This window comes from Miscanthus floridulus, chromosome 7 (assembly GCF_019320115.1).
Source record: "Miscanthus floridulus cultivar M001 chromosome 7, ASM1932011v1, whole genome shotgun sequence".
Lineage (NCBI taxonomy): Eukaryota > Viridiplantae > Streptophyta > Magnoliopsida > Poales > Poaceae > Miscanthus > Miscanthus floridulus.
The window spans coordinates 69,660,338-69,732,426 of NC_089586.1; the positions used below are offsets into that span (position 1 = coordinate 69,660,338).

The 72,089-nt window shown below is 46.1% G+C and overlaps 2 protein-coding genes and 1 pseudogene across 2 annotated transcripts; all 3 read left to right on the top strand.

Moving 5' to 3' along the window:
- The first annotated feature begins 27,588 nt into the window (after positions 1-27,588).
- LOC136465637 (DNA repair protein RAD5B-like) lies at positions 27,589-38,261 on the top strand (annotated as a pseudogene).
- An 866-nt stretch (positions 38,262-39,127) lies between these two features.
- Positions 39,128-49,062, top strand: LOC136467067 (RNA pseudouridine synthase 7-like). The gene is made up of 12 exons (XM_066465613.1): positions 39,128-39,332; positions 39,459-39,502; positions 39,956-40,033; positions 40,327-40,427; positions 43,434-43,521; positions 44,216-44,294; positions 44,397-44,479; positions 46,272-46,337; positions 46,892-46,948; positions 47,371-47,493; positions 48,342-48,568; positions 48,721-49,062. Exons 1-12 carry the CDS (start codon positions 39,248-39,250, stop codon positions 48,848-48,850), a joined length of 1,161 nt encoding a protein of 386 aa, XP_066321710.1. The 5' UTR covers positions 39,128-39,247; the 3' UTR covers positions 48,851-49,062.
- A 9,400-nt stretch (positions 49,063-58,462) lies between these two features.
- Positions 58,463-59,463, top strand: LOC136463396 (glutaredoxin-C3-like). Its single transcript, XM_066462396.1, has one exon. The coding sequence runs from the start codon at positions 58,622-58,624 to the stop codon at positions 59,018-59,020; it is 399 nt and encodes a 132-aa protein (XP_066318493.1). The 5' UTR covers positions 58,463-58,621; the 3' UTR covers positions 59,021-59,463.
- Positions 59,464-72,089: the final 12,626 nt, after the last annotated feature.

Below are 72,089 nucleotides of genomic sequence, written 5' to 3' on the forward strand. Positions count from 1 at the left end.
GTTAAGACCATAGAGCTCGAGGTATAGGATAGAAACTCTGATCATGCTGGTGAGCAAAGATGCCATAGCCATCGAGGCGTAGGTCTCTTGCAGTATGACCAACCTTGCTCAATCATTCATTTCTACAGACCTTGCCACTAGGTTTAATGTGAGGAAGAGGTCGGGCGCGGTGACTACTTCAGAAAGGGTGTATTTATACTCTTATCGGCCCCCCAAGTGAGACCCAACCCTTGCTGTTGCTGAGGGTCGGGTGACACTAAAGATCAAGGAGAGGATAGTGAAACTAGTAGGAGAAAGCATCTCTTGTTTTCGTGCATACCCCCTCTCTAGGATCTGAGCCATCGTTCTATGACTGCGCGTTCGGTCTCCTTGCGAGTCCAATCTTTCCTCAAGCCCCCATGTGTAGCAGGGGTCCGATCGAGGGTTGGCTCATCTTTGTGGTCGCCACCCCATCCACGACTTCTACAATCGGAGGGGTTGAGCTAACATCACTTACCTTGATGGCTCTAGTGACGCACTCAGTGAGCTCACTAACAGGCATGTTCAAGTGGAATCCAGGTCTGTCATTTGTGACGGGGTTGGCATAGCCCTAATGTGGCATTCCACTGCTCCTTAACTCACCTCCCAATAGATGCCCGTATTGCCCTAGAGAGCGACTCAAGTGGGCTACTGACCTCTCCTTAATGGAGATTCAGTGAGCTTGGCTCGAGGTTAGGATCGAACGAGAAGGTCGAGATGACCCTGTTCGCCTCTAAGCTGGTTGGGCGAAGGCCACTGGGGCTCATCTGCGTTTTCTCCCCAGGCTCTGTTCGACGTGAGGCGGCCTCGGGCCCTTTGCGGGCCAGCCTTTGAACCCTAGTCTCCTAATTTTAGGTCGGGTGGCTCGAGCCCCCGAGCCCCATGGGGGTCGGTAGGGGTCGGCCAGATTTCATACGTCATCTCGTCCTTAGTTGTCGTAACTAGAGGGGCTGAGCTAACGACACTTGCCTTGATGGCTCGAGTGTCGCGCTCGGTGAGCTCACTAACGGGCATGTATGAGTAGAATCCGGGTCTATCATCCGCTGATGGGGTTGGCATAGCCCTCATGTGGCATTCCACTGCTCCTTAATCCACCTCTTAGTAGATGCTCATGTTGCTTTGAAGTGACTCAAGTGGCCCGCTAGCCTCTCCTCGATGGAGATTCTATAGACTTGGCTCGAGGTTAGGATTGAACGAGAAAGGTCTAGATGTCCCTGTCCACTTCTGAGCGGGGTCAGGCAAGGCCGCTGGGGCTCATCTAAGTTTTTCTCCCCTGGCTCTATTTGACGCGAGGTGGCCTCGAGCCCTTCGTGGGCTGGCCTTCGAACCTCGGTCGGTTGCCGCTCATGTCGAATGAGACAACTACCGCTTTATGACATGATGCAAAGCGTTGTGATGCAGCAATTGCATATGCAATGCTTGGATGTATGGGATGAATGTATGATGAATGTATGATGAATGGATGAATGAATGTATGATGAATGGATGAATGAATGTTCATGCACTGGAAAAGAAAAGTGGGGGTTGGTAACGTTACCTCGACAGCTTGAGTGATGGGTTCGGGCAGCTCTTACAGGATATGTTCATGTGTGATCTAGGTCTGTCGTTCATGATGGAGTTGGTGTAACCTGCAAAAGGTATCCCACTGCCCTTTGCCCATATCTCAGCCATGACTCGAGCCATCTGATCGGCCTTGGGCGACCTGCCGACCTCTCCTCGATGGAGACTCCATAGGTGGGCCTCTCCAAATCCTTTCAGGGAAGGTAGAGGCTAAAGCTTGGGATGTGGGGACAAAAACTATGATCATGCTGGTGAGCAAATAACGTCGTAGCCACTAGGGCATAGGTTTCTTGTGGTCTGACCAGTTTCACTCAGTGTTTGTCTCCGCACACCTTGCCTCTAGTTTTTTAATGTGAGGAGGGGTCGAGCATCGAGGATGTCTACTGAATAGACACTCCTGCCAGCCCCCGAGCGAGACTCGACCTCCACCGTTGCTGGGGTCGAGGGGCTCGATAGTGAAATTAATGTGCGTAAAGTAAAGGTGACCCGTCTCTCGGTAGCAGCCCAAATTGTTCGATTGATTTGGATGGCCCACTGGCCCCTCCTTGATTGAGATTCCACAGGGGGGCCCTTCGAAACCCTTCTTGAGAAGGCGAAGGCTAAAGCTCAGGGTGTAGGGACAAAAACTCTAATCACGCTTGGTGAGCAGAAACGCCATAGCCGCTGGGGTGTAGGTTTCTAGTGGTCCAACCAGTTTTACTTAGAGTTTGTTTCCGCACACCTTGCCTTTAGGTTTTAGCTTGAGAGAGGGGTTAGGCATCCATAATGTCTACTGAATAGACACCCTTGCTAGCCCCCGAGCATGACCCAACCCTTTTGCCATTGCTGGGGCCGTGGGCTCGATAGCGAGATTAATAAGAGAAAACATGCGTAAATTAAGGGCGACCTGCTGGCGTAGGACATACCTTGATGGCACGAGTGATGGGTTTAGAGAGCTCTTTCTAAACATGTTCAAGTGGAGTCTGGGTCTGTCGTTTGTGATGGGGTCAGCATAACCCGCGCGGGGCATCCTACTGCTCCCTACCCATCTCTCGGCAATGGCCAAGCCATCTGATCGACTTATGTTACCTGCTAGGATAGGACTTACCTACAAAGATAGAGGATGAGAACATCCTACGCTAGAATTTAGTTAGGCAGATAAGTTAGGTGATGAACTTGTAATAAATAGACAAGCTCTTAAATCTCGTTATGGCCAAACAACTTTTTAGCCTTTCTCCCCTTTTTGTATAAAAAGGTTAGTGCGTTCTGACCTATTTTGTCATTGAGGCCGTGAAGCTTGGGGTGCAGGTGAACGGACTCTGATCACGCTAGTGAGCAAAGGCATAGTATGCGCTAGGGCGTAGGTTTCTCGTAGTTCGACCAATTATACTCAGAGTCTGTTCCTGCAACCCTAGCTCCTAGGCCTTAACATGAGAGGGGGTTGGACACAGAGAAATGTTTGCTAGGTGGATATACTCTTAGACGCGCATCAACTCTTGCCATGGCTAAGGCCAAAAAGCCTAGGATGCGGAGAAAAATTCTGATCATGCTAGTGAGCAAAGGCACCACAGCCGTCAGGGGCGTTGGTTTCTCATAGTCTGACCAGTTATACTCAGGGTTTGTTTCTGCAAACCTCACTTCTAGGTCTTAATATGATAGAGGGTCGGGCATAGAGAATGTCTACTAGATAGGTACACTCTTATTAGCCCTTGAGTGAGGCCCAACCCTTTGCCATTGCTGGGGTCGGGTGTCACTAAAGATTAGGGAGTTCGATGATGAAACTGATAAGAGAGTGTGTGCGTTTATTAAGGGTAAAAGCGACATAGCTGCTCAATGTTCCAAGCATTGACGAAGACCTCACCATCGATGGTTTTGAGCTTGTAGGTGCCTGGTTGGAGAACCTCCATGACGACGTACGGTCCCTCCCATGGCATAGAGAGCTTGTGGCAATCCTTGGTGCTCTAGACGAGGTAGGGCACTAGGTCACCGACATTGAAGGCCTGACCCTGCACTCGATGGCTATGGTACCGGCGCAACGCTTGCTGGTACTTGGCCGAGCGGAGGAGGGCAACATCACATGCTTCATCCAGATGGTCCATGGCGTCCTCGAGAGATGCCTCAGTCCCCTATTCGTCATATGCCATGACCATTAGCACTCCATAGTCAAGGTTGCTCGGGAGGATGGCCTTAGAACCATAGACCATGAAGAACGACGTGTAGCCAGTGGCCTAGCTGAGGGTCATCCTCAAGCTCTGGAGCACCATGGGAAGCTCAACGACCCATCATCCGCCAAACTTGTTCAACTGGTTGAAGATCCTAGGCGTGAGGCCCTATAGGACCATACTATTTGCGTGCTTGACCTGCCCATTCGTGTGGGGGTGCACCATGGTGGTCCAATCGACGCAAATGTGGTATTCATCGCAGAATCGGAGGAACTTCTTTCTGGTGAACTGCGTGCCGTTGTTCGGGATGATGGAGTTTGGAACCTCAAGGCTTACTTGGACTTGATCACAGAGATCGCCCAAGCCTCTATCCACTTTGTAAACTTGTATATGATGATAAGCAAGTGGGTATAGCCCCTAGGCGCTCTTTTGAGAGGTCCGACCAGATCGAGTCCCCAGACCACGAACAGCCACGTGATGGGGATCGTCTGGAGTGCTTGGGCTAGCAAGTGGGTCTATCGAGCATTGTACTGACACCCTTCACAGGTGCACACAATCTGTTCGTTGTCGGCCATAGCGGTCGGCTAGTAGAAGCCTTATCGGAATGTGTTTCTGATGAGGGTTCTCGGCGTGGCATGGTGACCACAAACCCCATCATGGATGTCACTCAATAGATACTTCCCCCATTTGATAGGGATGTAGTGCTGTAGCATCCTAGTATGGCTTTACTTGTAGAGTTCGCCCTCAATAAGGATGAAGGACTTGGCGCGACATGCGAGCCACCAAGCTTTTGTCTTGTCCTTCGTTAGCGTCTCACAGAGGAGGTAGTCGAGGTAAGGTGTCTTCCAATCGACCAGAGGCTCAGGCTTTGTCGCTGGATCCTCGTTGAGCTCCATGAGTTTGGGGTCAGATGGAGCTAGTGGTTGGTCTGCCCCCGAGCCCAGGGTAGGGGCCCATCACTGGCTTGTTCTGGCTCCTCGTAGCGGACTGAGGGTTCATGCTAATCACTGGCGAAGATGCCTATCGGCACTGGCACTTGGCCGAATGCTGCTTTTGCCAGCATGTCAACCGCCTCATTGAGATACCTTGGGATGTGGTTGAGCTCAAGGCCATCGAACTTATCCTCTAGTTAGTGGATTTCTTGGCAGTATGGATCCATCTTGGCATTGTGGTAGCTCGACTCCTTCATGACTTGGTCGATGACCAGCTAGGAGTCACCCCAAACATCGAGGCATCAAATACCGAGCTCAATGGTGATGCGCAGGCCATTGACGAGCGCCTCATATTTAGCAACATTATTGGAGGAGGGGAAATGGATGCGAACCATGTACCTTATGTGTACCCCAAGGGGTGAAATGAAGACTAGCCCTATGCCGGTGCCTTTCTTTATCAGCGATCCGTCGAAGTACATCATCCAGTACTCTTGGTCGATGATTGTTGGTGGTATTTGGACCTTGGTCCACTCTACAATGAAATCAGCCAGCACATGGGACATGATGGCCATCCAAGAGGCATATGCAATGCCTTGACCCATCAGCTCGAGCGCCCACTTCGTGATCCTTCCCGTGGCATCCTAGTTTTGGACGACCTCACCAAGGGGGAAGGACATCATGACCATCACTGGATGTGACTCAAAGTAGTGGCACAACTTCCTCTTGGCGATGAGGATGACATACAAGAGCTTCTGGATTTGGGGGTAGTGGGTCTTGGAATCAGACAGGACCTCGCTAATGAAGTACATGGGGTGCTGTACTTTGAGGCGTGTCCCTCTTCTTCTTGCTCCACCACTAAAGTAGCGCTGACCACCTGTGTGGTGGCCGCAATGTAGAGCGGAAGCGGTTCTCCATTGGTCGAAGGAACCTAGATCGGGGCCTTTGTCAGAAGCTACTTGACCGTGTCAAGTGCCTCTTGGGCCTTGGGCATCCATTCAAAGCGGTCAGCCTTCTTTAGAATCCAATATAGGGGGAGACCTCATTCACTAAGGCATGAGATGAAGTGGCTGAGTGCGGCGAGGCACCCTGTAACTCGTTGTACCTCCTTTATGTTCTGAATTGGGCCCATCCTTGTGATGGCTGAGGTCTTCTCTGAGTTTGCTTCGATGCCACGCTCAGAGACGATGAATCCCAACAGCATACCCCTTGGGACCCTGAAAACACACTTCTTGGGGTTGAGCTTAATGCCGTTTGCTTGGAGTTTTTAAAGGTCTGTTCAAGGTCAGCTATGACCTAGTCAACCCATTTGGACTTGACCATGATGTCATCAACGTAGGCCTCAATGGTTCGCTCGATGAGGTCTCTGAAACACTTGAGCATACAATGCTAGTATGTAGCCCCAGTGTTCTTCAGACTGAACGACATCGTGACATAGCAGAACGATCCAAAGGGGGTGATGAAAGATGTCACAAGCTGGTCGGACTCTTTTATCGTGATTTGATGGTACCTAGAGTATGCATCAAGGAAGCAAAGGGTTTCACACCCTGAGGTAGAGTCGACTACTTGGTCTATGCGTGACAAAGGAAATTGATCCTTCTGACATGCTTTGTTGAGACCTATCTAATCAACACACATTCTCCATTTCCTGCCCTTCTTTTATACAAGAACGGGATTGGCTAACCACTCGGGGTGATACACTTCCTTGATGAACCTGGTCGCCAAAAGTTTTGTGATCTCCTCATCGATGGCTCTATGTTTCCCCTTGTCAAAGCGACATAGGCGCTTCTTCACCAGCTTAGAGCCTGGCTTGATCTTCAAGGTATGCTCAGTGACTTCTCTTAGAATGCCCGGCATGTTCGAGGGTTTCCATGCAAAGATGTCTTTGTTGGCACGAAGGAAGTCAATGAGCGCACTTTCCTATTCGAAGAAAAGCACGGTGCCAATGCACACCACTTTGCTTTTGGAGCCGCTGGGGTCTATGAGGACCTCCTTAGCACCCTCCACTGGCTCAAAAGACCTGGCTGACCTCTGGTGGTTGGGTGTCTCTTCGGTGACCTCCTTCCTGATGGCTACAAGATCCTTGGAGGCGATGATTGCCATGGCATGATCGCAGCATTTGACCTCATACTCATAGGCGCGCTAAAATGAGGTGCCGACGGTGTACCTAGACTCGGCATCTTTAGCTTCAGGTAGGTGTAGTTGGGGACAGCCATGAACTTCATGTAGCATGGACATCCTAGGATGGTGTGGTAGGTTTTATGGAACCCCACCACCTCGAAAGTGAGGGTCTCTATCCTATAGTTGGATGGATCCCCAAAGGTGACAGGAAGATCGATCTACCTAAGTGGCATGGCTTGCTTTCCTAGCATGATGCCATAGAAAGGCACTCCGATCGGTCGAATACGGGATCGGCTGATGTGCATGGCATCGAGCGTCTCGGCATACATGATCTTGAGGTCGCTGCCTCCATCCATCAGCACCTTCATGCCGATGATCAGGTCAACCACAAGTAGATATCTCCCTAACTACATGACGCTCTCTGGGTGGTTGGTCCAATCAAAGGTTATGACGAACTCCAACCACCGAAGGAAAGTAGGCGTGGCTCGCTCGGCCGTATAGACCTCACGGCGCATGAGCCTCTGATGGCGTTTGGAGTCATAGGCTATTGACCCTCTGAAGATCATGAGGCAGCCATCCAGCATCAGAAAACCGCTGTCTTTCCCCTTGGTGTCATCCACGGTCGGGTCAAGATCCTTTCCATGCTCCCCCCTATTGGAGGCTTTGGTCAAGAACCGCTTCATGAGACCGTAGTCTTTGTACAAATGCTTAATAGGAAGGCATGGTTTGGGCATGGCCCCTCGAGTAGCTTCTCAAAGTGGTTCGGGGTGCCCTCTGTGGGCTTCCGACCCCCTAGATCAACGATGGCCATGAGTGAACCCTCATGCCGCTGCTTGTTCTTCTTCTTGCTAGGATGGTTGGAGGTGCCCTCACCAATGTCCTCATCTCGCTTCACCTTGCCTTTGAGGTGGTCAAAGATTGCTCTGACTGCCTCCTCATTCGAGGCATGGCTGGTGGCGATGTTGAGGAGCTCCTTGGTGGTTCGCAGGCTCTTACATCCTAGCTTATGAACCAGGGACTCGTAGGTGGTCCTAGATAAGAAAGCTCCTATAACATTGGCATCGGTGATGTTAGGCAGCTCCTTGCACTATCGGGAGAAGCACCAGATGGACCCACAGAGGGTTTGTCTAGCCTTCTATCAGTAGTTTTTGAGATCCTAGGGGTTCCTAGGATGCTTGTATGTGCCCTAGAAGTTCCCCACAAAGATCTCTTTTAGGTCCGCCCAACTTTGGATTCTATTGGACAGAAGGTGTTCCAACCACGTTCGTGCCGAATCAGCCAGGAACAATGGAAGCTTGCAGATAATGAAATCATCATTATCCGCCCCATCGGCTTGGCAGGCAACTCAAAAATCCTTGAGCCATCATCTAGGGTTCGTTTCCCTAGAGTATTTTGGGATGTTGGTTGGTGGTTGGTACCTTGGCGGGAAGGCGGCGTTGAGGATGTGTCGTCCAAAGGCCTGAGGCCCTGGTAGGCCAGGGCTCAGGCTTCAATCCTCGTTGCTGTCATAGCATCTGCCATGACAAGGGTGATAGCCATGGCTAGCTCCCTCTCTTAGATCATTGTGGGTACATCTGCAAGCGTTGAGGTTGTCGCGTCATCGTGGTTGTGGTCGAGACGCTCATGCACCAAGACCGCGGTGCGATGCCTATTGCCTTATGGCAATTGGTGGACTGATGTGTCCTTGTTGGGTCACCCATAGGGCGTGCACTGGCTGGTGTTGAGCTCACATCGCCGAGATAGCGAGCTCTCAGCCTGCTATGGCGCTGAAAGGATCAAGATGCCCAAGAGGGGGGTGAATTGGGCTAATTCTAAATTTTCTTGCAATAATTAAATCCTACGGTTATCCCAATTAACCCTTTGTGCCTAGAAAAGTGTTTCTATTAATCTAACGCACAATGGACTTGCAACCTATGTTCCAAACTTACTCTAGCATGGCAATTCTTTGAATGTAAAGACAAGTATTGAATTGCTCAAAGTAAATGCTCAAAGTAAATAGAGAGAGAGAGGAACACGATGATATTTTGCCGAGGTATCGGAGAGTCGCCACTCCCCACTAGTCCTCGTTGGAGCACCCATGCAAGGGTGTATCTCCCCCTTGATCCGTGCAAGGATCAAGTGCTCTCAACGGGTTGATTCTTCGACACTCCGTCGCGGCGAATCACCCAAAACCGCTCACAACTTGAGTTGGGTCACCCATAAGCTCCGCCGGGTGATCACCAAGCTCTCAATCACCACCAAGCCATCTAGGTGATGGTGATCACTAAGAGTAACAAGCACGAACTCTCACTTGACCACGCAAAGCCTAATGAGAACGGTGGATGCACACTTTGCTACTCTTGATTCACTAATGAAGCTACTCTCTTGGATTCACGAATCTCAATCACCTCACTAGGACCTTGCTCTTCTTGGCACTCACAAACATGTTTCTCAGCTGTTGGAATGAGCAAAAGTGACTCCACACACGAGTGGAGCTTCTATTTATAAGGCAGCCTGAAAAATGAACCGTTATGAGCTTCTGCGGGTTGACCAGACGCTCCGGTCAGTTCAACCCGCACACCAGTGTTTAAGTGTTGACTAGACGCTGGAAGGGTCCGATCACCACTGACCGGACGCGTTCGGTCGCATTAAACCCTCACTAGATGCTTACTGTACTCGATCGGACGCTGGATCCTCAGGGTCCGGTCAGTATTGACCGGACGCGTCCGGTCGTAGATTTCCTTCTCTAGAACCTTACTAGAGTCGACCAGACGCTGCCTCTCAGCGTCCGATCACTTGACCACTCTAGCGTTCAGTCGCACCAAACGCAATCTCTTGATCAAATGAACTGATCGGACCCTACGGCCAGCGTCCGGTCACACTGGAGCTAGCGTCCGGTCAGCATTTGACCCTCCATTCACTTCCAACTCTTGAACATATGTGAATGAAGTTTGCTCCATAGGATCATAGGGCTGTTGTGGAGCTACCTAGTGCTAGTTTTAACAAGCATGCACCACACCTAACTCACTAGACTCACCTAGGTCAAGCTACCTGTCCATACCCCCCTTAATAGTACGGCCAAAGGAAAAACAAAGTCCTAAACTACTCTAAGTGTCACTCCAACTCCAATCGACACTTAGAACTAGTCATCCTTAACCTTGTCGTCCATCCTTTGAAAACCAAAATGATTTCCATCGTAGGGGCTTGACCACCTTGATTGCCCAATCGATCTCCCTTACCATGACCTAACTTAATTGACTCTGCAAAACACACGTTAGTCATAGTAATCTTGTATTGTCATTAATCACCAAAACCCAACAAGGGGCCTAGATGCTTTTAGGCGCTGCACGCTCGAGCAGCGTGTGAATCTCATGGTGCGCCCGATGATCCTCGGGCATCATGGGCCCCGGAAGCCCACGGAGCAAGGCCACCATAGGAGTGATGTTCTGGCTTGCCCGAGCGAAGTGTGGGAGAACCTCATTGTCCACGATGATCAAATCAAGGCCAAAATTGTGTATTGTTGTGTTAGAAGATCATGGAAACAACATAATTCAAGTAGAAGACAACAATGCAAATGGAATTATTGAAATGGCTCCTATATTATGGATATCATAGTATCATAAGAAAGCAAGCATATTTGGCAAATGGTAAATGGGACATGAGTTGATGATTTTGGATTGGTCTCAATAATGACTTACTTTGCATGAACAAGAATAGTTTGATAGTGGATTAGTTTTGATCAAGAATTGAAGAATGAGTCAAGAATGCATAAGTGAAGAAATACCAAGCAAAGGTTAAATGATAAAGGACACAACTCATACTAGATATAAGTCGGTCTCTATGTTGGTTTGCTTGTATGGATAAAGATTTGGAAAATCACTTTGCATTGATTTGATCAAGCTAGAAGGATGAAGATAGATATTGAAGTGAGTGTTAGGAGTGTCAAGCCAAGATGAAGAGGACATGAGGAATCATGAATTGGCTTGACCATATTGATGTTGAATCATATATCTCAATCTATGTGAATCCAACTGAAGCTTGATTGATCTCAATATTCATATCTAGAAGATATTCAAGCAAGGATCATAATATTAAAGAAATGGTTTTTCAATGGATGTTTAATAGGATGTGACTTGAGTATGGCTTGATAAGGTTGAAAGGTCCTAATGGCTAAGGGGGGGGTGAATAGCCTATTAAAAAAATTTCTACAATAACACTTAGCAAATATGTTAGACAATTAAACGATGAAGTGAGTGTTGCGTTAGCCTAATAAAAGTAAGCCCCTACCACAATTCTAGTGCCTATGATCTCTAAGCACACAATGACTATGTCACTACACTAAGTTAGTGTGCTCTTAAAGACTAACTAAAGAGCCACACTAACCACTAGACCCGACACAAGCTTGCTCTCAAAACTAATTACACTAAAGAGTGAAGAAACACTAGAAATGTAAATGAAAGATAGGGGATGTGATGAAGCAACCATGTAGAGGAATTGAGCCAATCACAATGATGAAGCCAATCAATCACAATGAATACCAAAAAATTCTTGAACAAGATGACATAAGATTTTTTACCAAGGTTCACTTGCTTGCCGACAAGCCAGTCCTCGTTGTGGTGATACACTCACTTGGAGGTTCACACGCTAATTGGCATCACACGTCAAACCCTCTATAGTGTGCTGCACAACCAACACAAGATGAGGATCACACAAGCCACGAGCAATCCACTAAAGTACCTTTTGCCTCTCTGTCGGGGAAAGGTTAAGAACCCCACACAATCACCACGATTGGAGTTAGAGACAACCACCTTCCTCTGCTCGACAATCCTTGCTGCACCAAGCTATCTACGTGGTGGCAACCACCAAGAGTAATAAGCAAAACCCGCAGCGAAACACGAACACCAAGTGCCTCTAGATGCAATCACTCAAGCAATGCACTTGGATTCATTCCCAATCTCACAAAGATGATGAATCAATGATAGAGATGAGTGAGAGGGCTTTGGCTAAGCTCACAAGATTGATATATCAATGCAAATGGTCAAGAGAGTGAGCTTGAGCCGGCCATGGGGCTTAAATAGAGGCCCACTCGAAATAGAGACGTTGGGCTCTCATTGCAGCCCAACTTGGGGTGATAGAATGTGCCGGTCAGATCGACCAGACGCACCAGCCCTTGTGCCTAGTCACCGATCGCCGTCCATGTGTCCCCTATGTTCAACCTCACACATATGATTTTAATGGTAAACTCACTTCCTCATGCATGTTAAAGAATGACCGGACGTGCCACAGTCCAAGACCAAACATGCCGGTGCTCACTTCAGCCCACGTGCATGCCCAAGCCCTCACCTTGAGACCGAACGTGCAGCTTACCACCACTGTGCATCGTCAGGTCAACTCTAGAGAGGTTCTAGAGAGGCAAAACCATGACTTGACGCGTCTGGTCCAATGTGACCTAACGCGCCTAGCGTCCGGTCCTCTCTGGTCAGCTCCTCTGCGTTGCGTCAGCAGGGATCAGACTCACCTGCCTGAGCGTCCGGTCACTTCATGACCTACGTCCGGTCTCTATTTCATAGTGACAATCACATCCTTTACTTCACCAAGTTCTCCACCCTTGCTCAAATGTGCCAACCACCAAGTGTATCACTTTGTGCACGCGTGTTAGCATATTTTCATAAACATTTTCAATGGTGTTAGCACTCACTAGAATCTAATTGCATATGCAATAATTTAGAGCATCTAGTGGCACTTTTATAACCACATTTCGATATAAGTTTCACCCCTCTTAATAGTTCGCTATCGATCCTAAATGTGATCACACTAGCTAAGTGTCTCGATCACCAAACCAAAAAGCTCCTATAAAGTTTCACCTTTGCCTTGAGCTTTTTGTTTTTCTCTTTCTTCTTTTCCAAGTCCAAGCACTTGATCATCACCATGGTCACACCATCATCATGATCTTTACCATTTGCTCCACACTTGGAATAGTGCTACCTATCTCATGATCACTTTGACAAACTAGGTTAGTATTTAGGGTTTCATCAATTCACCAAAACTAAACTAGGGCTTTCAAAGGTGAAGATAGCAAGGAAAGGGCTTTGAGGGACTAAGCGGAGGTGAAGGGCAAGCGATGGCAAGAGGACCGAGGTACCATGGCTAAGGTAAAAAATAGAGTACTTGCATTGAGTCGAGGAACTAATCAAACTATGAGAAGTCATATTGTGTTGAGGATCAAATCATTAGTAGAAGTGACTTGAAGCCATGAGGTGAACTCATATATATGGAAATGGTTCAAGTCACATGCTCAAGGTATGTTTGCTCAAAGAGATGAGACAAAGATGATTGCAACCCCATATGAAGTGATTTTGAGAAGAAATGGCATATGAAGACATTGAAGACTCAAGTGGATGAAATGGTTATATTCTCTTGATCTTGAGTATAGGTATGCCATACTATCAAGGGGGATGCAATACGAATCATAGACAAGTCTCAAGTGCTCAAACTAATCGAATCCAAGTGCTAACATGAAAGAAACACATTAGCACAACACCTGCACTTGTTGATCTTGGGGCTTGTTCTTGGCTGGGATGGATAGCCCTCGAAACAAACTTTTCAAAAAGTCTAAGATCACTGAAAACGGAGTTTGGAGTAAAAAATGTAGTGTTTTCTGTAAGGTGACATGTGCTGTTTTTCAAAGCTGCGACAGTGCCACGAATTTTCGCAGCAGCGTTGCACTGTGGTAGTGCCGCACCTGTACATGTCATAACGGCTAGTTTTTGAACTATAATGGCTAGTTTGTTTGGGGTGGGTATAAATACCCATCCCACGGCTTCTAGTGAGGCTACTGACCTTCAAATCACTCCCAACTCATTCCAAGCCATTTGTGAGCTCTCTCTAACCCCTCCCTTTGTGAGAGTGAGTGATTAGTGTTTGATTAAGTGTTAGAGAGCTGATTAGAGCAAGCAAAACCTTGAGCACTTGTCGGGCTTCATCAATCTTTGTTGCATATTTGTTACTCTTGGAGGCGAAGCCTCCTAGATGGCTAGGCGTCGCCTGACAAGCTCCCATGCTTGTGGTGAGCCACGGGAAGTTTGTATTACCCTAGATCTAGTGGAAACCTCTCATCTCAAGAGTTCACTCTCTTGACTTGAGAACGAGGATAAGGGTTGCAAATCCCAAGCCTTAGTGGCTGCCTCAACAATGTGGACATTGGCAAGCCTTGGTGGTGAGCTATACCATAGGATAAATCACGTGTCCTCTCTTATGTTTTGAGTTCCATTATTTGTGTTCCACTTGATCTACTTGGTTGTGCGTGTTTGTGAGTGCAAGAACTTGGTGGACTTGCCACTGGACATCTCCATGCACATCTCCAAGTTTGAGTTCTAGACACAGCTTGTGTTGAGCTGTCTCTAAGGGCGCGGCAGTGCTGTATTTTGAGTGCAGTTGTGCTGTAGCATTAGAGCAGCAGTGCTGCATACTCTACTAATCCACTGCAAGTTTTATTTGTTGTTAATTTTTAGAAGTGTCTATTCACCCTCCTATAGACAACATCAAGGTCCTTTCAAATGCTCCAAAGAAGTGATTGTGAGGGGGATTGTGCTCACCCCGCGGGAGTCCTAAAGAGCAACTCTAGTAGAGTGAGACACAAAGGGCGACAAGTGGTCCGGCGGGTTAAGTGCTAGAGCTTGTGGCAAGCACTCCATGTGGGAGAGTGTGACTTGCGGGTCACCACTAGCAAGAGGACTGGCAGCAACCTTGGAGCTTGTCTCAACGGGAACTAGCATGTTGGTAGGCACGTGAACCTCAGGATAAAAACCACCGTGTCATCCTTGTCTTCCTATTGGTTTGTATCCCCTTTACACAAGCTTGTATTTACTTTCATATACATTGTGCTTGTGTAGTCGCTCTTGTAATTAGTTAGCTTGTGTAGCTTACTAGTTACCTTCTTGCTTGTGTAGCATAGAAGTAGCTCCCTTGCGTGACTAATTTAGTTTGAGTGACCTTGTTAGTCACATTGCTTAGTTTGTGTAGCTAAATATTTTGAGCTCTCTAATTTGGCTTGTGTAGCCTTGTTATTGAGCATTGCTAGTGAGCGTAGGTGGCTTTGTGCTTTTGCGTACTAGATTGTGTAGGAGCTCCCCGGTTGCCAAAGTACTAGTGCATAGTTTTGTGTGACCTTGCTCTAGAATTGATTAGGTGAGCTCTTGCTAGCTCGACACCTTTGTTGCCTAATTAGGATCTTAATAAGGTGTTTGAGAACTTAGATAGAGTGGTGTAGTTTTGGCTAGACCGATAGTTTTAATTCTGCATTTGTTTTGGTTAGCTAGAGCGTTTAATTTTAGAAAGGACTATTCACCCCCTCTAGTCTACCATCTTGACCCTACACCCTTTCTCCCCATCCACAAGGTTGTCTGATGTCGGATCTAGTGAGTAGCACCATACCTATCTCCATCGAGGCTACAGATGGCCGGATTTGTTGGGGGCAGCAAGTGCCATCGATGCACATGGAAGGGGAGGGTGAAGTCCTCGATAGCCCTAAAGTCCCCCCAAAGCTCCTCCAACTTCCCCTCGGCAGTGGGAGCAACAAGAAGAAGAAGAGAAGAGACGGTGAGAGAGCATATTTTTTATTGGATCCTGGTTCGATAGATGAGAGTAGCTCCTTTTATGAAGTCGACTGCACACTGTGAAGGAGCAAGTCCTATCCTCACATTGAATGTATGGGAGCGGCATACACACACCCACTATAGACGCTTTTATAATTTGTGATGAAGGGAATGCCTACTTTAATATATTACACTTCGCCTATACTCCTTTCGTTCATGAAAGAATACAATTATGGGAACCATGCTGGTCAAACTAGTTTAAGTTTGACCAAATTTATAGTAAATAATATTATTATTTATGTCTCTAAATAAATTTATTATAAATATATATTCTATAATTAATGTAATGGTACTTATTTTTGTCTCATGAATGTTAGCACTTTTCTCGTATAATTTTAGTCAAAGTTTAAACTGTTTGACTCCTCGAAACATGAGAAATGTATTCTTTAATGGATGGAGGTAGTATTCCAGGTGCCTGAATTTTTAGATGATTTTAGACAACCTTTTGTACCACAACTAATATAAGTAAATTGTTACTTTTATGATTTGTTATTTGTCTTTGTATCATAACATATCAAATGTGTGACTATAGAAACAACTGTAAATTGTTAATTGTCTTTATATCAACACAAATCAAATTTCATCGGGTTTATAGTTTTATCTTACTATCTAACAGTTTTTTATTCACAGAACTGGAAATTCTAAATTGTGCTTATATAAACTGCAACAAAGTAAAACTACAATTGTAATATAAAATGTATGCAATAACCATCGTTTGTGAATGAAAGGAAACTAAAATGGCACACAAATTTTAGCAAAAAATCACATTTCACCACCCTTCACCGCCTCCACATTTCCCTTTCCCTCCGCTTCGTCCTGCCAAAATCAAGAATATTTGGGGTTCCCTCATCTTCATTCATCATTCCCCGCCAAAAAGAAACCCTGCAATATAAACCCTCCCTCTAAATCCCCAATCCCCTATTCGGTCGTCCCCTTATTGCCCTCCAATCCTCCATCGCCTGACTTCTCATCTGCCAGCCATGCTTCAATCCTCTTCACCATCGCATCTCGTCCTTCACCTCACCGTTGATTGGACGATATGTCGTGTGCTGTTGGCGACCCCTGTGACCCTCTAAAGCTCTGAACCAGTCCGTCCTCTTGGGGGACGACCTGGCCACCTTCCACGCCATCCTTGGGGCAGACCTCCTGGTGGCTGCCTGAAAGGTCCTAATGGCTAGAGGGGGGTGAATAGCCTATTAAAAAATTCTACAACAATACTTAATAGACCGGTTAGACAATTATGAGGCGAAGCAAGTGTTGCGCTAGCCTACTAAAATAGTAAGACACCTACCACAATTCTAGTTTATATAGTTTCTATCCACATAATAGCTATGACACTACACTAAGTTAGTGTGCTCTCAAAAGCTAACTAAAGAGCCACACTAACCAAACTAACAAGCTCTTACAACTAGCTACACTAAAGAGCTTGACAACAAGTTTGCGGTAATGTAATGAGAGTGAGCAAGAAGGTTATACCACCGTGTCGAGGAAGGAGCCAATTAATCACAAGAATTAATAACAATGAAGACCAATCACCTCAGAATCAAATGAACACACAATGATTTTTTACCGAGGTTCACTTGCTTGCCAGCAAGCTAGTCCTCGTTGTGGCGATTCTCTCACTTGGAGGTTCACGTGCTAATTGGCATCACATGCCAAACCCTCAATAGGGTGCCACACAACCAACACAAGATGAGAATCACACAAGTCACGAGCAATTCACTAGAGTACCTTTTGGCTCTCCACCGGGGAAAGGTCAAGAACCCCTCACAATCGCCACGATCGGAGCCAAAGATAATCACCAACCTCTGCTCGATGATCCTCACTGCTCCAAGTCGTCTAGGTGGCAGCAACCACCAAGAGTAACAAGCGAATCCCATAGCAAAACACGAACACCAAGTGCCTCTAGATGCAAACAGTCAAGCAATGCACTTGGATTCTCTCCCAATCTTACAAAGATGATGAATCAATGATGGAGATGAGTGGGAGGGCTTAGGCTAAGCTCACAAGGTTGTTATGTCAATGCAAATGGCCAAGAGAGTGAGCTTGAGCCGGCCATAGGGCTTAAATAGAAGCCCCCATAAAATAGAGCTGTTGTACCCCTTTACTGGGCACAACACGGGGTGACCAGACGCTCTGGTTATATCGACTGGACACAGGACCCTAGCGTCCGATCGTGCGATGCATGCCATGTCTCCCATCTCTTGAAATACTGAGTGCCTAATTCCAATGGTCAAGTGATGACCGGATGTGCTGCTGCGAAGTGACTAGACGCTGGACCTCAGCGTCCGGTCATTTAAAGTAAGCATCCAGAAATGATTTTTCATGACGCTCGACCGGACTCACCCAACGTCTGGTCACATGGTGACTCTTCTGTGCGTTGCCACATCAGCAGGAACAAATGCACCCTGTTAGCATCCGATCGAAGACCGACGCCAGCGTCTTTGTTGTATCATTGACCGGATGCACCGGTCCCACTGAGACCACCATCCGGTCACTTCGTGACCAACGTGACTAACTCCTTTCCAACTCTATCTTCTTCACCCTTGCTCAAATGTGCCAACCACAAAGTGTATCACCTTGTGCACATGTGTTAGCATATTTTCACAAAAATTTTCAAGGGAGTTAGCACTCCACTAGATCCTAAATGCATATGCAATGAGTTAGAGCATCTAGTGGCACTTTGACAACCGCATTTCGATACGAGTTTCACCCCTCTTAATAGTATGACTATCGATCCTAAATGTGATCACACTCACTAAGTGTCTCGATCACCAAAACAAAATGGCTCCTACCATTTATACCTTTGCCTTGAGCCTTTTGTTTTTCTCTTTCTTCTTTTCAAGTCCAAGCACTTGATCATCACCATGGCATCACCATCATCATGTCATGGTCTTCATTTGCTTCATCACTTGGTGTGGGGGGTACAACCCCAAATACCCACAGTAGACCACATTAGCTACGCCCCCAGGGGTGGCCTAGCCCACAAGATGAAGCCTTGCAGGGCATGACTCTGCTCGGCGCCACCCGCAAGATACCAGGAAGATATCCTGAAGATACTTCAAGATCTGTTAGGATATGTATGACCCCAATATTCCTGTAATTAGTTATTACTTTCTGGTTATCTCTCAGATCTAATTGACTTGTAACCCTGCTCCCTGAACTATATAAGGCGGGCAGGGACCCCCTCCAAACTCACGGTATATCATATGATAGCTAATACAAACCAACAGACCATAGGAGTAGGGTATTACGTCATACTGACGGCCTGAACCTATTTAACTCGTGTGTCTCTGTTGCCTTCTTGTTCTTGATCTCACGCTCCTCTGCTGATCAATCTAACTTCGTGGGATACCCCTCGGAGGACTGCCGATGATATTCTATCGACAGTTGGCGCGCCAGGTAGGGGTGTGAGTGCTGTTTCCTTATCAAACAAGATGGCTTTTTCTACAAGCTCTTCGACCCTTTCGCAGCCTAGCCAGATCTTCATAGTCGGATCCATCTCATGGGTCATCAATGTTGATGGAGTTAGAGAGCTCCTCGAGCCAGGGCAGATCAATTCTACGCCGACCACCCCCGCACCTGCAACTACAGATCTGATCTCAGAGCCGATTCTAAGGTCTCCTTCAGCAATGACTCGTCATTTGCTTCCTCGCTACTAGAGAAGGCAGATCAACAACAATGATCTGATTGAATCCATCGATCGGGTCAGATTGAAGCTCGCCGATTGTCTCTCCATCGCCAAATCGGCTCTAGACACTCTAGTTCAGCACCGACCACCCTCCGATCTAGATCTATCAGAGGCTACTTGGGAAACTATAGGGGTTATGGCCCTACCCTTCGGGTTCACCAATGCTGCCGCCACTTACCAACATGCCCTGAGGGGCAAACTCGCTGACCAGGAGGACTGTGCCCATCTACTCACTGACCAGGTCACCATCCCGCTTCCGCCAGCTGTCAACATGCTACACTTAGGCTGGAGCCCCGGGGTGCCCCTCTAGACCATCCTAGAATAAACTTCGGCCTTCGAGTCTCAGGGCTCTATGGAGACCCTCACCGAAACCTTCTCTGAGCAACTCCTCCTTCCACCCTTCTGAGGTGGTGTGATCTTCAATGTCAGCATCGATAGCCCTCCGTGGAATGGCAAAACTAAGGAGGAGCATGTTGCTCAGGAGAACTAGAACGTCAACCGCACATAGCGCTGATAAAACGAGGCAGCCATTGCGAGGGCTGAGGCTGCTCGGGATAATCAGCTCGATTCATAAGGAAGACCGCTCCCACTTCACCGCGACCTTGACAAAGAATTTCTCTACGTTGATGGCCATGACATCTTCAAGACTCCAAGTGCCAATCTAGCAGTAGCCGCTAATGAGCTTGCTCGTTCCCCTCAAACGCCTGAGCTCGCCAAGATCGCCACCATGCTTAAAGCAACTCACTGTCAGGTTAATGAGATTCGTGAGGATCAGAGACCTTCGTGCTCTACGAGCATGATTAACCGATCAGCTATGCCAAGATCCAATCGCTGCCCCAGTCAAAGCCATTTCGCCGACCAGTCGCTACCTCTCTAGGGGTTAGCCAAGGGCCATCGCGCTGAATACCATCGCCAACATGACCAGGAGGTCAAACAAGAAGCTCGAGTGCACCTCAGCAACCTCCGGGATGCGTGACGACATATCGAGCAACATTGCTTCGGTCGCCATGAAGACGAAGTGCATTGCCGCCAGGAGTACGAGAAGGAGTACGACAACCCAGACTCAGCCCTTGAGCCTATCCCTGACCATAATGCCGTAGACGACTGTGTCGACAACCCTAAGGGGCCTCCAGCTTTCACAAGGGCACTCCAAACACTTTGGTGGCCCCATGGTTTTAAGATCACTAGGGTCAGGCCCTACGAAGGAAGAATGAACCCGACATAGTGGCTACAGGCTTACGCCACTATTGTCCGTGCCACCAAAGGAGACACTAGCGTCATGGCAAATTATCTCCCCATCATGCTCACGCCACCTGCCATAAGCTGGTTTACCAGCTGCGCCGAACTCCATTGGATCATGGGAAGAGCTAAAGAAAGTCTTCATCGACAACTATATGGCCACGTGTACTCGACCCGTCACCAAGCATGATCTCAGCCGCATCAACCAAAAGCCATTCGAGCTCCTCCATAGCTACATCTGATGTTTCTTCGAGATGAGGAACTCTATTCCCAACATCATGGAAGCTGAGGTCATCACCGCCTTTATCCGAGGACTCCACCATCGTGAGCTTTGCTCCAAATTCAACCGCCAAATTCAACCACAAGCCACCCATCGGCATCGACGAGATGATCACTATGGCCAACCAGTACGCTGATGCCAAGGAAGCCAAGGTGCACTTCAATGAGGATGTAGGCACTCATCACCTGTCTCACCGCTATGACGACCACCACGATGATCGGTGCCATAGCGACTGCTGCCCCGACGACCACAGCTACCATCGTGACAGCGGTCGTGATCGCACGGGAGGACACAGGTCTAGCCAAAATTGCCACCGCTGGCCAGAACACATCGTCACCGCCGTCAGTCAACCTCACGCCAAGCGCAACTATGATGAACAGTACCAAAAGATCATCGATAGACCATGCCCTCTTCATAAGAACGCCAAACACAAGATGAAGGACTGTATTGGTTTAGCTAAGGAGTTCTAGGACAGGAGGCTCGACGACGACGCCAACGATGGAGCTAGAGGTCACCGACCACCTGGGGGCAACAATAATGCCTTTTAGGACCATGATAAGGTGGTCACCACCATCTTCGGGGGCCTCACCTCCACTAAGAGTAGAAGAGAGCAGAAGCTCACCGCATGGCGAGTGCTCTCCATTACTATGGAAGACGCCACCGCTAACCCCAGCTATCGCCCATGGTCCGAGGTCCCCATCACCTTCAGCAGGGCTGACTAGTGGGTGGATATTCCCTACATGGGGCATTTTCCCCTTGTCCTTGATGCAACCGTACAGAAGGTGCTCTTTAGAAAAGTGCTCGTTGACGGTGGGAGCGCTCTGAATCTCCTCTTTATCGGAGCCCTAAAAGAGCTAGGCCTCGGTTTGTCCGATCTCACACCTTCTGAATCCACCTTTTGGGGTGTGGTGCCAGGCAGGGCCTCCAAACCACTTGGAGAGATTACCCTACAAGTTCAGTTCAACACGGCAAGCAACTACCGTGTCGAACATATTCACTTCTATGTCGTCAACTTCGACACCGCCTACCACACCATACTTGGTCGGCCAGCTCTGGCCAGGTTCATGGCCATGCCACACTACGCTTATCTGGTGTTGAAGATGCCTTCGCTTGCTAGAGTCTTGGCAATGCGGGCCAACCTCACCATCACCTATGCTTGTGAGACGGAGAGTCTTGCCCTCGCCGAAGCTACCGACCTCTCCATCTAGATGGCTAGCATGGTCACTGAAGCCAAGACAGTGCCTACCAAAGACTTGGAGATCCTAGAGCTGGAACCTCTTCGTGCCTCTACCAAGTCAAAGGAAGTCAAGGAGGTCGGCCTCGGCCTCGACGATCCCTCCAAGACCATGAAAATTGGGGCTCACCTTGACCCCAAATAGGAAAGCACGCTCATCTTCTTCCTACATGCCAACGCCAACGTGTTTGCTTGGAAACCTGCAGACATGTTGGGGGTACCACGGGAGAAGATCAAGCACTCCTTGAATGTCTCGCTGACCGCCAAACCGATCAAGCAGAAACTCCATCGATTCACGCCAGACAAGAAGGAGGCAATTAGGGTAGAAATAAAATGGCTCTTAGTTGTCGGATTCATAAAAGAAATGTATCATCCAGATTGGTTAGCAAACCTTGTTCTTGTTCGAAAAAAGAATAAAGAATGGAGAATGTGTGTTGATTATACTGATCTTAACAAACATTGCCCTAAAGACCCCTTCGGCCTGCCTCAGATAGACGAGGTTGTAAACTCCACCGCTGGCTACGAACTACTCTCCTCCCTTGATTATTACTCCGGCTATCACCAGATTTCCCTAAAGGAAGAAGATCAAATCAAGATATCGTTCATCATGCCCTTTGATGCTTACTGCTACAAAACTATGTCCTTCAGACTCAAGAACGCCGAAGCAACTTATCAAAGGGCCATCCAGATGTGCCTCGACCAACCGATCGGCCGCAACGTTGAAGCCTACATCGATGATGTGGTCATCAAAACCAAGGCCGCCGATAATCTTATCATCGACCTTGAGGAAACCTACGCCAACTTGAACAAATACCGATGGAAGTTGAACCCTTCAAAGTGCATCTTTGGAGTTCCATCCGGTATACTACTGGGCTACATTGTCAGTGCTCGAGGCATCGAACCTAACCCTGACAAGGTCTCTGCCATCACCAACATGAAACGGCCAACATGCATCAAGGATATATAGAAGCTTACAGGCTGCATGGCTGCCTCAAGCCGCTTCATATCATGCCTTGACGAAAAAGGGTTATCTTTCTTTAAGCTCCTCAAGGCCTCCAAGCGCTTCTCCTGGTTGGAGGAAGCAGACATAGCTTTCGAGCAACTCAAGTTGTTCTTAACAAAGCCTCCGATTATGACAGCGCCACGACTAGAGGAAACTCTATTGATCTACATCGCCACCACTTCCCACATTGTCAGCATAGCTATTGTCATCGAACACGAGGAAGCCAGGCATGCCTACAAGGTGCAATGTCTAGTGTACTTCATAAGCGAGGTACTTAATGAGCCCAAAACTTGTTATCCTTAGGTACATAAGCTGTTATATGCAATCCTGATTACGTCGCGCAAGCTACGACACTATTTCGACTATTACAAGATTGTTGTGGTCACTGAGTTCCCTCTAGGGACATTCTCCGCAACAAGGAGGCCAACGGCCGCTTCATTAAGTGGGTCGTAAATCTCGGTACTTACTCCATCGAATTTAGAAGCAGACCTACCATCAAGTCACAAGCGCTCGCTGTTTTCATCGCTGAGTGGACTAAGATCCAAGAACCTATCGCTGCCACTTGCCCTGAGCATTGGGTGATGTACTTTGATGGTGTCCTTAACATCAATGGTGCTAGAGTGGGCATTATGTTCATTACTCCGACCAAGGATAAGCTCTGGTACGTTCTCCGAATACACTTTCTAGCCTCCAACAACGCCGCCGAATATGAAGCATGTCTCCACGGACTCCGTATAGCCATCAAGCATGGCGTCAAACGCCTCATGGTGTACGATGATTCTGCACTGGTCATTAACTAGCTTAACAAAGACAGATCTTGCTCCAACGAGAAGATGGAAGCATATTGCGTCGAAATCAGGAAGCTCGAAGGAAAATTCTACGACATCGACTATCACCATGTGGTACGCGACCAAAATTAGCTCGCCGATCACTTATCCAAGATGGGCTCTTCTTGCGCCGCGATCCCATCGGGGATCTTTGTTCAAGATCTCCTGGCGCCATCCATCAAAGAAGATAAGGAAGTCAAAGAGGTTCCCCTGCTGAGCAGTTGGTACTTGCGGTACCTTTGCCGGTCGCCGATTGGAGAGAGCAATTCATCAAGTACCTCACCAGCATCGAGGTACCCACTGACAAGACTGAAACTAAACGCCTAGTTCATCAAAGCAAGCTTTACGTGCTGGTGGATGGCAACTTGATAAGGAAAAGTGCCAAGGAAGGGATACTTTAGAAATGCATCACCCAAGAGGAGGGAGTAAAGCTACTTCTCGAAATTCACTCTGGTTCCTGCGGCAACCACATGGCCTCAAGAACACTGGTTGGCAAGGCTTTTCAAGCTGGTTTTTATTGGCCCACAGCCATCACTAATGCAGAAGACCTCATTCGACGTTGTGAAGGATGTCAATTCTTCGCTAAGTAAACACACATGCCGACACAAGAGCTGCAAACCATCCTAGCTTCCTAGCCCTTCGCATGCTGGGGACTGGACATGATCGGGCCTTTCAAACCAGCATCAGGTGGTTTCCAATACATATATGTTGCCATCGACAAGTTCTACAAGTGGATTGAATATAAACCGCTCGTCTTGGCTACTGCAAAGAAAGTAGTCAAGCTCTTCAAAGATATCATCCACAGATTTGGTCTACCGAACAGCATCATCACCGATCTCAGAACTACGTTTACTGGCCATCACTTCTGGGACTTCTATGAAGACCGATGCATCTCCATCAAATATGTCTCTGTTGCCCATCCAAGAGCCAACGACCAGGTCGAATGGGTGAACAGCATGATCCTTCATGCCCTCAAAAAGCGACTATAACAGAAAGAAGAAAAGCACTCGGGTAGATGGCTTAAGGAGCTTCTAGCTGTAGTCTGGGGACTGCGTACTCAAGCTAGTCGTAGCACTGGCGTGACTCCATACTTCTTGGTCTATGGCTCAGAAGCCATACTACCAGCGGACATTACTTTCCGAGCACCTAGGGTGGAAAACTATGATGAAGAGCAGGCCACAGCTGTTCGATCAGAGGATGTCAATAGGGTCGAGGAAGAACGCCTAATCACCTGCATCCGCATAGCTAAATATCTAGAAGGCTTGCGGAGGTACTACAACCGAAACATCAAAGGTCATTCATTTGTTGTCGGCAATCTCATTCTCCATAGAAAACAAAAAACTGAAGGGATGCACAAGCTCTGTTCCTGTTGGGAAGGGCCTTATGTCGTCAAAGAGGTTACTCGACCAGGGTCTTATCGCCTAAGTGATTTAGAAGGAGTCGATGTTCCCAACTTGTGGCACATCGAACACCTTATACGTTTCTATCCTTGAAACACTCTAGATATGTACTCTCCACTTTTATATTGAGTAAAGTTTTGGTCTCCATAACTTGTCTCTGATTTGTCTCTATTATGGTTTAACATCCACTCGCGATCGCCAAGCTCCATGCTACTTCATAACAAACTCCAATACATAATCGCCAAAACTACGCCGACCATGTTTCTCCAAAATCGCCGAACAAGTTTTCTCCAAAATCGCCGAACACGTTTTCTCCAACGTAATCGTCGAACACGTTTTCAAAAATGTTAGCGCCAAACATGATTTCTCCAATGTAATCATCGAACACGTTTTCTCCAACGTAATCGTCGAACACATTTTCGAAAACGTTAGCGCCGAACATGATTTCTCCAAACGTTATCGCCGAACATGTTTTCTCCAAAATCGCCGAACACATTTTCTCCAAATCGCCGAACACTTTTCTCCATACCTCTAGGATATTTCGTCGATCGAAGATCAACATACTTTGTTTTCTGTTCTCTTCGGAGAAGACCCAGTCTCTGATTTCTCCCTACACATGCTATGGGCTCCGCGTTCTGCGTTATGGGTGGTCGGATGTAGTTCCTTGGTTATGCCTATTTGTCCTACACGTCTATGGGCTCCGTGCTCGACGTTATGGACTATGGGTCAGCCAAGGCTAAGAGTTTAGCATAGAATACACTGCTCGAACACCGCTTATGCTACCTTTATCTCCAAGTTCGTACAACAACCGCTGAGCAGCACATGTTCCGCGCTGTTTTTATGGAGAAGACCTAGTCACCGATCTCTCCCTACATGTGCCATGGGCTCCACGCTCTGTATCATGGGTGGTTGGCTGTGGTTCCTGGGTCATGCCTAATACTCCTACACGTGCATGGGCTCCATGCTCGACGTTATGGACTATGGGCTAGCCAAGGCCATAGGGATCAGTAGCAAACCAACTATTTGGACACCACTTGAACTACGCATAATCGCATCAGGATTGAAACTACAAAGATTTTTTCACCGAAATACAAGCAAACTGCATATACTACATATACATGCACCTTGGAACATTTATTCGATGAATAATTGTTTCTTGCGCTTTCGCGTGTTCTAACTACACTGTCAAGATTTTACAGATGATAATCTATGAGTAGATTACTGAGCTCCACCTTTACCATCCATCTCACCAAATAGATCTATATCGCCGACTAGCATATTCGTTGCATCCTCCACCTCATCCTCCAGCTGCTGGGTCTTCGCATCACTTAGTCCTTCGGCGAACCCACCCCCTATTGACTGAAGGTCGATGGTTGGGTAATGGGACCAAACAACCACGAGGACATGGGTAGCGACGATCATAATGGCATCATGGTTGAAGATCTTGAAGTTCTCCCATGCTACCTTGCACCTCTAGATGATGGTGTCTGAATGTTGCTGCCTGCCGTCACACTGAGTGGCCGGTTCCAGGTCGACGCAGTCAAGCACCGGCTTAATTGCGGTGATTATAGCATCGAAGTTCTCTGTTTGGACCTTGGCCTCCTGCACAAACACGTCAAACTGTGCTTTGGCTTTATGACGATAGCCTGTAAGTGTTACAATGATCCACCATACAAGGAAGCTACTTCAGCAGTAATTCCAACAAGGAGGAATTAACCTTTTAGCTCCTCAGCAAGTCTGTTCGCCTGCTCTGCTTCCTTTACCTTCTCCTAGCGAAGTTGATTAATGGCCTAGCGCATTTGGCCGAGCTCAGCGTCTTGGTCTACAAGCGCAACAATTATCACTGAAAATGTGGCTGTTTAGCAATACAAAAGTACATTCATTGATATATCGTACCTGCTTTCTGCTTGGATACACTGTTAAGTTGTTCGATTTTCCTCTCCAGCTGCTCGGAAGCACTTTTCAATTGGCCGAAGATAGTGGCTAGCTGCTCGAACTGGCTCCACACCTGCTCGGCCACAGCAGCCAGCTTTTTGGTTAGGACACCCTACTGGTATTCTAGGTCCTATGCATTGGACTCCACAAGGTCTCGTTCGCGTTGGGCCCTCTGGATATTCTTCTCTGAGAGGTTCCTAGCCTCTTTGAGTTTTTCATTCTCCTCAGTAAGGGGCTCCATTTGCTTTATCAGCTGGCAGCGCTGCTCAGTAACTCGAGTTATTTCCTACAAATGCATAATGACAGTATCATTATCCAATTCCAAAAAACAATCAGGACCTTTCTAGACAAAGTATTAACCTTGATCTGTTTCATCACACCAGTAAGGGCAGTCTCTAGTCTCCTGAATTCCTTGGTGTCCTCCTCTTCGACAATTACTATTTCATCACCGCGCTTTCGGAGGATCTAGACTAATTGGGGTCGAGGCTCATCACGCATGATCTCCTCCACCTCGTCCTCCTCTGTTGCAGTCGGGGGCACCACTTGGGGGCTCGGTGGCCAGATAGCGGGTCCGACCATGCCCTCCAAAGTATCGGGGAGTGATGTCTACTCCTTCGGTGCTGAAAGCTTTTCCGCTCTAGATTCTGTCATTGCCAAAGGTGCTGTCACTGACTCGTTCACCGTTGTAGACAGTTGTTCGCTGCCACCAAGCCCACCAGGGCAGCGATTGGCTCCCCCACGTGCTCTTGAGCACTTGGGGACTCTAGGATGGGGTCTACTGGCATCTTCCCCGCTCCGAGGCCAGCTTATGGTTGCTGCTCAGTCTAAGCAGGTGGGGCTGGATCTGTGGCTCGCCTCGCACTATATCAAATTAGTTATTCACCTTGCACAGAAGTAAAGAAAATATAGCAAAGTAACTTTAACATAAGGACACTTACGGTTTGGTTTGACGGTTCAATTTCTTGAATCGACGATGCCTGCCCGAGCCTCTAGGCGCAGCCATAGGGTCGACTCCCGTGCTCTGCGGGGGAATTCTTGGCTCTTCCTCAGTCGACCTCAGTTCTGCTTGATGCTCTAGGGCCCTTTCTGCCTACTGCTCTAGGTCCACTTCCGCTTGTTGCTCGGGGACTTCTGTTGCTCGCCCTGCATGGACTTCTATCATCTGCTGTGTAGAAATTCCCTCCGCCAGCTGCTCGAGGACTTTCCTCGTCAGTGCCTCACGGACTTCTTCGCCTACCCTAGGTTGTTCCCTTGCGCATGGGCTATGTGGTGGCTCTTTCGTGCTCGGGGGAGGATCCGTCAGAATTTCATCGTCGCTAGACCAATCAAACACCATGGTCCTTCATGTTCGATTGGTCTGATCATCGCCAAGTGAGATGCCACCCAGTTTGTGAGGAGCAGTAGCCGCTGTTTTCCACTTCTTCTAGGCCAGCTCATCTACCGCCAGCCTCTTCCCCCCAGATTTTCACCGATACCGAGGGAGGACTCTCTGTCCGACCAACATCCATACCTCCGGATTCTGAGGAAACGCCAACGGAGCTTTCTTCAGGTTGAGTTGGTGGTCGTGCATCCACTGCCGGTGGCCAATCATTTTTTGGCATGCCCGAGAAATACACTGCCCTATCCTACGAATGGATCTTCACATGAGTGGATTAGTCTATTGCTCAGCAATGACAAAATAAAAAACTTCTCAGAAACACATAGTTGGGATATTCACCTGAGGAGGTAGATTCTTGTAGTTAAAGGGCTTTGTGTACCCTGACAATCTGAATGAGGCAAGCAGAGCGAACAGCTCGACAGTCCGCTCTTCAATGACATTCCTACATAGTATTTCTGGCCTCTCTCGGGTACCATCGGTCTCCCCTTTAAATTCGAAGCCTGGGTATGCCCTCTCTTTATAGGGTTGAACACGACGCACTATGAAACTTGCCGCTACCAATCTATCATTGGTCCTCATGCCTTTTATTAAGCCAAGGAGTTCCTTCACTTACTCCATATCATCATTGCTCAGCAGCTCCTACCAACTCCTCTGGCTTTCTAGGATGTGGTCGGTGTTATAGTGAACTGCTAGGTGGCTTTATTTTATGTAGAACCACCTGGTGTTCCATCCCTTCAGTGATGTGTTAAGCGGCATGGTAAGGTATTCGCTCGCCATTCCATCTCACAACTGAAGGTACACTCCACCGACCACCTTGGAACTAGCACCGCCTCTCTTCTTTAGCCAGAATAGGTGACAGAAGAGATTGAAGTGGGGTAGGATTCTGAGGTATGCCTCACAAAAATGGATGAAGATTGAGATGTGCAAAATGGTATTGGGGTGGAGGTTGCACAGAGTAACCACCCAGAGCTCCAATAGATCCCTCAGAAATGGGTGAATAGGAAATCCTAACCCATGCCAGAAATAGTTGTCGAATACCACTGCTTCGTCAGTATGGGGTGTTTGGAAGGACTCACCGAGGGCTGGCCGCCATCCGGTGGTAGCACAGTCATGGAGAACGCTGGCTTCCACCAATCTGTTTAGCTTTGCTTCTCTTGTTCACGATGGTACCCACTCCTTGTTGCGTCGGGCCATGGCGCCCATCTTCTTAGGACTAGTCTTCTATGATTTCACAGCTCCCTTCTTCGGCGCCATCTCCTAGACCTGGTTAGGGTTTGGCGGTGGAGGCAAATGTGGTTGCGGATTCGGTGATGCGAGAGATGAGGAGGAAGATGAAGTGGAAAAGGTGGGAACAGGGATTGCGATGGCACTGTTATAAAGGACTTTCCCCACCATTCTGCATGCAAGGGTTTTTTGGGAACCATTCCTACGATCTGCGCCACTCCGATTTCTCTGATGCGGCATATGGGCCATTACCTAGGCTTCTGCGCAATCGCAGCCCATGTCGCCCATTTATCACTGCCGTTAGTTGCTACTCGCCAAAATATCTCTGACTTCACCATTTATTGAGGCTTAGTAACCGACACTGTATAGCCGTTCCTCCAGTTTTTTCTCCACGGTTTGATTTCTCCGATGTCTCCGCTTGCATCTCAAGGACTGGTTGCCTGCTTGGCTGATTTTTTATTGTTTTTCTGTTTCTGACCCTGGCACCACGTGACTGCATCACCTACTATCAGGCTTGGGGACTAAGTGGGCACACTTCACCTTGCGGTGAATGTGTTTTATCTCATTTTGGGGCTACGCCTGGGCACTAGCTGCCTGCTCGGCTGGTCATTCATTATTTCTATGTTTCTAACCCTGGCACCACATGACTACGTCATCTACTGTTAGGCTCAGGGACTAAGTGGGGACACTTCACCTTGCAGTGAATGTGCTTGTTTTTTCTTGAAGACTCCGTGCCTCTCGAAGCTAATGAAGATTATCTCCTTTTCTCATGGTCAGACTATAAGTGGGCACACTTGGTCCACTGTGAAGGAATTTTCAATTTAGAACTTGAGCCCCTTACACCCTTATGGCAAGCCATACTTGGGTCACACTGCTCGACGATAGGTTACGCTGCTCAGCGACAGTTCACACTGTTTGGCGATGGTTCACACTACTCAACGACGGTTCACACTACTCGGCGACAATTCACGCTGCTTGGCAACTCATCACGGTGGTTGGACCGTGAGTTTGACTGCTCGGCTTTATTCACACCTGCTCGGACGAGCTCAAGACGGTGTTGCACAATAGGTACAAGGTGCTCGGGAACTAGCTGTGGGGGGTACGACCCTGAATACCCATGGTAGACCACATGGGCTACGCCCCTAGGGGTGGCCCAGCCCACAAGATAAAGCCTTATGGGGCACGACTCTGCTCGGCGCCACCCACAAGATACTAGGAAGATATCCTAAAGATACTACGAGATCTGTTAGGATATGTATGATCCCAATATTCCTGTAATTAGTTATTACTTTTTGGTTATCTCTCATATCTAACCGACTTGTAACCCTGCTCCCTGGACTATATAAGGTGGGTAGGGACCCCCTCCAAACTCACGGTATATCATACAATAGCTAATACAAACCAATAGACCACTGGAGTAGGGTATTATGTCATACTGATGGCCTGAACCTGTCTAACTCGTATATCTCTGTTGCCTTCTTATTCTTGATCTCACGCTCCTCTACCAATCAATCTACCTTCGTGGGATACCCCTTAGAGGACTACCAATGATATTCTATCGACACTTGGAATGTGCTACCTATCTCATGATCACTTGATAAACTAGGTTAGCACTTAGGGTTTCATCAATTCACCAAAACCAAACTAGAGCTTTCACCATTATCATCGACATGCTCACCCGCTACAGCGATGACACCGAGCACGCCATCAAATGGCTCCTCGATGATGGAACCATCATCGATGGTGACGGCAGCCTACATGGGACCTGAGAAAGGGGCATCAAGGCATAGGGTGGAATTGGTGGTGCCTCCTGCCCCTCGCCGCCTCTGCCATCGGTGAAGGTTGAAGCCGTCGATGAGGGTGAACTCAAGGTCAATGTCAAGAGGGAGCCGATCGATGCCAGCACCGATGAGGTGAAGCTAAAGGTTGAAGCTTGTGGTGAGGTAGAGGTGAATGTGAAGGTTGAAGCCCATGGTGGGGTCAAAGTCAAGGTGAAGAGGGAGCCAATCAAAGCCGATGGCTACTTCAAAGAGCAATCTGGTCATCGGGTGAAGCAGGAGGAGGTGGCCAACGCGGTCGATGTCAAGGAGGAGCAGGCACGTGATTCACGAATCAAAGGACAACTTTTGTCATGGCGTCATGTTAAGGAGGATCCAGAGAGTGACAGTAGTGAAGATGAGGTGGACATCATGGATCCCATGCCAAGGTCTAAGAAGAGGCCCTGCAAAGATGACGATGTGCCTTTCATCGATCTAACGATGTCTCAACTGGTGTCGTACTTGAACTCAAAGCCCATCCACATGATGCCACCACTAGGGGCCATGCCGATGAGCGAGTGGAGGATGGTGGTGGCGCCACCGCCACCTAAGCTGGACAAGTACCCACCAGACTACCACGAATGGTGCTTCTTCAAGAAGTCGTATGCCACCGGCCTATTAACTTGCTGCGGGAGGAAGCCGCTGGACACCGGTGAGGTCGTGCACTTGGCATTCCCATCGTCGTACGACAGGCTCCACGGCGGCCTCAAGATGTCGGTTAGGTAGGCGGCTGCTCTAGCGGAGATCGTGCGCTTCTCAACCAACCAATCTAGAGAGGTTTATTCTTGCAACTACACCCACTCCCACTCTTACACCTGTGTAGAGTTAGTATCTCAGTTTTCATTATCCAATTGATGGTTAATTGCAGATTGGGAAGCTATCTCCCGTGTGGGCAAAGTGCCTTGCCCCACTGGCAAGTTCTTCAAGGATTATGGTCCAGGCAAAGATAGAGTTCCCGAAGATGGAGCTAAGGCTGACGCAGGAAGTTTTGCTCTATGTTAGGTAATGAGTGTTAGTTTGATCTCCACCACATTGATCTCATCTGACTCAGTCCAACGACTGAGTCAGACCCCTTGATCGTGTCCTGATCGAGGGCACATAACCAACCACTGGTCGATAGACCCCTGTCACACAGTGCTATAAGAAGGAGGTGGGGCCAGGGCTCTAGATACGAGGTTCGACGCCACCACTAGACCCTACTGAAGAACCCTAGAAACCCCTCCGATCATGGGTAGCATTACAAGTGACGGGAAGCACCGCCGGCAGCCCCTGCCCTCTGGACTCCACCGCGCCTACGCTGCCATGACACCGGCATCCACGTTGCTATAGTGCCATGGACGCAACTGCGCTAGTACAAGGTATAGGAACAAGTTTCCCCATCTAAGTCGAGATTATCCCCTGATCTACGTTTTTAGAGGTACTATAACCTATTAATGGTATCAGAGCCAAGTTTTTTTTTCTAGTGAGTAGATCTAGATAGGGGTAGTAGCAGTTTAGAAGAAGATGAGAGAGATCCAATTCGAATCGAAGCAGAGGGTTCCTAACACTAACCCTAGAAGGGGAAGAACAACAGAAGGAAAAGGGGCTCGATTCGGCCTAATTCGGATTGATCCAGACATGAACCCTAACCCTAACTCACGAAAAGCAAGCGGGGAAGATGAACAGTGGGTTCAGCCAAACCCTAATCGGCCAAATCCGAATCCTAACCCTAGACTTGACCCACTCCGGGAAGAGAGAAGAAGGGGTTTTGGGAGGTTAACTCACCGGATTAGCTTTGGGAAGCACCGCTGGTTCACCGCCGTGGTGGTATTCGTCCGACCTAACCCTAGCAGAAGAAGGACGGAGGAGTGAGGGTACCTACTAGGGCTCCTTCGCCGCTGACACCACCATCGTGGCATGGGAAGTAGACCACACCATCGTATCCACCAGCGTGGGCAAAGAAGATCCAAGCCACCGACTCGTTGGTGTTCTGCCGCGTGGTGTGGGTGTGCCGAGGGCACCACCTCAAGGCTGCTCGATGACGGCGCGCTCACCCTTGGGTGAACGTGTGCGCCGGCGAGGGGGCCTACGGCGACGCCGCCATCCTTCGGCCACCATGGGTGGCTGTTGCTGCCTCTCCGTCGCTCAAAGTAGAACTGAGAGAGAGAGAGGAAGAAACAAATGGCTAGGGTTTTCCTGGGGGGATGGCGCCATCGCCGTTTTTTATCCTCCGAAGCACGCACTCAGTCGTCTGATCTGCATCGACAGTGCAGAAGCCACAGGTCGGAGGCTGGCCCAGGCGGGCATGAGCGGCCGGGCGGCTTTACCGACCTAGGTCTAGGTTGTGTCCTGGGAAGGCACAGCACACGAGCAAGCGAGGTGGACCAGGCTGATTTGCAGTCGGGCCATATGAATAGGATCAGTTTGAGCTTTTTACTTTTTTCTTCTTTTTCCAGTGAATTTAGTTTTTTCCTGGAAATTGATTATTGGCTCAAATAAAATTAGTTTTGAGGAGTTTTTTCTATGGGTAAAATTCACCAATTATGTTTAAGTTTTCGCTGCAAAGTTTAATGTTTATTATCTTCTAATTAAATTCGAACCAATGGGAGAATTTAATTAGAAGAGTAGCTATATTTAGTAAACTAAGATTATGTTTATCCTCTAATTAAATTGGAATATGGGAAAATTTTAAATTAGAGGAGTAGTCCATTTTTTGTTTAAGTAAGATTATGGTATTGTCATTTTCTGACCAACGTTGATGATGACAATATTATAATGAATTTAAGTTTGAAGTTTAAATCTCTGATAAATTTTACACCAACATAGTCAATTTATCAGAGAGTAGATAAGGATCAAGAAATGCTCCTGAACTAAAATAATGTATTTCATTATCAAGTTTCCGCTGCAATAATGTTGATTATCTTCTAATTAAATTCAAACTAACGAAAGAATTTAATTTTTAAGAATAGTTATATAGATTACAAGTTAATTTATGAGTTTTATGCATCAATTCTATTTTCTGTCCAATGGTGATGTAAAATTGATGCAAAAGCACTTTGTATGTTTTATATCACTCATCTGCATGCCAACAGGCTGCAATGCTAGGGTATGTGAATAGAAAGGCTTGAGTAAATCCAGTTCAGGACAGTTTTCTTTTTGTTAGTTTACTAATTTTCAGATTAAATTAGAACCAACGGGAAGATTTAAATGGAAAATAAAGTATAAGTGAAGTTTTAGTCATCATGACTAAGTTTTCGTATAGATGTATCCTGCATGGGGAGAAGTTTTGGCATAGTACTTATGCTAGTCAATCCTGCATGGCAAGAGAAGTTTTCTGATGATTCACATGTTTTGTATCCCGTATAGCGAGAGAAGTTTGGATAGCTCTTATGCTATCCTAGTATTGACCTTGGCACAATAGAAATGCATCGTCATAGTCAATACTAACCAAAAGATAAGAAAAGATGTAAGTGTGACTTGCAAAAGTACTGCTAATGAAAGACCTTGTTGAGTTCTTAAAGTGAATTAAGGAAAGTGTACTCCTAAACGGATCAAGAAATAACTTTGTTTATATGACATAATTATGTGAATGAAGTAAGTTAAAAGTGTCTCCTCGTTTACAGGCTTTCTGAATAGTTATCGAAATTATGGTAGTAAAGTTCATGACATATTTCGAGGGGGAGAATATCAAGATTAATTAAGAAAAGTACTCTTCATTAAGAGTGAGATAAAGTTTAATTAAGAAAGATACTCTTCATTAAGAGTGAGATAAAGATTAATTAAGAAAGATACTCTTCATTAAGAGTGAGATAAAGATTAATTAAGATGTATGCGACCATCAGAGGAGCACAATGGTCACAACAATAATACCCCTAAGCAGAGAAATAGCTAAATTCCTAGACCTTTTAAAGTTCCGACAGAAAGATAACGTAGTCAGCCTCAAAGATATTAAGGTGGTGCTTAAAGCGCCATATGAGGTTTTAACAGATTAAACTCAAAATAAGATATTTGAAGATATAATATCTTTAAAAAAGATGAGAAGATCTAGGGGAGCATGGTATGTAGAGGTAAGTAAAGACCTAAGACTTGAAGAGAAGAGGGACTATATGCCCACTCCAATGACTCATGAGCAACAAGTCTCTCAATATCTGTTGATGTTGTATGACTAATACAACACCTGTTGTTAGCTGTTTGAAGAAGATAAATAATATAAACAAGGATATTGTAATACATGAGCCTGTAGAATCAATTGCCTCTTGGCAATGAAGAGCAACAACAGCCCCATATAAAAGTGCCAGTAGCTAAGGCCCTAGAAGGTCTCAAAAAATTAGTAAACCAGTTTTCTGATGACTATAAAGTCTATGTTAGTGATCCCATCTTATTTGAAGAAGCTGTGAGAAGCATTTACTCGTTTAAATGGCAAGAAGATATGAAAGTTAAAATGAATTCGATGAATACCAACGATGTTAGGGACTTAAAAGTAATTCCTAATGGAGCCAAAACAATTGACTGTTAATGGGTCTACAAGACAAAATGTGACTCCAAAGGGAATGTAGAAAGATATAAAGCACGACTTATGGAACTATGCTTTAAGCAAAGAGAATGAATAGATTATAATGAGAGTTTTCTCTTCAGTCTTATGTAAGGATTCTTTTAGAATCATAATGGTGTTAATGGCATAGTACAATTTCAAGTTACATCAGATGGATGTAAAGATGACATTCCTCAACGGAGATTTATATAAAAACATTTACATGGCGTAACCCAAAAAGTTTTGTCATGAAAGAAAAGAACATATGGGATGCCACCTGTAGAAATCCATTTATGGGTCAAAAGTAAGTCTTTAGACAGTAGTATTTGAAGTTGATGAAATGATAAGAAAGTTTGGGTTTTAAAGAAAATAGGAAAGACAATAGCGTTTATGCGAAGTTCAAGAATGGAAGATTCATTTTCCACAGCCTGTGAATAGATGACATTCTACTCACTAGTAGTGATGTTAATATATCATTGGAGAAGAAGTTTTGTCCTCAAGTTTCAATATAAATCATCTTGGTGAAGCGTCATTGGTTCTAGGAATCGAAATTCACCGAGATAGATAAAAATGGGGTATTATCGCAAAGGCGTACTTAGAAAAGATTCTAAAGAAATAAACCGATATGACATCGATCAAAAGAATATGGTTCTGTATGTTTCAGCTGTTGGAAGCTTGATGTGTGTACAAGTACAAGTAAGAACTTACTCTGACGTAGTTTATGTATCCGGGATATTTTGGTAGAAGTTCAGTTTAGATATAGATCACTAGAATTGAGTTAAGAATGTCTTACAATTTTGCAAAGTATCATAGGTCTGATGCTAAGTAAGAAAGAATAAGTACTCTCAAATAGTTGAGGGTACAAAAAAGTTAAGTCTTGGTGAGATGGGTAGTAAAATTCACAACAGTTGCTAACACTCATAGTTAGAGTATTATCGTGGAAAAGCTCCAAAGAAACAATTATGGTGTCATCAGTGATGCATACCATAGTATAGCTTGTCATGAGGCTTAAGGAACAAGCAAAAGAAGGTTAAGGGAATTTGTACCTAGATTTAATAATGATAAACAACAACAATAACCATTTAAAGTAAGATAACTCTTAAGACAACAAGTCAAGTGTGTTGTCAAACATATTGACACTAAGGTATATGTTGTAAAGGAAGGAGAAAATCCAGAATCATTTTGAAAGCATTGAGCACATAAGTACCGAGTAAGTACTTGTGGATCCGCTTACCAAAGGCTAACCACCCAGTACATTTAGAGAACACACAGTCGATATGGGTTTATGGGAAAGCCTATGATTTCTGGATACTAAAGGCCTAGCTGAGTATCTGTTTCAAAATAGAGAGGTGCGTTGTAGCTGTTTAATCTAATAGCAATAGACCGTGATGATGAGGCATGCTCTATGCACTGATCTGTGATGGAATGAGAACAAGATAAAGTAAGTAAGTTAAGTTTAAGTCATAAGGTAAAATCAAGGGGGAGAATATTAGGATTGATCTCATCCGACTCAGTCCAACGATTGAGTCGGACCCCTTGACCGTGTTCTGATCGGGGACATACAACCGACTACTGGTCGGCGGGCCCCTGTCACACATCGCTATAAGAAGGAGATGGGGGCCGGGGCGCTAGATACGAGGTTTGACGCCCTCACTGGACCCTACCGAAGAACCCTAGAAACCCCTCCGATCGTTGGCAGCGTTGCAAGTGACGGGAAGCGCCGTCGGCAGCCCCCGCCCTCTGGACTCCACCGTGCCTACGCTGCCTCAACACCGGTGTCCACGTCGCTGCAGCGCCATGGACGCAACTACGCTATTAGGAGGTACATGAACAAGTTTCCCCATCTAAGTCGAGATTATCCTCTAATCTACGTTTTTAGAGGTATTATAACCTATCAATGAGATGAACCGAATATTCATCTATGCTTGTTTGATTTGTTACTTCAGGCCTCCAATCCATTTTGCTGCTATGCTGTACTGATTAATGCTGAATTTGTTGGTTCGTTGCAGCTTCTACATCCATCGCTCGTCCATGTACCTAGTTGCTCCTGAAAGTGTTCATCATCCCGACAATCCCCTCCGTTTGCTGTTCAAGTTACTCCGGCGATTCGGCGTACCTGAAAACTGAAGTCCTGGTGTGGCCAGAAGGTACCCAATGGACAACGATGGCCGCTTGGAAGGTTTTAGGAGCTCACTAGGAATAGAGCAGTGCGAATCGCTTCACTGTGTTGGCTAATTTTGCTCCAGGAAACTTGGTTGTAGTCAATCCAGTGTCTCTATATGCGGTGCCATATGGCATCATCGCTATTAGCTGTTCTTGTATCTATGCCCCCCTCCCCAATTCTTAGCGTTTGGTGCCCTGTACTGTCCTTGCTCCTTGAGGAATTGCTCGACAAAATTTGCCGAATTTAGTGCATCGATTAATTTTCTCTGATTTATTTTTGGGGTCTGTATTGTTGAGGTGTTCTTATCTGGTCTTCCCTGGAAGCAGATCAGTGAATCTTTTTTGTTGTTTCCTTTTCTGTTTTGGCTGATCGAGCTGTAAAACAGAGGACCCAAAACATCAAGATTGCAAGAATGGTTGTTTGGATGTTCCCAGACTTTGAGTGGAGAGGCATGGTTAATTCGTTTGCGCTTCTCGATCAGTGCCCTGTTCGTTTGGCTTATAAGCCTTACTTTTCAGCTAACGAATAATATTTTTCTCTCACAACAAATCAGCCAACGGTACTTTCATTCATGCAGCCAAGCGAACAGGGCATAGGTCATCAGGATGGGATGCCATCCAGAATGCTGAAACGGATAATTTGTTAGTTGAAGTCTGGGGCTTTAGCCTTAAATAAAACTCTAAAAAAAAGATACTTGTTTGGGAAAAACCAGGACACATAAGAACGTGAACGTAAAGAGAACAGAACAAATAATGGTTTTTTTAAATATAGAATGCCCCTCCTATTCGGAATCCTTCACCATCAAACATGGTCACAAGGAGCAATTAATTTGATTTAGGTTTTAACTTCTTTTATTTTCTTTATTTATTTTTTTCACCCAAAACAGATGCTAATTAAATAAATTATATGCTAAACGTGCCAACCATGTCCTCGAATAAAAAATAAGTTTTGGATTAAGGAAATTCTGCGAGGCTGTATATTGTGGCCCACTTTGCAGCAACCGATGACACTCAACCCAAACACTCAAACCCACACCATGCCCTTGCACGCTGGGCTGAAGCCTGGAGCCGAGAGTTTCCTGTGTTCCCCCACTCAGCCGTGCCACCGCCGCCGCCGGAGTGTGTCATCGCCGATTCGCCTGGTATGGCGGCGCCGCCCGGGGGAGCGGGTATAGTGTGGCAGACGCCGGCCAACCCGCCCGAGCCGCACGACTACATCATCCGCAACGGCAAGTAACCGCAGCCTCCTCTCCTCTCCTTTCCTGGAAGCCCTGGAACCGCGCCGCACGCTGGTTCCCAGCACTAAAACCCTAAACCCCTCCTGTGCTAACGATTGGTCTCGGTTCCCTCTGAAGGTCGGCGCTACGTGAGGCCTTACTACTTCGAGTTCATCTCCCATGTAATTTCCGGACCGCTTGTTCCTGTACCTTATTTCTCTCTTGTGCTACTATATATTTTCTTTGGCTTCCTGTTCGACTCCAGATAGATTATCATGCTTATTATGTGAGGATACAGATTGATTTCATCAGGTTATGTAGTCGTAGATATGGTCTCCAATTGAAATAATGGCGCTAGATGATTGGTCATACTATCACACACATTCAATTTCCGAAGTTTCATCACAGTGCTTTGCTTAACCTGTCACATAAGGGTAAATCCTCTCTGTTCTACCCTGCTGTGCCATGCCAGATAGTTCATCCTTCGACTAGTATCAGGGCTTGTTTCTATTCTTATGGAATGCTGGTTCAGATTGGTTTGCTTCGCTCAACTATGGATAAGACAGATGCATTACATTCTCTGTGGATCTAAGCATTTTGTAAAATTTCTTGTTCATTCCTCATTTGGCTTGCAGGTGAAGAGCAGATGGGCTGGAAAGACCATTGTTGACCTCTTCACTGATGAGTTCAAAGGGCGCTCCCGCGATTACTATGTATGGTGCCATTATTTCCTTCGAATTTCATGTACCATAGTGTTTATTTTAATCACACGACATTATGGTTATATTATATCATTGTCTGCCCTCCAGTCCTACTTGTAGAGATATGTCCATAGGAGGCTTGCTACTGAATGAAGTTTCTGTTGTTTCTTGAATCCCATCATCTTGAACCATGCATCTTCTTTCATGATTTAAACCTTGTGCTTCAGATTTTGAGCTCTGTTTTATTCATATAACTACAGTAACTTTTTGCATTGCTGCATCTAAGTGAAAGGTGAAATTGCTAGATTCATGCAGTGAAGTGTGGGAGGCTTCAGGTTGATGGGCAAACGGTTCACACAGACTATATTGTGAAATCATCACAGAAGATAAGCCACTTCTTGCACAGGTCAGTTGTTTTGATCAATTTTGAAATCATTATCCCCACTAAACAAATGTTCGATAATTTCGCTTCATAAATTCAACATAGATTGCTTCATTCAAACAAATGTTCCAAAGATTAGGGGCAGCATAACTGTTTACAATTTACTGCAGATATATTATCCTTTGCATGCTTGCTTATATCATAAAAATGGCAAGTGAATCAGCAGGTAACTAATAGATGTTTTGGCTAATGTCTCAGTTTGCTCTTTCTAGTGGGACTAGGTAGCGTGCCCGTGCGTTGCTACGGGACAACTAAACTTTTACTACTGAAAACACACGGATCGCATGATAAGATAACAATACTGTGAAATTGAATACCGACATCAAAGCACACATTTTCTGGAAGAGAAGGATATCAAGAATCAGAATTTGTATAACTTGGCTTATTTTAAATAATTAGAAGAACAACAAGTAAGATAATATAATATAGCATGATAATAATTATAAAAATGCGCTTACACAGAAGCGCAGGTCCATGTGATGCTTCATAATATTTTTGGATTAACATTTTTAAAAATGTAATATTTTTAGGATAAAATGAGAAAAGACCAAACTACGCATAACCCACAATCACAGGTACTCTAACCAAACCTCCAAAATTATCCTTAGCACTTCAGCAGCAGCCACCAGTGAGTAAGGATGAAAACGGACGGGATGAATCCCGTTCCGTCCACAATCGTATTCCGTTTTTCCCGTCCGTTTTTATTTTCCAGAAAAATACGGAAATAGAACGGGGTGCACCGGGACCAGGACCGAAAATGGTTGAGCATTTGTCCGTCCGTATTGCCGGTATCCCGTTTTCGACCCGGATATACCGTTTTCATCCCGTTTTTGTTTCTATCCGGGATAGGCCTGCTCAGCTTAGACTCAGTCCATCTAGGCCCATTGGCCCAAGACACAAATTCTAACACCTCGCACGCCCGCGCCCCGCACGTGCGACGGCGCGAGTCAACTCCTCCCCTCGGCCCTCGCGGCGCGGCGATGCGGCCTCCTCCGTCCGCCGTCCTCTTCCTCTTCCTCCAATCTATGCGGTCGACGCCGTTGCTTTAGCGTGGTCACTGCGGTAAGGATGAAAACGGATGGAAACGAATAGAAAATAGCTCTACCGTTTTCGTTTCCATATTTTTTAACGGAAACGGGAGCGGGAGCCGGACAGCCGGGACCAAAAACAGGAGCGAGATAAATAGTAATACGAGTAAATACGATCGAAAAATAGACGGAAACAGACGGCAAGTGGGAACTTAAGCCGGAAGTACATGCCACGTATGACAAATCAAATACATAAACAAAAGTGTATAGACAAATAGATAATACACCTAACAAGTGAGTCACTACCAACGACAAGTTACCAACGCATAGGACCAAGCAAGTATAAAACAATTTCCTCACAAGAAAAGAAAAGAAAAAAGTCAGGAAAAAAAATGACGGAGTCTCTAGAAGCTCCGTGGCCACTCGTTCACGGATACCTTTTCTCCCTTCCGCACGTCGGCTGCGGGGAAGGACAATAGGCACGTCAGCTGTGGGGGCTCCAGTTCCAGGTCTAGGGCTGCCTGCATCCCCACAAATTAGAAACAGCGGATGACTTACTGGTGATGTGCGACGGGCTAAGGTGGGCACAGCGCTGGCGCAAGTCCTCCGGGCGACGGGCTAGGGCGGGCACGACGCAGCGGGGAGGAGGCCGGGCGAGGGTCGCGAGGGCAGCGGATTACGTGCAAGAGGGAGAATGGCCGTCGTGGATCTCGACTAACCTGCCGCGGCGCCGTGACGACGAGCGGCGTCTACCCGTCTTCGTTGGGCTCTGACTGCTGCCCGAGATGGCGATGACTGCCGCCCGAGATGGCGATGAGCGAGGATCAGGGAGGCCGGTGGCGAGCCTTCACCGGTGTCGGACCCTAGCCGGAGGCCGCTGCTCACGATCTCTCTGCCTCCGACCTCGCACGCCGCCTAGGGCCCGGCGACCGCCGTGCCCCTGGTGGAGGCACAGGCACAGGCCGTGGCGGCGGCGGCGGCCCTGGTGGACGCGAACGACTTCCGCAAGTACCGCGGCATGCGGCAGCAGCCGTGGGGCAAGTTCGCGGCGGAGATCCGCGACCCCAAGAAGCGTGGCTCCCTCGTGTGGCTCGGCACCTACGACAACGCTCAACTTCCCCAACGAGGTGGGCTCCCGCGGCGCCGACTTCCGGAAGCTGCCGCACGACGCCGACTTCGAGCCAGCAGGCAACAAGTCCGTCAAGGCCAAGGCGTTCGGATCGTCGACGTCGTCGGTGACGTCGCTGTCCCCCGCGACAACGACGATGACTGCCGCCCGAGATCGGTGGCGAGGTTTCCTTTTGCGTGCACGATGACTACCGCGCGAGGTTTCCTTTTGCGTGCGCGAGCGATGGCCGCTTTTGCGTGAGGGGGAGTTTCCTTTTGCACCGATCGCACGATGCCGGGCAGAGCGATGTAAATTTTAGTTGTAAATTTTACATCAGGAATCCTATACTATTTATAAATTATCCTAACCACTTTTTTATATTCTTTTCCTCTTGTACATTTGCATCAGGAATCCTTTCTTATTCTTTATTTTTTTCCCACCCTTCCACCTGCCAGCACACGTCGCGGGATCGCACGGGGAGAGGCAGAGCATCAACCCAAAAATTGTCGCACCATTCGGTTGTCTTAGTTTTGTTCTTTTTAGTTGTAGGAGATTATTTTTAGCTAATAAACCATAATATAAATAAAATGTTAGTTGTACTGATGAACTGTTGTTGATTCGTTGACTTTTAAGTTAATGATGCCATTTAATTTAACTTTATGTGCCATCTTCCCTTCATGTAGTTCTCTGGTCAACCAGATGCTTCCTGTGGCATGCCAGGAAGGCAGGAACCTAGACTCTCTGTGTTCTGATTTCACAAAAATAATTCACATGTCTTTTTCTCATTTACAAATTTTAGTTCAAGGCTTTTCTAAAGGTGATTTTTTCTTCCAGGCACGAGCCACCTGTCTTGGCTGGTGATATTTCAATACTTCAGAATGAAGTTGATGTCGTAACTATTTGCAAACCAGCTTCTGTTCCAGTAAGTTTATATTCATAATAATGTACATGAAAGTTGTTATACTAGTATACTACATGATGTATAAAATATTTATGGATCTGGTCTTATTATTACGACAATCCTTTGTTGTTCAAATTGTGTCCTTTTTAAGTCTAGACAATTTCTTGTCTTATTGTTATTGTTACTAATCAAGTGTATTTGTCAACATGTCACATGTTTATTAAAAATATGTCACCTGAACTAAAATGCATTAGGTTTTGTAGCAACACAAATTATATGTGCTAGTAAATAGTCAATACAGTGCTCTTAAAGTTGTATCTGATGGGGCTTTTTCGGGCATTTTACTGGTAGAATCTTAGTTTTTTTTCTAGTAATTTGTTATATGATCTGATGATGCCTGAGTTATCAAGTAATCATGAAGGATTCTCCTGGATGAAAGTAAATTAAGTTTGTTTGAAGATGAAATCAAATCTTGATTTTAGAAGTTACTACGGGAAAACTAGAATTCCTAGGTGGAATCAGTATCATTATTCTCAGAAGAACATAGCCTCCCAAATGCTAACCAAAGAGGACATGAACTTAGGTGGTGTGTACACACGTCTTCTGCCAACTAATCTAGGTTTAGTACCTACAGAAATACTTAATTGCTAATTAGTGTATGTTTGGTTGAAGTCAGAACATTACATACATAAATCTAGTGGTTCCCATTTTGTAGGTTCATCCATGTGGCCAATACCGCAAGAATACTGTAGTTGGGATTCTGCAGGCTGAGCATGGGTTAACACCCTTATTTCGTATCCTTTTGCTTTAATTATCTGATTATTTGTCTTTTCCTTATGATTTCTACCATTCATCATAGATGTTAGAATTCCTTGACTACCATTTTATTTTTGCAGCGGTGCATCGGTTAGATCGTTTGGTTTCAGGCCTCCTTATATTTGCAAAAAATGCCGACAGAGCTGAATGTTTCAGGCAACAGGTAATATTAGAGCCCACGACAGTATTCTCCTTTTTATCATCATGTTGCTTATTATGTGCGTCTGCACTCTAGCATGTGATTGTGTCCACTGTATGGAATAGCCGGTTGCAGTGAATGGGAACAGCTCGATGGGAAGGCGAGGTTATTCACTTAGCCACCCTGGAGCTAGAAATGCTAGATAATAGATTGAAGAGATTAAGGCCCTGTTTGGCAGAGCTTCACTTCACTAGTGAAGCCATTTTTTTTTGGCTTCAGCTCCACGAACAGCTCCACCAGTGGAGCTGAAACGGTTTTGGTAAACCATTTGGCAAAATGGCTTCCCTGTGAGAGCATGTTTTTAGGGGCCTGGAGGAGGAGCCGGGAGAAGCCACTTTTTTTGGCTCCATCCCACCCCAAATCACTGTGAGAGCATGTTTTTAGGGGCTTCACCAGTGAAGCTATTTCACTTTACCCCGTTTGTCAAAAAACGGCTCCAAACGGCTCCTGAAGCCGGTGGAGAAGCCCTGCCAAACGGGGCCTAAATGTTTCTTTCTTGATCTCTCAGACAAGGGCACAAGGCACTCACCTAGAGGGCGCCAATTACAATCCATTCAAGCTAACTGACTTTCTAAAGAACTGATTTCTCATTTCTTGTATAAATAAACAAACCATACCTGAGCCTAACAACCAAACTGAGCTAACTTGAAAGCAAAGCAAGTGACGCTGATGGAGCCTATCATTTAGGGGCCATCACAGTAGGTCGAGGTTCACCAAGGATACTGCAGAAGCTGGCTGTCCAGTCCACTTGACCAAGAGCTGGTGAACACTGTGACAGAGATGCACTCGACCATGTTCTAGCACAATATAGTGTAGAGGCAGCAGTAGCAGCGGAGTAGCTGGAGGCAGACAGAAGAACTTCTTGACAGCTCACATGGAACATGTCATGGATGTGTGCCCCTAGCGAACTCTCCAAGCGACATGCCACCGACTTCACTTGGGCTATGATCTTGTACGTCACAAAGAAGCGTGGTCACAGCTTGTTGGTGGAGTTGATCATTGAAGCCGAGGTGTGGTGACAGCCTGACAGGTAACATAAGCGCAATCTGACCTAGTCTCTAAACAACAAACTCCACGTTGATGGCCACGGTCGTAGTTCTTGTTGATCTGCTGAGCCTGCTACAGGTGGTGATGCACACGTGCCAGGAATTTGTCGTGGTCATCTTGGGATGAGCCACAGCATCAACCTGAACATAACCTAGTTCATAAGAATGGATTGATGCTGGGTCGTGACTGTAGACAAGTGGGAATGGGTCTCTTGTAGCACCATGTGGTATGAAGTCTTGTAAAAGAGTTCCGCCCATGGCACCCAGCTCGCCCAGTTTCGTGTCCGATCCCCAATCATACCACGAAGATACATAGCAATGATTTTGTTAACCACACTCGAACTAGGAACAACAGATAATAGATTGAAACAAATTGAATGTTCTGGCTTGATCTCCTAGATTAGGGGCTCCTGATATATAGAGTGCCCTGATACAATACATTTAAGCTAACCAACTCACTAACAAATCAGGTTCTTATATAAACAAACCAAACCTGAGCCTAATGATGAAGCCTAGCTAGAAAGCAAAGCAAATAGCGCTGAAGGAGCATATTGCCTAAGGGGCTGTTGTGGTAGTCTTCTTGTGATGACGTTCCTAAATGCAGCTCCACATGACACTGTCTGTCTGCATTCATCTTATGATTTGCTTGTTGACGTATTTTATCCTTTTACACATTACACATTTTTCCAATTTAAGCACTGTTATCGCAGATTGAAGCTGGTCTGCTGCAAAAAGAATATGTGGCCAAGGTTGTTGGGGTTTTTCCTGATGGTGAGGTATACTGTTTATGTAATGCCCACATTTCTCTGGCTCCAAGGATAAATAGCTATTCAGTTGTGAAAATAAATAGTACAGGAAATATGTAACATGTCAGATCTTTATTTTAATTTACTTTCTACTTATGCCCTACGTCTTAGATGCCAAGTTGTCTTACGTTGCATAAGGTTTCTTTTTTCTGAAAAAAATTGAGATCCAACGAAGTTTAGGAGCTGTGTATTTTGTATTAAATTACTGTACGGTCCAGCCAAAAAAAAGTTCAAGGTGACGCCACATACAACTAACTAGAACTACTGATGGTTCGGACTTGGACACACTGATTTGAAAGGCGTCCGCTTAGCCTGACAAGGAACCACCTGTACGCCTAATTGGCAATTAGAGGCATGTTCTTTACCGTCACTGAATCTTCTTTAGGAACTTCGTAAAAAGAATCTGCTTTGAGAACCATAATATATTTCTGGAAAGTTCTTGCCAGTATTCTAAGCATTTCAAATATATTTGTTTCGCATACGTAAGCGCTAATGTATATCTATCTGAACGAGTTTCTTTTCAGCAAACTGTCGATGCCAATGTAAATTTCAATGCACGGGAAGGAAGGAGTACTGTGGAGGTCTGTAAGCAATTAATAATCTTGTTGTGCATGTTTTTCCGTGGCAATATGTTGGAGCAATTGCTGAACCTCTCTTTCCCTCCCTCCTTTCAAACAAAGCATATTGCTGTCAGTGCAATTCTAGGCTGGTACAAATTGCTTTGTAGATGTTAACAATGTCTACAATTTATCAGATAATTTGTACCACATTTAATGTTACTTCATTAAAACCTTGTATATTCTAAGTCAGGAATATAAAATAAGAAAGAAATTTCATATTATCCCTGTAGAGATATCATTTTCTTTTGTTTTTCCCAAATAGCAGGTCAAACAACATACCACTATTTACTTATGCAAACCACATGCAAGATTTGATAGAACTACATGTGCACTTAGCAAAAGAAATACTGTTCTCTAATCTGAGTACAATTTCTGAAATTCAGATTAGTGGTGGTGCTGGTGAAGAACCAAATGGAAAACAAGCACTCACCAGGTTTCAAAGGATTTGCACTGATGGGACACACAGTATTGTCTTGTGCAAACCTGTGACTGGTCGAACTCACCAGGTATTTTTCTCTGAATTGTGTTCATTGCAATGCATTTGAGTATACTAGTGGTCAGATGTATTTTACAGTGGAACAACAAACAACATGATAGCTTGCCACTCAGTCTAGATTTAAGAAATTAATAGATATGGTGCATGACATCGCTGTGTCCCCAGTCCCCACATATTAAATTTCATGGTCAAATCAATATGCAGATATGCACCTTGCCTCTACAGTACAGATGAAATAAATATTCATATATCATGGATTTGTGTCCTTTTGGAGAATTTTGGAGCAGTTCATCATAGTTCAGGGATTGGGATGGTCCCATTGCGGCACCAGAGTTGCATTTTGAGAAGGAATTCCCAAGTTTGAATTGTTAAAACCATGTGAAGTATTTTTGATTCATGCTCCCAGCTCCAACAATGATGCACAAATGGTTATTTTCTCAATTGTATATCTTGGGAACTTGGTATTGCCTATCACTAGTCATTGTAGACATATTTATCCTTCCAGTAAAAGATGAATAATGCATAGTTTTCACATACTATCTAAAACACAAGCCTTCATCCATTTTCTCCCAATTGTTATTGGCACTAGAACGGTAGAACCATGAAATGGCTCCTATCGTGTTGACTCATAGTCCTCATTTAAACTAGCTTCATGCCCAATGTGTTGCAGTATTGCTTAATTCACTGGCATGTACCAGTTTGCCTTTTTTTTCCTTTTCTTTTTGCAAGGGATGATGCCATGATGGTCTTGGTACTAATCTGGCTACTGAATTCTTTTTTCCTATAAAATTGTGTTTTGTTATGCTTTTACATATATTTGTATCGTTTGCATAATGCCCTGATATGTTAAAAATGTAGATAAGGGTGCATCTAAAGCATGCTGGTTATCCAATAGCTAATGATGAGCTGTACCTATCGGGGAACTTTTGTCCACGATCAACAAAAGGAACAAGTGCCAGTAAAGAAATTGCACCATCAGATCCAGACAATAGTGCTGCTGATCATGGCAGCAAAGATGCAGAAACAGATGTGGAGTTTGATATCGACCCCAAGTGCACAAACTGTCCAAATCTTGCTCCAGTAGGGTGAGTGCTGACTGTTGCTTAACAAGTTTTTTTGTTACTAATGTTTAGGATTGCCAATAAAGAGTTTGATTAGAGAACAAATTTTTCCAAGTGCTTTATGGTAGGATGGTATATTGTGTATTCTTTGTTGATATGCCTTTCTGTTTTGGCAGTTATGATGGAGATGAGGAAGGACTATGGTTGCATTGTGTGCGGTACACTGGTCCTGACTGGAGCTACGAATGCCCTTATCCTGACTGGGCGTTCCTTGGTAGCGTGTCAACAAAGAAGATGAAGTCATGATGTAGTTCATGGTGAGTTGTAAGGCCATCAAACTGAACAATCAAATAGTATTGTTTTGGCGTGCCCTATGATTGGGGTTCCGAGGTTTTCATTTAAAATCAAACACACCAGGTCCGGTTTTCCTCCCCTGCTTCTCATTCAGCCAATCCACGGTTCAGACCTTAATCCACTCCTTCAAATTCAACATACATTAGTGCATCCAGCCTTTGATTGGTTCCATGTCTACAACATTCCTGTGTTGTGTGTGTGTGTGTGTGTGTATATATATATATATATATATATAGAACTACTATCCTGTAGCTGGCATAATAAGTTATAGACACCTCTATATAGGGAGAATATATTCAGTAGCCAGCTACAAAATAAAATATATATATAGAACTATTACTCTCCCTATATATATATAGGGAGAGTATATTTAGTAGTCAGCTATAAAATAAGTTATTCTGTAGCCACCTCTATTTACGATAATTTTATATACTAGTTTACGATAATGTCTATATATATTTACGATACTTGGGTTACTATAACACATGGGGATATTTACCATAACGTTATAGTAAATTATTTAGTAAGAAGTTACTATAATCTCGTAAATTAATATAGTAATTATCGTAACTCAAAGTGGCTACAAAATATATATATAGGAATTTAGATACCATTGTGTGAGTGAAGTGCTACCACAGGACAGACGTCGGAAGTTCTGAACTTGCATGTGACCAAGCTGCAGGATGTGTTTGCTCGCAGCAGAGGTGACGACAATTGCACATTCTACGCTACAGCCAAAAACAGATGAGCCGACAGGGTGGGGTCCTTACCTTCTTGCTGCATATTACTAGATTGGGCAAATTGTGTTTCTGCCCTCATTTTGGCCTCTAACTGTATGTTTGCCCGCCCCCCCCCCCCCTCCGAGTTTGCAGATTTGCCCCCATTTTATGAAATCAAGTCCTAAGTTTGCCCCCACTAGGAACGCTGTTATCATCGTATCCATATCCATTCTCCTCTCCTCCCTGCCTTATCCGTACCCCCCACCCGCCGCACGGGCGAGACGAGGGGCTCGCAGGCGTCGCAGGGCAGCCGAGCTTGCACAGGCTGGGCGGCCCGCGCGTGTCCGGCACGACCGCACGAGCGAGCAGTGCGACCGGCGCGGATCCGAGGCTAGGGTCTACGTGCGCGGGCGGCCTGCGCGAGAGTCCGGCGAGCGGCACAGCTGTCTTATAAAAAGGGTCTTTATTTAAAAAAAAATTAAAACATTCACTCAGAGTTAATAAGTACTTCCTCTGTTTCAAATCGTAAGTCGTTTTGATTTTTTTAGCTAAATAGTTTTTATTATGTATGATATATACTATATCTAGATACGTCATAAAAGTTATGCTTGAAAAGAAACAAATGTTATAATCAGGGAATATTAGAAATATCTTAATAATTATACTCATAAAGAAACAAATGTTGTGAAATGTTTTCACCCAAGTTTATGGGCAGACATAATGGAACGGTCCGAGTAGGAGTCCTGAACTAGTTTCAGATGTATTTGGATGCTAGAAACGTTTTGGATTCTCATGTAAACCTCCATAATCGCTACTAAACATATTAAAATGTAAAATTTTTTCATCTAGGATCACTTGAAACAATTCTCATTTTAACACTACAATGGAGAATCATCAAAAAAAGGGTGCTTTGCCTGTTTTTGAATCGAATCTCTGTCAAATGTTTTCAAAGAATGTGACCGAAAATCATCGGAGAAAGGTTTCTAAGGAGAATTTCTGGTCTGAAACATTTCGAGAAGAATCTAAAGCTCTACCAAACAAGCATGTCAGCAGTTGCGGAGGGTGAATGAAAATTAAGGAGGGGCAAATTTCTTAAAGGGTGCCATTCAAGGTCTTGGAAGGTATATATGAAATGATTATTGATGGAAGTTCATGGCCTCAAGGGCCTAACTGCAAAAATAAAAAAGAATCTGCCTCCTCAAGGGCTTCTAAAAATATTGGTCTCTGTTAATATGAGAATCTGCCTCCTGAAATCACATCCCCCCACCCCACACACACAAAAAACGACTATAAATCATCTTAGAAACCGACTATAAACGCAAGAGCCTCTAGTACTAATTCGACAGTAAAAAGTCATCTCCAGAGGTCGTTGCTGTGATCTTAGCCCGGATTTGGACATGATTCACCTGGAGGGTAACGAGGTGCATGACCAGGCAGCTTTAGTACTATCCATTTGTGTCGAGGCAAAAGCACTCGGACATGCATGTATAGAAAATTAAAGTGCCCTAGAAAACACAAAGCGAGCACGCAAAGAGTGAAGCAAGTACAACAAAAGATATAAACAAAACAAGTGAGAAAAGGAAAATCCATGGAAGATACGTATCGCCGCCCATGGGAATGCATGCACTGCCCGGACGCACGTCGTCGTCCATCTGATCCTCGGCTGGGTGGTGCTCAGCCCTTTGCTTACTGCGACGCACGCAATTAACTTGGCACGGTGCTCGTACAGGTCCCATGTTACCCACTCACACGACAGCTTTTTTCTCGTGCGCCAGGCGACTTTTCGATCCAACGGCCTGCATGGGAAGTGCATGCGCGTGGAGACCGGGAGCCTTCGCTGTGCATGCATGCAGAAAATTTTGGACTGCAAAGCCCCTTCCGAGTTCCGAATACTAATGAATTTAGATTGACGTCAAGTACATCACCGTCGTGCTCACTGCTCAAACGCAGAGGTTGAAGGTTCCCCTAAGAGCAAGTATAATAGTGGGCTGTAAGCCGACTAAATGCTGAGGTGGAGGAAAGAGAGGATGAGAGAGAGAAGAAGCGGGCTATAAGCTTACAGCCGGCTTGGGCCCAAGAACCAAAAAAGTCTGTGAGAGAGACAAGTGGGCCATGTATTAACTATAAAGAGCTAACTTAATATGAGTGGGCTAAGAGAAGGCTGCAAAGAACCTTACAGCCAGCAAGCCGGCTGTATTATTAGCCTGTGCAAGCTCGGCTGCCCTGCTACAATAGAGGTGCCCGAGCAAGTGCCAGAGCCAACGGGAGCTACACCAAACGATGTTTGTCTTTTTCTAATACTTTCTACTTTGAAATGGAGGAAAAGTAATAGCGTGTTTTGATGAGTTTGAAAAAAAAAACGAGGCAGATGATGTCAAGTCTTCGTCAATCTGTTCGGGAGATCGTATCGTATCGTGGATTATTTACTGCTGGCTGGTTTAATGTAAGAGAAAAATACTGTTTTGGACTAAAAATTTACGATCGTTTGCGAGCAAGCGAACATGCCGCCGTATGCGTGGGCATGTAGAGCTTGTGTCTTTACGGGGGCCGGCAGTTGCACGGCTAAATCTTAACAACATCTGTTCCATCATGCAATATACGGTCCAGTCCAAACATTGCATCACCAAGAGCCAATAAATGTCTTATACGTAGCCATCGATCGAATCAAGAAAGAGGCAGACATTATCCACTGTGCAAAGAACAGGACACGCATCAATGTCTTCCTCAGCCTGTTTGTTTACCCGTATACGATCGTAGATTATAAATTAGAATATTATTTTTTCTCACGCTAAATCAGCCAGTAAATAATATACGATCATTTATGAACGACGAAATGAACATGCTGACGCGGAGAAAGAAAGTGCCTGGTTGAGAGGGCCCCACCGGATCGAGACACCTACTACTGTGTGACGACGCCACCAGGCACCAGCCTTGCTAGCTAGTAACAGCATGTATACAGTGGACGTCCTTAATTGGTCCGGGCTGGGTTCGGAGAACTGTTTGGCCATACGTGTTCCCACCGTACGTGAGGTCTCGTTCGCCTGATCCATAAGCCGGTGCTAATTTATACAGTTAATTTATTAGAAGAAAAAAACACTTTCCCATAACTCGTACGAACAGCCAAACACAGCCGTCTCGGTGGACCCACTGTCCGATAGGACGGACGAGGACACCACACGTACTCGATCGCTGTCAAAGTTGCAGGTCGCTCAGTCGCTCTTACAGTGAGCCAGCTCGAACGAGCTTCTGGCCTAAGACTGACCGCACCGCTGAACGGCAAAGGAGTCGGTACGCCAGCGATAGCGCACCGTGCTCCTGCACCGCTCACCTATAAAGCCTCGGTACCGGCTGCACAGGAACCCGCCAAATCCAGCGCACGCGGGAGGCCACGGTAAACACTGTAGCAACACTGTAGCTGCGAGGAAGAAAGTTGATGGGAGAGAGAAAAGAGAGAGGGAGATGAATAAAATATGGAATAATGGGTATAGAGTATGGGATAGAGATAACACGGGTGTAGGAGAAATGGGTATAGAGTAGAGAATCTTGATGACTAGGATAGAATATTTCTTTTTAGAGATGAAAATAGAGGTGGACGAGTGCGGATAGCCTAAGGCCCTCCACAACGTACCGGTGTCTGAAATTTTTTTCGATACACCTGGCTCATTGGAACTGACATCATTAAGCCACAATGTGCTAGCATCATTTTTATCCCGCAAACAAAAAAAAAAGCATCCATATAAAATACTACATCAATCCATCTGATGTACGGAGTACTGGACAAAAGCATCCAGCTTTAATTATTTAATTCACAAGGCAGAAGTAGGCAGCGGAGCAACTACTTGATCCGCTCCAGAAATTTCAAGCACTAGCATCGGCTGCTGCAGTGTATAGAGCGGTGCTCAGATTTTCTCTCTCTTCTTTTGGCACTACTTAAGCTATACACTACAGAGGGCCTAGGATATCAATCCTACAAATGCTGGAGGCCACAGTTAGGGTCTGTTTGGTTCGCCTAGTAGCTACTAAATTTAGTAGCTTTTAGTCACTTTAGTAACTTTTTAACCAAACGCTATGACTAAAAGCTACTAAAAGGGCTTTAGTCCTCTCTAATAACTCTGGAGTTACTAAAAGTGACTAAACCATTTAGTAGATACTAAAGTTTAGTAGCTCGAACCAAACACCCCCTTAAGCTCGAGTTGGTAACAGAATCACCTCCACTGTCGCCCGGGCAAGGACAGCCATTAAATGGTTGGCGCAGATAGTCCCCTTAGGAGCTGAAACATTTTTTTCGAGAGTAGGACTTCACACATATTTCATTAAAAAAAGGAGGGTTGAAAGAATAGCTTACACAACGTAGATACGGGGGATCCTATAGTGCAGGGTACCGAACCATAGATAAAGTGGTTAGGAACCTAAATGGCAACCGAACAGAAAGAAAGTCGGTAAGGGGAGGCCCTCTATCACAAATCTAACCGACTGGACCTACAAGGAAATAAACATCGATGCAAAGGCTGCCAACCAAGATGACGAAGCCACGGTGACAAAGCATCCACCAAGAAGAGACGAGACTACGACGGCCAAGTATTCGCCCGAGCAAGAACACCACGTGGCAAAAGTATCTACAAGCAGGGGAGGGCCATCACGCACTTAGCAGCAAAGCATCTGCAAGAGTTGGGAGACCAAGGCGACGTCGACGGCAAAGTATCCTCCAGAGCAACGCCGACGACAAACATCCGCCAAAGGAGCGCAAGCGGCCAAGTATCCACCACGAAATCCCAAACGAATGCGGCAACATCAGACACTAGAGCTGGACAGACCAAAGCGAAGGGTAAGTTAAAGCACATGCAAGTAGAAGACAACAAGGATCATCTCTAACGAGAGGATGGGAATGGCAACAGAAGCGCTCCAATGAAGCCTCCAATAAGGGGATGACATCCCTAGATGCCAAGGACATTGGAAAGAGCACACGAGAAGGAATTTGGTCCTAGAGGCAGCCCTAACGACACACACGGCAAATAGAAACTTCGACAACGCCTTCAAGAAGGTAGATGACATAGGCTTCGCCACTACCGCCGCCCTAATGCAAGAAGCCAGACAGAGTTTTTACCCAGAGACTGATCGACCACAGTGACAAGTGGGACCGTCCCATACACAGGCACCAGACTACAAGGGGAACCTCGACAGCCTTTCGAACCGTCGCCTAGCTCTGAGGTCGCCGAAAGACCAAGGGGCCCGGTTGTGCTGATAGGAGAAAGTGCCCTAGCCTAGGCTGACGCTACCACCACCGCGCCTGTTGTCGGCCTCTGTTGACCGTAGCTGTACCGCCAGATCTGGCCACCGGCACCGGCCACGGCTAGGCCCGCCACCGGTCGACACGACCTCTGCTATTGGTCACGACCGCAACCTTGAAGTGGCAGATCTGGTCACCAACACTAGGCATGGCTAGGCCGGCTACGGCCAGGCCAGCTCCCGTCCGGCGTGGGCACTCACGCGGCCCAGCCGGGCCGCCAACGTCCTGGTCCCAGGGCACAGGCCGCCATCCACCGGCCTCTGGCCCAGATCTAGCCACTCTTCGCGCGTAGAGTAGCCGACCGTCGGTGGGCTCTTGAGCAGGGGGCGAGAGTGGAGGCGCTAGATCCGGCTAGGGGGCCTAGATTCGCCGGATGTGGAGACGTTAGGGGGTGGAAGGGGTGGAGGAGAGAGGGAAAGGAAGGGTGCGGTTGGACTCCCATTTTCGAGGCCACTGCTAGTCGCCGCCACCACGCGCGAGAGGGCGATGATGGTGACCGGAGAGGGGTGGGGGAGCGAGGTCGCCCCCGAGTCGCCCGTTGGGGGCACTCGGGGAAAGGGGGAGCTATCAGGGGCTGATATATCTATGGAGGACGAGGCAGGCTATCCAACAGGCTTTGGTCCTATCAAGCCCACGGCGGGCATTAACCTACTCAGTACGTCGCCGTGGAACGACTATTTGGCCGAGGACAGTGACAACCCGCCGCACGTCGTTTCAAGAGCTTCACCAAGTAAGTGCCGAAAAAGGTCGACTCCCCGCTAATTAGTCAGCCTCTCAAGTGGCCGTCACATGCTAAGTCGGTGCTCCCGTTGCGGAGTAGGCGGCTCAGAGCCTCTCTTGGGTGTCTTTTTCTAAGCGAGGTGAGGTCCTTGTCATGCAATGTATGGGCTTGGCCACGGGTCTATCAACGCCAAGCGTGTCGGGACGTAAGGCCTGCGAGGGTCTCTTCGATGCTGGGATGAACGCTTCCATCGTCGAAACACTAGGCGCGCTCTTCATGGACGTCGGAATTGGGTCACGCAGCAGCAGCATAGACATAAGCCAACCTCTTAGGTTGCATTGCCACCTAAATCTCGGTCGTCTACCATTTATATAATATTGAAACTTAAATTTGTATGCTAGGACGGTCCAGCCTTCCGTTGTAGTCTTGTAGACCTCCTAGGGCACTCGTCACAAGTGCGTCGTTTGTGTGGTTAAATTCTTCTGCCTTAGTTACAATGATGCACAAATCTTGAATCTTGAATCGAGGCCAAGGTGAGTCTATAACACAAGTACCTTGCGAGCCTTAAGTTGTTTATCAAATAGGAGTAGTATAATCTTAGCGAACCAGTGTCTATATAGTAATTGGGCTCAACCTTGAGCAATTGTCTTGTTTTGTAGGCACCAATCGAAGATTTGCATTGGACAACAAATTTGAAATACATACGTTTTGCTTGAGCTCATGAGGCTAGTGACTTTTAGCTTAAGTTTTTGAGCTTGACTCATTTATAATCGAGCAAATCTCAAAACAGAAATTAGACAAACACAAATAAATTATTAATGAACATTGAGGTTCTTTCTCATAAGAGTTTAGAACAACTCGTATCTAGTGATAATAAATAGGGAGTCCGATTCCAATACGTATTGGATCGCACCCTCCGTACCTCACATGTGATTCGCGCTCATATGAGTTAGAACAACTCGCGTTTAGCGATTATACGAAGTCTAATTCCTATATGTATTGAGTCTGTTGCAACGCACATGCATATTTACTAGTGTCATGCTAAATTGCTAACCTTTATATTTTACAGTTTGGTGCTCAAATGCAACATCTGAACCACTGTTAGACATTGTCATTTTTTTGAAAAAAAGAAGAAGTATCATTATTTGTTGTTTATGTCATTGTGAGAATTTTTCTAACCTGAAATGACTCGTCAAATATAGGCTGAAGACTCGTTGAAGTGAAGTGGAAGGAAAAGCCGGTCTTTGCATGACTTTCCACTCCCTCTCGCCATCAAATCTTCCAACAATTTTTCAGGAATGCCTTCACCTTGCAGTGATAAAGACAGGCTGTGCCACAGAAAAAGTGGTATGCGCAAAGGCAAGGGGGACAAAGGGACATCTACGTGATGTAATACACTTGCAGTGTTCCGGCAATGGCATGAAAAGCCTTGCGTTCGATTCATCCAGTTGCCTGTCTCCATGCAGCACGACAAATGGGATTGGCGAAACAGTACTGTTAGATCAATCTTTGCGGATGCTGGTTTCCGGGCTTATAAGCCCGGCTGGTGCCGGTTAATTTGTTGTGAGAGAAAAACATTATATCATAACTGATAAGCCCTGACTGAAACCAACAAGTGAACAGGTTGGTGCATTATGAACTCAACTAAATCATCTCAAACAAGAAAAAAAAACTCAATTAAGAAGGCCACCTGAAAGCTACCACTACAATGGACTTTTTAAAAAAGAAAAATACAAGATGGTAGATCAAATGTATTGTAGAGCTTGTTGCCTTATTGTACAGTACACGTGCATCCAGTATAATATTTACATCTCACATGTTTTCCATTTGTAATTTCACAAAATATACATCTTCATCTGATTGAGTGGTAGGAAAGTAAGAATATGTGCATACCATCTTCTCCAAGACAAGAACCCAGTAAAACGCACCATGGTTCCATAGGAGCCTCACACGTTTTGGCTGAAGCTGACATGTTTCACTTCTTTCCCAGCTACCCCATGTTCGCTACATATCCAAGCATCAAAGATAAACTATAATTACGGCCAAACCAAAGATCATTACTTCTCGGTGACTGGTGGTTACTATAACTAACTACAGTATCAAGTTACTGCTCCTGCTAGTCTGAAATCATCACATCATCAGACATTGGACAATAAAATAAGTACTAGTGGCAAACAAGAAAGAGGGAAAATCGGCATTGGCTTATGCTATCTCCAACAATAACACCCTAAATGCGATACACATTCGATTTTTGGGTATCGCTACAGGCAAAAGGTTCAGTACCTATTCGGCATCTTCTCCAACAACAAGATCCAAAAGAGAATTCTTTCTGCAAATGAGTTTCCAGGAAAGAGGGTGCCCATATTTGGGTTGTACAGGCAACTCAAAATAGGTCTCCCGTATAGATATTCTATTGAAGGTTAATTTTAGATCCCTTACTATCTATTTTGGGTTTGGATGCCTATATAGATTTAGGCCTTGTTTGGCCGGGCTCCTGGCAGCTCCGGCTCCGGCTGGCACCCCTACAATGGACACTGTAGCAATACTGTAGCGACAGAGCTGGTTTTCTCCCACCCTTTTCCTCTCACTGTAGCGTGGTTACTGTTCACAGAGCTAGCGAAGCTCGGCCTTCTGTCTCCTCCGGCTCCGATTCTGACACGCCTTCTATACCAAATAGGGCCTTATTATTGGAGATAGTCTTATATCCTTGAAAAGACCTCATTGGCTTGGAAGTGCCTATCCTTCTTTCCCTGCCTCCCCAAATTACCAAACCACCCCCTCCCTCCTCTATATATACATGCACCTTTCACTTCCTGCTCACCACTCGCCAAGACTTGGTGAAGGTCTCACCTCACCTCATTGCCAGCCTTTGCTTCCAGCTAGCAGTGCAGCCGGCCAGCCAGCCAGCAGAGTAGCTCCTCTCACAACCTGCTGCGTGTGGTCGCCTTTGGCGGCAACAGAAACAGACCCCCTTTCACTTTCAGTAGCGAGCGACAATGCAGTACGCGGCGGCGGAGCAGGCGTGGTACATGCCGGCGGCGGTGGCGGCGACGACGATGGCGGAGAGCGCGGTGGCGAGCGTGGAGCGGCTGGCGTCGGAGAGCGCGGTGGTGGTGTTCAGCGTGAGCAGCTGCTGCATGTGCCACGCCGTGAAGCGGCTCTTCTGCGGCATGGGCGTGCACCCGACGGTGCACGAGCTGGACCTGGACCCACGGGGGCGTGAGCTGGAGCGCGCCCTCGCCCGCCTCCTCGGCTACGGCCCCGCCGGCTCGCCCGTCGTCCCCGTCGTCTTCATCGGCGGGAAGCTGGTCGGCGCCATGGACCGGGTCATGGCCGCGCATATCAACGGCTCCCTCGTCCCGCTCCTCAAGGAGGCCGGCGCGCTCTGGCTCTGAGCTAGCTATATATAGGCCGGCGACGCGCCATCGGCACCATTGCTGGTGACTCGTGCCAACAAGCTACGCACCTTCCGTTGTTCTTGCATGTACGTTAAGTAGTTCGTTGTTGCTGTAGAACTTGATGTCACTTGCTGCAAGCTAATCAAACTAAGGTACGGTGATAGGAGGATACATCCATCCATGGACAGGGCGGGTGATGGTAGATCAGTGATGCATGAGATGAGATTGAGCGGCTTAGTGTGTGTGAGTAGGGTGTGTGCAAGAGAACGAAGAGAGGCTGCAGGAACCGTGTGTGTGCTTTTTTCTCACTACCTACTGCATGCCTCCGTCCGTGTGTTGTGTGGAGTGCCGGTGCGTGCATGTGGTGTTTGACGCATGCGCTGGATTTGCTTTGCTTGGTGCTACACTGCTACCACCATTGTTCAATTTGATATCCTTTAATTAATTTTAATACCTTGGTGGTTCCTCTCACTTTTCTATATATATATGGTCCCTTTGCCTACTACTGATATCTGTTTGTGCTCTAGCTTGGTTCTGGATATTGTTCGATTGCATGCCATTCGTGATGTGATTCAAATGGCTGAGACTTGTGTAATTTGTGCTTTACTCATCTCTTAACCTTGTTGGTCATTTGTAATTAAATTATATTTTATTTATTTATTTACATTATTATCGATGTCGTATTTCCATTAATTACTTTCATTGTATATACCATCTGTGTGTCAGAACTCAGATCCATTGTCAAATGCGTGAGACAAGTATTTTGTCAGGATTTTTTTTTCACTATATACTCCTAGTATACTCTCAGTTTGTCTCTAAAGCTAATATGGTACGGTGTATTTTCCAACACATAATATCTATTATCAAAACACCCAATGATGATATCGCCTGAAGTCAATTAATAAATCCCACATGCATGACACTAAAGTTGAAGTTGGTTGGAGGGGCAAAACTTAATCCCTCTCCGATTCTAAGGGCTCTTTTGGAAAGAAGGGGGAGCAAAACTCAGGGATAGAAAACCCCCACTAAGAACTAGAATATCAATTAAAATGATATCCTCATGGCCCATCTAAGGAAAAATTCTCGCTCCGTACTAAAAAAGGTTTTGATAAACAGTGTCATGAACAATGCAGGATTACAGCCAAAGATAATCTTGGTGAACAATGCATTTATCAAAAAAAAAAAAAAATCTTGGTGAACAATGCCATGAACAATGTAGGAGCTAGAGGAGCCGCGCAGCCGAGAACCCTTCTAAATGGTCTGTTTTGTGGATGGTTTACCAATTCTCGTTTTCCTTTTGGTAGTCATCCTTACACTTCTACACTTATAGAGTGTTTGGTTCCGCAGATATTGTTGACCTTGTCTTGGCCACTAAAGAATTGATGGAATCACAAGTTATTGTCGGGTGAGCTGTTGTTGGAATCTATGCTAGCAAGCTTTTTCCTTACTTTGGCCGAAGAGTAGTTTTGGCTCGCCTTGGCTAGCAAGGTGAGTCTGTGGATGGCGAAAAGTGATGGACCTGTCGCCAGAGAACACACAACAAACCAGGAGAAACCGCGTGGAGCAGATCTCAAGCTCTCTTCGGACTTAGGAGGACACTGCCAATCAATTTGACACTGCAATTGACAAGGAGACACGATTGATCAGTAATTTAAGGTGGAACATGTCGGTGTTTGTCCAGACAGTTCTAAATATGTGACTAAGTAGCGGATGATACAAGGCTATCAACTAGAGAGTCGATATCCAGCATGTTCATGATGCATGATAAACAAGACAAGCGTATCAGCAATTTTCAGTTACTCCATTGCATAGATCTAAACAGCCGATGATTACGAAAAACATGCAAAAAGGTGTAAGAGGTAGACGTGGAAGCATTAAATGAGAAACATACTAACTTTTAACCAGGACAAAAACAAGTAAAAGCATATAAATAGCCAATATATTCTGAACATACGGGCCATCGACTAAAATAGCGGATTCCAATAAAAGTAAAGTCGTAGCATACAGACATTCATCCGTTGAACGTGGATAAGTCCATACACTTATCAAATCCAATCTGCCATATCTAACAACGGGGATATGAGCCGGACCGATGCAACCGTGATAGAGATAACAGGTTAAACCCTCAAAGCACCATCTCTAACAGCGGGGATACGAGGTGCACCAATGCAACCGTGATAGAGATAACAGGTTAAACCCTCAAAGCATACGAATCTATACGCGCTTAATGGGATCGTGAAAGCATGCTACGATCGTGGAATCATAGGCGATCTACTAAATAGTCGATGCAGACATGACATGCAACCAGAGACTATATTGACAATAAGCAAGACTTGCTATTTAACGATCTCCGATCTATAGTGCTAATAGTGGGGGTCGACCAGATCGATGTCAACCATAATAGCAGTTTTAGACTAGATTTCATTAACTAGCAAGCCTTACCTAGGGCTAAACACGTCCTGACCACGTGCGATCTTCGATCAAGATTGGATCAAAATGGCTAAGTTAATCAAAACCATCGTCGAAGTGAGATGTAAACAGGTAAAAGCAATAGGACGATGAATCGAAGAGATATAAAGCCGATCCATTTCAATCTTAATTTGGCAAGGGGTGATTTTATTACAAATAGTAAGAAACTAATTATAACAAGATCGATAACTAGCAAATCTATTAAAAGCAGCAAGGAAGCCCTACCAATCTTAATAGATTTAGCCGATAACTAATCCGTATCGAACTTTGTACGAGATAAGAGCCGGACCAATGCAACCGTACAAATTTGATATGAATCAAGGGTAACTTGTATCAGATAATTGTAAGAGATACGAGTCAGACCGATGCAACCTTACAATTAACCGATGATAACTAACTTATACCGTGCTTGCAAGAGATCAGACTTAACCGAGGGCAGCCTTACAAACAAAATATAGGTCATGACGGATACCCACAAACAAACTGGATGTTGGACTTAACCGATGGCATCCCTACTTGCCGAAGAACTCGCCGAGATCTACTCTATTCCTACTCCTAGGGGTGGCGTAAGTCGAAAGGTAAAGGTACTGTTTTTGATTGATCGTTGAGATGTCTGTTACAATAGCTGGGGTTCAATATTTATACCCGAGGCTTGACTACGAGTCCTGGTCAAACAAGACTGGTTACAAACTTGGAAAAGAAAACAATGCTTCCTAAATTACGATAACTTGGACCTCAATCTTTCCCTTTCTAAATTACGAAAACACATGTGATGATGAAGGAGCTCATTGCACATGAGACATGACATTGAATTATGTGATCATGGTGAAGAAGATCAAGACATGACTTGGCTCGATGAACTGGTTGCAAGTGTAAAGGGCAAGTTGAGTGATGACTTGGCGCTGATGGACCGAAGGAATGGTAAAGAGCAAGTGAAGTCAAGATCGATGAACCAATACGATCACGTAATGCTATGAAGTGGATCATATAATTGTTGATCATGTTGGTGCATGTGTTGCATCGACATTGGAGGAGATGGAATGGAATGCGCAAGGCAAAGGTATAACCTAGGGCATTTGATTTTGCCGGTCATAGGCGTGTAGAGAAGTTGATGACCGGGTTTAGGATAGATGGCCATACTATTAAGAGGGGCAAACTTATTTGCATATCGGTCATCTAGTGCCACTTGAGCGATCTAACTTTGCATACATGTTAGGATCGAGTGGCGTGGTGAATTGAGTGCTAATCCTTTGGAAAAATGTTTGTGAAAAGCTAACACATGTGCACAAGGTGGTGATCATTTGGTGGTGTTAGCACATTTGCAAAGGTGAAGAAGTTGGTGAAGAAAAAGAGGCGAAACTGGGCTTAGAGTGGTGCCTTAGGGGCACCATCACCCCTTGTTCGATGCACTACCACCCCTGTGGCGGTGCCCAGCTGGCCAAGGTTGAGAGTAGCATGTTGGGTGCTGGCACCGCCATGCCTTGTCTGGTGGCACCACCTCCCCTAGGGCTGTGCCCACCTGGACTTGGTAGAGCGTAGCTAGAGTCGGGGTGGTCACCGGACATGATGGTGTACACCGCCATGGCATGGACGATGCACTACCAGGTGCTGTCCGGTGCCACCACCGTATTTTTCCCAAGGTTGGTGTTTTCAGTGTTGAGCTAAGGGGGTCACCGCCATGGGCACCACCGCACTATGTCTGGTGCACCGCCCTATTAATCCAGAGAGGGAGGAAAATGGGACCGAGCACTGTCAGGGGCACCGCCACCCCTAGGTGGTGCACCGTCCCTACCTGTCTAGTGCCAGGTCTACAATGGCTAGTTGAAATAGCCGTTGGAATTTGACCGTTGGAAGGGGCACCGCCGTGTCTGGTGCCCTCACAGAAATCAGCAGCTTTGCTCCAATGGCTCTATTTGGCTTGGGGGCTATAAATAGAGGTAGAGCTTAGGCATTTGGCTGGTTGAGGACCTTGGGACTGAGTGTCCATGCTTAGGAGCTTTCTAACTCATTTAACCTTGATAGTGATCATCCGATCGAGTGAGTGAGCGATTCTTGTGCGCTTGCATCGTGAGGTTGCATCGAGTGGCACTAGGTGATCGAGTTGCAAGCCAGTGGTGCTTGTTACTCATGGAGGTTGCCACCTCCTAGACGGCTTGGTGGCTTGTTACTCCGTTGAAGCATGTGAGAAGATTGTGCGGTGCTCCGGAGGAGAATTTGTGAGGGGGATTGTGCTCACCTCGTGGGGATCGCAAAGAGCAACTCTAGTAAAGCGTGTCATTGAGCTACCATCACTTTTGGGGTAGGTTCTTATGGTGCCCGACATGCGGGCTTGGCCGGTGATGCCAATTAGCTGCTGAACCACCAAGTGAGCGATCGACACAACAAGGACTAGCGTGTTGGCAAGCACGTGAACCTCAGGATAAAATCATCGTGTTATCCTTGTCTTCCTATTGGTTTGCATCCTCGTTACACAAGCTTGTATTTACATTCATATATATTGTGCTTGTGTAGTTGCTATTGTAATTAGTTGACTTGTATAGTTGGCTAGTTACCTTCTTGCTTGTATAGCATAGAAGTAGCTCCCTTGCATGGCTAATTTGGTTTTAGTAACCTTGTTAGTCATATTGCTTAGTTTGTGTAGCTAAGTATTTTGCGCTCTATAATTTGGCTTGTGTAGCCTTGTTATTGAGCATTGCTAGTGAGCTTAGGAGCTTTGTGCTTTTGCTTACTAGAATTGTGTAGGAGCTCTCCCGTTGCTTGAAGTACTAGTGCATAGGTTTGTGTGACCTTGCTCTAGAATTGTTTAGGTGAGCTCTAGCTAGCCTGGCACATTAGTTGCTTGTTTAGGATCTTTTCAAGGTGCTTGATAACTTAGATAGAGGGGTATAGTCTTTGCTAGACCGATAGTTTTAATTACGCACTTGTATCGGTTAGTTGGCGTGATTAAGTTTTAGAAAGAACTATTCACCCCCTCTAGTCCGCCATCTCAACCCTACACGTGGTATCGAAGCTTGGTCTTTCATTTGTGGTCTTCACCTACCTGAGAGGATGGTGTCTAATTAGATAGTTGTTTGTGAGACACACATTTTTTATGGCACAAACTTTGCACTTTGGAAAAATCACATACTTGATCATTTTCGTGCAAAGGGACCTAAGTTTTGGTGGGTTGTCACTAGTGGTCTCACTCATGTCATGGACCATAGAAATCTCACCAAAGCTCAAAGAGTTCTCTATAAACTTGATGCACATGCTTATTGTTATCTAATGGATGCTTTGAGCTTTGATTTGATGAAAAGGATAAACTACGTGGGAACCGCTCGTGAGATATGGAAATCAATCAAGCACACCTTCGATGATTCCTCCACGTGGGATGATGGCAAGTTCAAGGAGGATGAGTCCAAGGAGAAGGGGCATGAGTGTGTCAAGCATGACCACAATTTGGTGATTGTAGAAGATTGCTCCACCTCATGGTCAAGTGATGATGATGATCGATCCACTATAAGTTCACTTGACAAGATTGATGATGATGATGCCTCAAGTGATGCCGATGATAATGCTACTTCGTGCACACTTGATGGTGATGATGATTGATCATGCTCGGATGACATTGCTACCACAAGCTCTCCTACATCACCACATTGCTTCATGTCACAAGGTGACACTAAGGTATCTAATGCTAATGTGGCTGATCATGTTGATTCATATGATGAGCTTGTGAGTAGACTTGCTAGCATGACCATGTCTTTAGAAAATGAGAAAGCTAAAACAATGAAATTGGAAAAATAAAAACTCATTTATAAAGAACTCATGTGAAGAACATACGAAATTATTTGATGTTCATAAATCTTTACATGGTGAGCTAAAATTGACTCATGGGACACTACTTGCATCTCATGAAGAATTATTAGATCAACATACTTCTCTCATTAAAGTATTTACAAAAAAACTTAAAAATAGTGAGAGCTCATCACATGGGTCACATGATCAATCACATATTATTGCTAACCCTTGTGATGTAGGTAAGAAGCATGTATCCACCTCTTGTGATGATTTATTAGATATGCCATGTTCCTCACATATAGATGCTTGTTCTTCTTCTATGTCTTGTGAGACTAACCTTTTGAAGGAGAACAATGAGCTCAAAAAGGAAGTGAAGAATTTGAGCAACAGCTAGAGAAGTGCTACAACTCAAAAGTCACCTTTGAGCATTTGATGAAGACTCAAAGAAACTTTGGTGACAAGAGTGGTCTTGGCTTCAAGAAGAAGATGACAAAGGGTGAAAGAAAAAGAGAAATAAAGATGAAGAAGGAAGCACGTGAGAAGCTTTCTTATTTCATGTGCTATGGATGCCATGAAGTGGGCCATCTTCATGATCAATGCCCTAACATTGAGAAGCTCAAGAAGATGAAGGAAGATAAGAGGCTCAAGCATGTCAAGTGCTTCAAGTGCCGCACTTGGGGTCACCTCACCTCAATGTGCCCAACCAAGCAATTAGTGAAGCAGCAAGAAGAGCCTCAACCAAAGCCACAAGTTGAGCAAGTGCAAATTCAAGATGCCAAGATGATGAAAAAGAGTGAAGAAGAGAAGAAGATGTGTGCTCACATCAAGTGCTTCAAGTGTGGAGATACGGGACACTTTGCCTCAAGGTGTCCTACCAAGCTTGAGAAGAAGGCTCAAGCAACTCATGAGAGGCAAGGCAATGAGAAGCACCATATGAGAATGAGGAAAATGCTCAATAAAAAAGAAAGTGCTACTTATATTGGGAAAAGGGACACATGGCACATTCATGTCCCCTAGGTAACTCTTCTAAGCCTATTTCAAATGTTGATAATAATATGCTTAGAAAGGATGGCAGTGGTACCTCATTGGATACAATTGCAAAACATCACACTACTCATACGAAGGCTATGCCTAAGTATGTTGCTCCTAACTTTAGAGGACCCAAACAAGTTTAGGTACCATCAAAAAGTGGATGAATGATTGTAGGTACCATCAGCATTGGAGTCTTGGTTCAAGTGGTATTCATTTTGTTGATCACATGATTGAGCCAAGTATTGAAAAGTAATGATCATTATCCCAATGCCATGACAAGATAGTGAAGTTCAAGAGCTATCAACATACAAGTGCTATAATTCAAGTTGTGGTGATTTATTGGAATTATTTGGTGGCTTGCAAATAATTGAGTGAAAGCTTGCTATGGATAATCATGAGCTAATCAAGGTATATCTCTAGTTGATCATTTCATTTGGGTGCATATGAGTTGATTGAATTGGATAAATATGCAATGTTTCTTGCTGTAAGTGGATTAAATGGATATATGTCTTGTGAAAGTATTCAAACAAGTTAGTTTTAAGTTTGATTCACATTTGATAAAGTATAGCTCAAGTGATTGAAATCTGTCCTAAATTGAAAATCTAAGCTAGCTGAGATCAAGTCTAAGTTTGAGTGATCAAATCTATTTGGATTGGCTTAACATTTGGTATGCATCCTCTAGACTTATGGTATAAGTTTTTGTATAAATTTCATGATAATTGGATAAGAGACGCTTTGGTTTTGGAGTAGATCTTGCTAGCTATAGTGCAGCAGTTTTCATCATGTAGCAGTGGTGGAAGAATTGAAATCTGGTAGTAATATAGAAGTCAAATGAACCCCTAATTTTTATAGTTGCTATATTACTTAGTGAACTACATCTCCACCAAATTTTATGGTATTTGGATTTGTACATTAGGAGATATATATTTTTCTTTGAAGAGCACAAAATCTACTAGAAAAATAACATCTATTGGATTGAGCAAGAGTCACTTTAATTGAAAGGTCCTAAAATTGGAAACATGTTTATAAGTGTTTGAGGTATCTAAGTTTGGTTTTGTATTGATCTAGAAGCATGAGAAGCAAAGAGTATAAGGCCATTTGATTGTGGAGTGTATTTGGCACACATTTGGTACTCAAATTGAAGATCAAGATCAAACTTAAGAAGAAGATGAAGTTTAAGTTCTAGAGATTATTAGAGATCATTTGGTAGAAACAAAATGACTTAAACAAGTAGAAAGAAAAGGACTTCAAGATTGTTTCATGGTTACTCATCAAGTTAAGTTCATCATTTGGATCAATCAAATAAAGTCAATTCAAGAGAGTATCAAGAATGGTTCTTTGGAGAGAGGTCACTTCTATCAAGTGTAGGGGCTTGCCGTCTATGTGTAGGTAAAGCAAGTGTGGTACTTGGAAGGCTAACATGGAAGTGGTAATCCAAGGAATATTTGAGATGCTTAGTTGAAGCAATCAAATGGGTTGATCAAGAAAAGCAAGCAACACCCAAAAAGAGCTAGTCATGATATTTCTAGTGGTATTCTCACAATTAATGCTCTCATGCAAGCAAAGATGAAATGAACAAGCAAGCCAACCACAACAAGAAAGTGCACTTGATCATTAGTGGTTTTCAATGCATATGGGTGAAGAATGGATTTCAATATTGATAATTGGTCCCTCGGGGACCAGCTTTCCAATGAAGGCTCAACCCAAGTAGACAACGTGCAACTCATGGGCCGGCCCAAGAATCTGAACAACAGGCCAGAAGGACGATCCAATCACCAACCAAAAGGCCTGGCCGAGGAAGAGCGATGCTTGTTTTCTGACTCTGGCCCATCTCTCAGACCAGAGCATTCACTGTGGTCTCTAGCCCACCTCCGGACAGCCTCTCTGATTGGAAGGTCTGGCCAAAGCACTACTTCTGACTCTGACCCCACATCTCCGATCGGGGTACGCAAAAACCCTGCTCACTGATCTTCTTCGACTGGCGCAATCAGAGCCGACTAGGCCCAACTGACTGGGGACGCCCGCTCGGAAAGGGCTAGGGAACGAACAGAGAAAGCAAGGCTTGGCGCATAAGTCAAACCACAATACCAGGAACCATACCCTGTATGCCTGTAGAAATAGTACTCTGTAACTTCCCTGACACATAGTGTTGTAGGCGCTGACATTTTTCCCAACAGTATTGTGGGTGCCATTAACTACCATATGGTAAGGCCCCCCCACATGCCTCTGGGCGTCGACAGTGTTGTAGGCGCTGGCATTTACCATACCGAGCGAACATGGTGAAACTCCTCACATGCCTCTGGGCATCAAAAGTATAGTAGGCACCAACATCTGCCATACCTGAACAAAATGATGCAGCGTCCCACATGCATCTGACATCCAATAGTGTTGTGGGCACCTATCATCATCATGTACCCACCAATGTGGGCAACAAGACTTAGAAGCATACCTACTCTCTCCCTCTCACTTGTAAGGCCATCCCCTTCATCTATAAAAGGGGATGCGTTCTCTCCCAACATTCAAGTGATTCTAGATTCATGAGATCGACCAAGTTCACTAGCACATAACCACAGAACTGCCAGGTTTGAACCACAAGCACATGCTTGAACACTTAGCTCATAGAGGAGCTCTTGTCGCTCTCGGCCCTTCCAACCAGAGGCCGGCCGGGCCTCTTGTACCCCCCATCTTTCTCCTTCTTGTTTGTAACCCCACTGTAAACTTCGAGCACCTGGGCTCAGGAATAAAGTCACCGACCGACTCAAACTAGATGTAGGGCACGTTGCCTGAACCAGTATAAACCCTATGTCATTGAGAGCTAGGCCACCTCCAATCACAACGTACGGCAAAACTACAAATATTTACTTATTGGTCACTTTCTGCACCAACAGTTGGCGCTATCTGTGGGGAAGATGCTGTATGTTCAACACTTTTTGGTCATCGGATGTCCCACTTTTCCATCACCTTCGCCATGGTGGGCTCTGGTGATACAATTCACTTTGGCTCACTGGAGTTTCCTGCGCTCCCACCTATTGGGATGTGGGTTCCACCCATCTTCGAGCCATCCCAAGCCTTCCTCTGTGGAAGCCTAGACTTCGTCGTCGACCAGCTCGGTGTACTACACCTTCGCTAGGAGGCACTCGTTCCAGCATCCATCGGAGGGGCACCCTCCATCGACTTTGGGATGCACGACTTCGACGACACGGCATCTGTGCTTCATTCCAAGCAAACTCTCTGCTCAAACCCCGTTGTGATTAATATGCATACTATAATTTACTCTCTATTTACTATCTCTTGCCAATTATCCAGAGGGACCATATTGACCACATCACGGATACCGTACGATCGGTTCCCCTACGACCTCACGTCCCGCATGGACGCATGCACTCGGGGGCTCCGAGGGACGCTATCGCCTTCCCCCCTCACATCCGAATTCGTGGGAATGGCGAGCTATGCTCCTACCACTTTCCACGAGCTCCTAGATGACGAGGGTGAGAGTGATGGCTCTAGCATCAGCAATGTGGCACCTAGCCACCGTCTGTCCTAGGAGTGCGCTATGGCGGATGTCTTAGGATAGCCACCGATCATTGCGGATTCTGCACAAACTCACACCCTTCTAGACCTGTGTGCGGGGGCCCTCGCATTTGCGCAAGGGCTCGCCGAGGAACTATGACAATGGTGGTAGAACCAGCCGCTGCCTATGCCAGCAGGCTCGGTGTAGCATGTTGTGCCCCTGTGCATAACCCGGTGGGCGGCACCCACGGCTGCGCTCGTCAGGTCCAACATGACATCATGAACGAGGGGAATGATCTCCCATAGTTCGCTCGGGCTAGCCAAAACATCGCTACCGCAACAATGCTTCTATGCGATGTTCCCGAGCCCGTTGACCCCTAGGAGCAGGCGGTCTTCCAGAACCTCTGGGTTCTAGTAGAAGCCACCACCGTTCAATAGGTGGAAAGCTCCGCATCGTGACTCTAACACGTGCCCTCTCTCCCCATCGGGGGAGCAAGGACACGCCAGACGGATCACTCCACCCACTCATCGCTACAACCACTAGGTGCATCTCGAGAGGCAGCAGCTGTGCCTTGGTCTAACCTAGCGCTTGCTCTGCACCGACCACTAGTACACGAGCAGCCTAGTCTGCACTAGGATGCTCGTAGCATTGTCAGCAACCAACATCAGGCCCAGCATGATGATGACATCCACCAGGCGGCGATGAGAGCATGCGACATGGATCCTGGCTGAACCATTAAGGGGAGTGGCAAAATGCGCCCTAGGCACGGTCGTTGGCCGAACGTCCAGAGTCCTAGCCCTGAGGGCCTAGGACCACTGGCCTTTGAATGGTGTATCCATAGAGCGCCGTTCCCATAGCGCTTCCGACCGCCCACCAACATCACCAAGTATACCAGGGAGACAAACCCCGGTATTTGGCTCAAAGATTTCTGGCTCGCCTGTTGAGCTGATGGGGTGGATGATGACTATTTCATCATTCAATATCTCCCCATCTGCGTGGGGGAACATTTTCGGGCATGGCTTGAATTTCTCCTGCACGATAGCATCCATGACTGGGCGGACCTCAAGAGAGTCTTCGTCAGAAACTTCCAGGGGACGTATGTCCGCCCTAGAAATTCCTGGGACCTCAAGAGTTGCCAGTAGGAGCCCAGTGACTCCCTGCGGGATTACATCCATAGGTTCTCCCAATGATGCAACTCCCTCCCTAATGTCGTCGATGGGGACGTCATCAGCGCATTCCTCTCCAGGACGACCTACGAGTCCCTAATCAACAAGCTTGGATGCCTAAAGCCCTACACTACCCATGACCTACTCGATGTCACCACTAACCATGCCTCTGGCGAGGAGGCAGTTAGAGCGGTCTTCAATGGGGGTTAGGACAAAGGCAAGGCCAAGTGCACGGACTAAGATGAGGGTCCCTCCACACAAAGGGGCAAGAAGAACAAAAAGGATTGGTGCCAATCAGACAGCACCGTGTTGGTCACCGTGGCTGATTGCATGGGCAAGCAGCCCCAACAGGGACTTCCTAACCACTTCAACAAGCTCATGGATAGTCCATGCACCAACCATGCCTACCCCATCAAACACCTCTACAAGGACTGCGAGCTCCTCAAATGTTTCCTATGATAGGCCGGTGGGCCAAAAGAAGGGGACAACAAAGAGGCAGCAGCCAAGAAAGGAGGCGCAGTGGGCAAGGCTGGAGATGGTTTCCTCGACGTTGAGGAATGCATCATGATCTTTGGTGGATCCAACATCATCTAGTCCAAGCGCTAGCACAAGGTACGCTATAGGGAGCCATGCGCCACCGAGATAGCCATCCCCTCCTTCCTCAGCTGGTCAAAATCTCCGATCACCTTCGATCAGAGGGACCATCCCTCCCACGTCGTGAGACCGGGAGGCTACCCGCTCATCGTCGACCCCATAGTCCACAAAAAGTGCCTCACCAAGGTGCTGATGGACGGAGGCAGCGGCCTCAACATCCTCTACGTCGACACCCTCGATGCCATGTGCATCCCCCGGTTGGAGCTCCGCCTAGCAGGCTCTCCCTTCCACAGGGTGATCCCGGGAGCGTAGGCATACCCGCTCGGGCAGATCGACCTGCCTGCCACGTTCGGCAACTGGGCCAACTTCTGATCGGTGGTCCTCACCTTCAAACTGGTGGACTTTCTAGGGTCCTACCATGCCATCTTGGGGCAGCCATGCTACACCAAATTCATGGCAATCTCCAACTACACCTACCTCAAGCTAAAGATGCTAGGACCGAATGACGTCATCA

Excerpts from the sequence above, each read along its gene's own strand:
- LOC136467067 (XM_066465613.1), top strand. The coding sequence starts at position 39,248 with ATGGCGGCGCCGCCCGGGGGAGCGGGTATAGTGTGGCAGACGCCGGCC. Across the intron at positions 43,522-44,215 it reads GCAAACCAGCTTCTGTTCCA|GTTCATCCATGTGGCCAATA; the intron begins GTAAGTTTATAT and ends CCCATTTTGTAG. Across the intron at positions 44,480-46,271 it reads CTGAATGTTTCAGGCAACAG|ATTGAAGCTGGTCTGCTGCA; the intron begins GTAATATTAGAG and ends CTGTTATCGCAG.
- LOC136463396 (XM_066462396.1), top strand. The coding sequence starts at position 58,622 with ATGCAGTACGCGGCGGCGGAGCAGGCGTGGTACATGCCGGCGGCGGTG.